General features: G+C 44.4%; 3 protein-coding genes across 7 annotated transcripts; 1 reads left to right on the top strand and 2 right to left on the bottom strand.

Moving 5' to 3' along the window:
- Positions 1-9404: 9404 nt before the first annotated feature.
- On the bottom strand, positions 9405-22202 carry NFATC4 (nuclear factor of activated T cells 4). Its single transcript, XM_007479883.3, has 10 exons — positions 21956-22202; positions 19638-20736; positions 17511-17673; positions 16692-16891; positions 15243-15415; positions 14644-14784; positions 12418-12473; positions 12013-12139; positions 11125-11700; positions 9405-10019 (listed from the first exon to the last, which is right to left on the bottom strand). The coding sequence occupies exons 1-10, from the start codon at positions 22059-22061 to the stop codon at positions 9952-9954; spliced, it is 2709 nt and encodes a 902-aa protein (XP_007479945.2). The 5' UTR covers positions 22062-22202; the 3' UTR covers positions 9405-9951.
- An 18699-nt stretch (positions 22203-40901) lies between these two features.
- ADCY4 (adenylate cyclase 4) lies at positions 40902-65749 on the top strand. Of its 5 annotated transcripts, none has more exons than XM_056810127.1 (28): positions 40918-41678; positions 41798-42180; positions 42291-42431; positions 42738-42967; positions 44478-44675; positions 44894-45055; positions 45210-45359; positions 46216-46364; positions 46613-46724; positions 46991-47118; positions 47366-47524; positions 48208-48340; positions 48780-48956; positions 57521-57564; positions 57762-57848; positions 58067-58136; positions 58702-58799; positions 60399-60483; positions 61090-61227; positions 61592-61699; positions 62151-62335; positions 62541-62625; positions 63294-63452; positions 63741-63887; positions 64251-64358; positions 64659-64773; positions 65301-65425; positions 65533-65749. In XM_056810127.1, the coding sequence occupies exons 4-28, from the start codon at positions 42809-42811 to the stop codon at positions 65683-65685; spliced, it is 3234 nt and encodes a 1077-aa protein (XP_056666105.1). In that variant the 5' UTR covers positions 40918-41678; positions 41798-42180; positions 42291-42431; positions 42738-42808; the 3' UTR covers positions 65686-65749. The 5 variants fall into 5 exon arrangements, with proteins under 5 accessions (XP_056666106.1, XP_056666107.1, XP_056666105.1 ...); XM_056810125.1 differs by having other exon boundaries at positions 42288-42431; XM_056810128.1 differs by lacking the exon at positions 65533-65749 and having other exon boundaries at positions 40902-41678; positions 42288-42431; positions 65173-65420.
- A 345-nt stretch (positions 65750-66094) lies between these two features.
- LTB4R (leukotriene B4 receptor) lies at positions 66095-69254 on the bottom strand. Its single transcript, XM_001380228.3, has 2 exons — positions 69115-69254; positions 66095-68165 (listed from the first exon to the last, which is right to left on the bottom strand). Exon 2 carries the CDS (start codon positions 68154-68156, stop codon positions 67104-67106), a length of 1053 nt encoding a protein of 350 aa, XP_001380265.1. The 5' UTR covers positions 68157-68165; positions 69115-69254; the 3' UTR covers positions 66095-67103.
- Positions 69255-70439: the final 1185 nt, after the last annotated feature.

Raw genomic sequence — 70439 nt, 5'->3', positions numbered from 1 at the left:
GAAGAAGCTTTCATGAGAGGAGCTGGCAGTTTCCATCAGGACTCTGTCAACACTGCTCCACCAGGCTTTGGGGAATTTCTTCTTAGGTGAGATGTGGGATTCTCTCTTGGTTGAGTAGAGTTCTCTCTGTTCCAGTTCAACAACTCTTTCACTCCATATGGTCTGGCATAAATTCTTCTATTATACTTTAAATGTTTTCTGTTTTGCTTTCAACCTGGATAAAAAAGTTGTCACTGTGGAAATGGTATTTATAGGAAAGTGATGATACAGAGCTTGGAGTCCTCCTTATCCCCATTTAGAGATGGCAACCAAAACTTTAGCTTGAATTAAAAAATAATATCCCCTAGACTAATAATAATTAAGGGAGCAGATAGATGGAATTCTAACCCAGTATCTCCTCTCTGAAGAGAGCAGTGACCAAGCTTCTAGCCCCAAACTTCCTGCTTCCTCTCAAATACCAGGCTTGGAATGACCAATGGAGTCAGCTCTTTATCACTATGTCACACAACATACCCCCTCCCTCAGTGAAGAAAAGAAAAGGACAAATTGTAGATCAATGGAATAGATTAGATACAAAATGCACAGGGGTAAATGACCTCAGCAGCTGAGTGTTTGATAAACCCAAAGACCCCAGTTTTAGGGATGAGAACTCACTATTTAACAAAATCCACTGAGAAATTTGAAAAATGGCATGACAGAAACTAGGTATAGACCAATTATCTTATACCCTATACAAGGTAAGGTCAAAAGGGGTAAATGATTTATATATAAAGAGTGATACCACAAGTAAATTAAGGGAACATAGAATCGTTTACCTGGCAGATCTACAGAGAAGGGAAGAATTTATGACTAAACAAGAGATAGAAAGCATCATAAGATATAAAATAAATAATTTTGATTATATTGAATTAGCAAAAGAAGGGTAGGAGAGAATAATGTCAGACATGATCTTAAAATTAAGATATTTTGCTTAATTGTTTTTTTTTCTTTGTCACCAGGGATGATTCTGTTTGACAGATGAGGGAAATAATTTTGATGAACGATAAAAGGTATCAATAAATTTTTTTTTAACGTTAAGATGAAATTCTGGCTTTCTTTCCCTCCCTATCCAGCCTACTTCCTGTAAAGTCAGCATTTTACAGAACAGTTACTCAAAAACATCCTTGACCTTCTGTCATGACCTCTGTACTAAATCCTCAATCCTGGGTCACCCACCTCCTCTGCTTCCCCACCCTGGGTAATCCCACCTTACCCTGACTAGTTTCCTTATGTTGCCAAATAAAGTTATGAAACTGGGCTAATAGGGTACACAACAAATTCAAGCTAGGTAACCTCAGATGTTTGCTCATTGTCCCCATGGCAATTCTTTCATTCATCCCTATCAGATTCCCTACAGCAGCTGTTAGAAACCTTCTCCACTCTTCCAGTCCCATCCCCCAACTCATATTCAGCAGATGACCTTGCCACTGACTAAAGTGAGAAAATCAAGGACATGTGTTGAACTAGGATTTCCTTCAATTCCCTTCTACTGAACCTTGGAATGTTTCTGTGTCTTTGTTCATTTTCTCCTTCCTGACCCAAGGTATTGCCCCATCTCTTTCTCTCTGTATACCTCTGCTCACTTCTCTGATCCCTTCTCCTTTCTTCATAAATCTTAGTCATTTCTCTTTTTTACATCTTTTTACTTTCCAATAGTTCCTTCTCTATTTATCCTCATGTTTCCCTTTTTCTTAAAAACAAAAACTTTTCTGTTGCCCACCCTAGTTTCTACTCATCTTGTAAAAATTAAATTTATATCTCTAATAATAAAAATATTATATTTTATGAGGTTTATTAAGGATCATTAGAAATCAAGGAATAAAGAGGATACAAAATAAAAACCACGTGCCCATTGACTGGTTAGCCATTTTCAAAATTTCCCCGCCTTACCACCATCACTGCTGATGCCACTTCATGCAAGAAGAGAGAACATGGGAGGCCTTACTACCAGTTAAATACCAATAACATGATCTCACCAAAGTGGAGACACAGGAGAGATTATAGGGAATTCTGGGAAATACCAAGGACTTCTGGGGAATGAAGTCTAAGGTTCAAAATTGCCATTTATACAATCTCAAGAAAGTAGTCTATATTCACTGTCTTCACCGTTGTATCTCAATTCCTTAAAATTTGGCTTTTATTCCCCATACCACTCCCATTGATCCATTCAAACTGCTTTCTCACAGGTCATCAGAAGTCTCATAATTGCCAAACCCAATGACTTCTCAGTTCTAAAACTCTTCAGTTCTACAGATTTCAGACTTATGACATCTAGTGCAATCTAGACCACATTTTGGACCACTGCAATCCAGTATTCATTTTACTCTGCCATCTTACCTCTTCATCATGATAGCCTATTCCTTTGGCACCTATGACCTTCAGTCATAATTTTCCTTCTTTGTTTCTATCTTTTCTGCCTCTTCTTCCTCCTTCTTTTATCCTCCACTCCAATTTTACCCAGTCTTCATTGTCATCCCTCTTCTGCAATATGAAACATTCCCATAGCTTCTATTATTATCCTATCACTTCAAAAACAATGTTTACACCCATATCTGAAACATATCTTTCCTCTGGGCAGGAGTCCCATATTTTAATTTCCTGCTCTTGTTGTTTTTTAGCCATTTTTGAAGAGGACAATGACATCATGAGGGTGATGTCTCAACTTACATGTTAGTTGGATTTAGTGAGGCAGAGCTGAGCAAAGTTGTCACCTTCACTCTTTCTTTCAAAGTCACTGAAGTCCATTGGCAGGACAAAAGTCAAGACAACTGTCAATGGCCCAGGATGCAATGGATGACCTTGGAATCTTCAATGCCTGACTAAACCCTAAGCACTCCACAACACCTGTTTCAGCTGCTTTCATGGCATTGGAACAAATTGTTCTCATCTATCATTTCCACTGGGAGAAGTCTTTATATGCTTGGGGTAGACATCCCCCCTAACTCATTCCACTGGCACATCAAATTCAACATCTCCAAAGGAAAAATAATTATCTCTCTTCACTTCCTCAAAACAAACAAACAAAAACCCAGCCCTCCTAACTTAACTATTTCTGATCTCAGTTTCAACTCCTCCCACATCCATGTCCTATCTATTCTTCTTCTATAATGTCTTTTGCCTTTGGCCCTCCATTCTGTTTCCACTACTGTTGCCCTAATTCCAGACCTTGTAACTTGTGTGTCCTGTGGGACCTCCCTGACTCCATTCTCTCCTGTCTCCAATCCATCCTTCCCACCACTGCCATACTGATCCATCCAAACCACATTTGGGATCATACAATCCCCCTGCTCAGAAACTTTCAGTGACTCACTTCTTACAAAATACAGTTTGCATTCCTTAGCCTGATTGTCAGGGGCCTCCAAAATCAGACTTGTCTCTTACTAATTCCCTTCAGACATCCCATGCTCCAGTCAGAGCAGACAATTCCCTCTTTCTAGAACCCAGCATCCATCTAAGATTGTAAATTTAGCCTGCAGGGAATTTAGAGGTCATCTAATCCAACCCTAGAGCAGCAGGGTGGTGCAATGGATAGAGCCTTGGACTTGGAGTCAGGAAAACCTGATTTCAACTCTAACCTCAGATATTTTCTATCCATGAGACTCTGGGCAACTTATTTAACCCTACTTGCCTCAATTTCCCCATCTGTCATATGAGCTAGATAAGGAAATGGCCAACCAATCCAGTATCTCTGCCAAGGAAATTCCCAAAGGGATCACAAAAAAATTGGACATGACTGAAATGACTGAACAACAAAGTCCAACCCTGCCTTTTCCAAATAAAGAAACTGAAGAGGCAGCTGGATGGCTCAGTGGATTGAGACAGGAGGTCCTGGGTTCAAATCTGGTCTCAGATACTTCCCAATGTGTGACCCTGGGCAAGTCACTTAACCCCCATTGCCTAGCCCTTAACCACTCTTCTGCCTTGGAACCAATACACACTATCAGTTCTAAAATGGAAGGTAAGGGTTTAAAAAAAAATAAACAAATAAAAGAACTGAGGTCAAAAGAAATTAAGTAATTTGCTCAAGGTAAGTGACAGAGTCAGATTATAAACCCAAGACTTTTGACTCCAAATATAACCATCTATCCACTAAACTTCCCTTCTTCAAGCTGTTTACTTCCAATATGCCCTCTCCCAAGATTTCCTGTCTCCCCCACATCTCAACCCCCCCCCCATTCTAGTTCTTCCTTATGGTCTTCCCTAGTCAGAGTGTTCTCTTCTAAACTTCAATACCATTTTGTTTTAACATTTTCAATGACTCTCATGTAATTCTTCCTTGTAGTCTCATTTGTGTACTCATCAACTCTACTAGACTAAGAATTTCTTGATGGTAGGAATGAGGCTGGGTCAACCATTTTTTTAATCAACATTTTTCTGGCACTGGGCAGCTGAGTGGTTCAGTGGATAGAGTGCTAGACCTGGACTCTGGAAGACCTGAGTTCAAATCTGACTTCTAACATTTACTACTGTATGACCCTAGATAAAGTCACTTCCCCTGTTTGCCTCAGATTCCTCATCTGTAAAGTGAGCTGGAGAAGATGACAAACCACTCCAGTATCTTTGCCAAGAAAACCCCAAATGGGGTCACAAAGAATCAGACTGAAAAACAGCAACAATTTCTCTAGCCCAGCACATAACACAGTGCCTTACACACAGGAAATCTTAAATAAAAGTTATTGAATGGTCAGAGGGGATTTCTGGACAAATAAAGGACTAGGAAATTCCCCAAAGTGAGGGAACTGGGGCAATTATCCAATTTCTGCGTTCATCTTTTCCTGGATACACCAGTACTGATGTCCTAAAAAAATGTTGATAAATATCCCAGCTCCAAACTCCCCAAACACAACAGATTTAAACTATAGAAAGTCAAGGAAATGAGATAGTCGGAATCTTCCAGATCATTGGCTTCCCAGATAAAAGCCATTATGCAAACAACTTGCCAGGTCTTAGAATCTCAGGCCTCTGCAAAGCCTTTCAGAAGACACTATGATTAGGGTCCACCAATGCTATGTGAGTAGATCCTTCTGGAAACTCATTCTCCTCAGCTGCTAGTATCTTTTCTCTAAAAACTACCTTGTCTTCATTTTGTATATGCTTATATATATATATGTATATATATATATATATAAATATAATAGGGGACTATCCAATAAACCTAGTCCTTAAGAACATATTTAGTGTGTTCTGATGAAGCAGTTTCCATATAAACTTGAACTTTCTGTATAGTTAGAAATTCTTGAACCCCTAAAATTCTATAACCCCAAATTCCTTTCAAAGATTCCTTTTCCTGCATCCTTGAATTTATGTGATAGTATTTAAGATTTCTGTGACTCCTCCCACGCTCTCTTTTACTCCTGACCAGGCTGGGTTTTAGGTAGTTCTTTTTACTTTAGTTATTATTAATAAAATCTTATAAAATATAATACTTGAGTTATTGAATATTAATTTAAAAACTCACATTGCACAAGCTTCTGTAATTGGTTCAGGTCCTGTAGCTCTCTCAGAGGGGAGAGAAGCCACAAGGTAGGAAGATAGAGACAGGATAGAAGTTTTTGATACCACGAGGGGAGTGACGGAGTCCTATTAGAGATATGAGGTGGTCAGAATGAGTCTTTATTAATTATCAATGAGCCACAGCTAAGCTCTGATCAAAGGACCATTGCGTAGGCTTTTCCAGTCCTGAGATCCATACCACACAGGTCAGAGAGGTGAATAGAGAAAGATTAAAGATGGAGCTTGGCCAGAGGCCAAGCTCCTGCAAGGACAGCCATCGGCTAGCCTGAAAGAGAAGAGAGAGAGAGAGAGGCGGAGCTTGCTGGGCTAAATAGTTTTTGATATGCAAATACACACAGTACATAGGGATGATTCTCATTGGTTAATGACAAGGCATAGGTGTGGTTTCTCTTAACCAGGTGAGAACAAAGAAACCTGTTTTCCCGCCTAACCTGGGAGAAGCTGGGGTCAAGGGTCAGAGGCCTTCCCAGCCATGAGCAGTACTAAGCATGCTCAAGACTGAGCAATCTGCACATGCCCACTGTTCCCCTTGCCCATAGCTAGGCGTGGGCTGCTACAGGTCCTGTAAAAATGAGATGAAGATGAGGTTTTTTTGATTGCCTAAATAGCTGAAACAAGGATGAATTCAAAAGGTACTAGTTATCCAATCCCAGGCTCTTGATCTTTATCCTGCCTGGCTGGGTTCTAATGAGAGAGATAATGTGATAAGGTGAAAGGGCCAGTGTCCTCCTTATTAGAGGCCAGCATGTGACCTCATAACCATAGGCCTCTGTTCTTTGCCTCTTTGCACTGATTTTTTCCTGTTTGGGGTGAAGGAGATTTGCGATGGTCATGGCTTTATGAATTTCCAAAGGCCAGGAGTCTGAGAGCTGAATTCACGCTGGAAGCCATATGATGTAAGAGAGACATCCCAAGCAACTTGTAGAGCAGTAGAGCAGTAGAACTCCAAGCTCACTCATCTATCAAGAATGCCACCAATCGGAAGAGAACTTGATAGAGTGAATGTGAGGTAGAAACTGTTAGTATAAGCTCACTCTCCCCAGGGACAGAAGTGATTTAGGGGAAAGTGTTAGAAAGGAACTGTTTGTACTTCAGGACTTTTTTTATCTTTGATAAATAGCCCTTTGGTTTGGTTTTGGTTTTAGTTTTAATTTAATTATAAAAACCTTTACCTTCTTCAAATTGGAATTATGCCCAAAGGGCTTTAAAAGAACAAATGTCCTTTGATCCAGCAATAGCACTACTAGGTTTGTATCCCAAAGAGATTTTTTTTTTAATGGGAAAGGGGGGGGGGGCAGCTGGGTGGCTCAGTGGATTGAGAGTCAGACCCAGAGATGGGAGGTCCTGGGTTCAAATTTGACCTCAGACACTTTCTAGCTCTATGACTCTGGACAAGTCACTTAACCCCCCATTGCCTAGCCCTTACCACTCTTCTGCCTTAGAACCAATACCCAGTATTGATTCTAAGATGGAAGGTAAGGATTCTAAAAATAAATAAATGAAAAATAAAAATGGGAAAGGATCTGTTTGTACAAAAATATTTATAGCTGCACTTTGAGGTGACAAAAAAATTGAAAAATGAGGGATTGTCTTTCAAATGGGGAATGGCTATACAAATTGTGGTACATGATGGTGATGGAATACTATTGTACAATAAGGAATAATGAACTGCTTGATTTCTATATGAACTGGAAAGACCTCCATGAACTGATGTGGAGTGAAATGAGCAGAACCAAGAGAACATCATACACAGAAAGTGAAAAATTGGGGGACCATCAAATGTAATCGAATTTGCTACTAGTTGCAATGCGATGATCCAGGACAACCCTGAGGGACACATGAGAAAGAATGCTATTTACATATAGAAAAAGAATTGTCGGAGTAGAAATGCAGAAGAAAAATATGATTTATCACTTGTTTGTATGAATATAGGATTTGGGATTTGGGGTTTTAAAAGACTGCTCTACTGAAAAAATAAATAATATGGAAATAGGATTTGAGTGATAATACATAAGTATAACCCAGTGAAATTGCTTGTCAACTCTGAAGGGGGATGGGGAAGAGGGGAGGGAGACAACAAGAATCATGTAACCATGGAAAAAATTTTTAAAATTAAAAAAAAACTTACCTTCAATCTAAGAATACTAAGTATCTATATCTATGTAGCTATACTAATATTGGTTCCAAAGCAGAAGAGCAGTGAGGGTTAGGCAATTTGGGGCTGAGTAATTTGCCCAAGGCCACACAGCTAAGTATCTAGGTTCAAATTTGAACACTGGTCCTCCCAACCACAGGCCTGGCTGTACCCACTGTGCTACCTAAGGATGCCTCCTAAATATCCCTTTGTAAAAATTAATTTATGTTAATCAGTTAAATAGAACTGGAGTACTAATCACTAAAGACACTGAGAGGTCTGGAATACACAGGAATGGGGATTGAGACAGTAGCTTTAGAAAAGAAACACTTCCCAGAGCCTCAGGGAGTACCTGTCCCTAGAACTCTGGGGAAGTATCCCAGCTGGCCTTACCCTGATAGAATAAGGCCAGGGTCAATTGCTATATTAGACAGGTATCCCCAGGAAGAATGAAATTTCAAGGAGAACTGGAACTTTTGTCTCTGTCTCCTTTAAGCTCAGCACAGTGCCTAACATTTAATTAGTGCTTAGGATTGGTAAGGTAAACCATCAATGCTATTTTTTTACAACCCAGAATCTTGCCCTCCACCTGAGAATATCATGTCACCTAGTAATGTTAAAAACTCTCAGGGATTCCCTCCCACCAGCTTTGCCCCGATCAACCCCACTCATATCCTGGGACCTAAAACCACAAAGCTTCTACAACTAATGATAGGAAAAGAGATTCAATATGGCAGTTGGGGCGTATCACTGGGAAAAAGATGCTACAACTGGCTTAAGGACCCCTGGTACTCCCGTGCAGCCTACAGAGGGGACCAGTGCTATTGACAGCAAAATTCTAGGGGTTTGCTAAGCTTGCCAGAGCATCCTGCCAAAGAGTTCCGAGCTGGGTCGTGCCAGATAGCTTCTCTCTCTGGTGCCCAGCTGTAGGCTATTTCCCTACTCCTGCCCGTGTGTGTGTGTGTGTGTGTGTGTGTGTGTGTGTGTGTGTGTGTTCACCAGGGACTGGAATTTGGAGGCAGAAATATTGGTGCAAACACATCTACACTCCTAGGAAACAAGTTCAAAGAAACACTAAGATTCCACTGACTACAGTAAGAGTATCACCATAGAGGAAAGGCAGCTTCTAATGTTCTGTGAATTGGACTGAGTTAAGAAAGCTTCTAGACTCAGTTCTACCACTTGTGGTGTGACCACAGATGAGCTATTGTGCCACTCTGATCCTGTTTCCTCCATTATAAACAATGAGATTGGGTTTGAAGATTATTGAGCTTCAAAGGGACTTTGGTCTGTAGGGCACCATCAAACAGATAGGCTAAGTGATGAAATGTCCCTTGCCCAGGTGAACTGCAAATTTAGAAACATCAAGACCTCCAGGTGCTGAATTTTCCCGTCTCTCAAGAATCTTCCATCTGGTAGGAGTGCTATAGTTTTGGCAGAAGGCAGACTCGTTCTATTCAGGCCAGAGTCTTAAAGAGAAACATTCCTTGCACCACGAACCCCTCTTCCTGCTTCCAAACCTTATGAGCCTCAGCAGAGCAGGTCTTTAGGTCCTTCCCTCACCAGCTCACTTCCTCCAGGAAACTTTTGGATTCGGTGCCAGTAGTTGGAGACTCACCCAACCTTCCTCTCTCTCCTCCAACCCCACTGGCTTCCCGAAAGCAGAGCTGGAGAACAAGCTGTCCCAGTCCCCTAGCTCCAAATAACTCGGAGTCAATTGTGCTAACCAATGAGCAGTTTATTATTAATACAGAATCTCCCCTGCCATCCAGTATACTACATCCTGTACATATGAGCTATATACACCCCTTGCCCTTGTTAGCCAGTGCCCCCAGGCGCCCCCTCTACCAGGCCCTGGAGTCATCTCACTCTCTGGTCAAGAAGACCATCCCCCAGAAGCTTCCCTATCTTCCCCAGTCCCCTTCTCTCTCTAAACTCCCCCCACCTTAACTTGTTCCTCCCTCCCTCCCCAGGTCAGTCTCTCTCCCCACAGCAAGTCCTGTCCTCATTGCCCCCAGGGCTTCCAATACAGCACCACTTTGGTGGGGTGAGACCCCATGCTAGAAGATGGGGACAAGAACCCAAAGATAGAGTGAAGCAGCACCAGAGGAGGACGGTACCCCCAAACTATACCTGGGGGTGGGGAGGGAAGGAACTAAGAAAGAGGAAGAGGAGTGAGAGGAGAGAGGGAGCCTAGGGCAGGCACCACGGTCCAGGCAGAGGGAGCTTGGGGCAGGTGTGTAGCACGCCAGCACAGCAACAATTCAGGCAGGAGGCTCTTCTCCAGGGGGCACAGGAAAACCACTCAGGTCTCGGCCAATGATCTCACTCACTGGAAAGGAGGGGTGGATGAGGAGCAAAGGAAATTGGAATAGGTCTCTCTTACCCCAAAGACCTCAGACCCTGCTAGGCTGTCTCTTGGGCCCTATGCTGAACTCAAGGCACCCCATTCCACTAGTGTCTATTTTTCTACTAGAGAGTCAAACTGGAGCCTAGGTCGTGTTATCTCAGCTTCCACCACGGAGGTTCTCCGAGTCCCCTCTTCCATCTCCTGCTCTCTAATATTGGGCTCATTCTCCCCAGCCACTCTAGGCCCCCTTTAGCTGTAGGATAGGGTTCTGGGCATGCTGCCTGTGCAGGTGGAAAATGTGCCACACCTGAGCTACATTCCCAGCATCCTTTTAAGTTACATCCTCATTTTATGTAAGGATGCTTAGGAGATAAATTTGGCTGAGACCCACACTGCCAGGCTCTTTTGTCGGAGCTTGTGCTTTTGGTAAAGCGCTGCAGGTGGGAGTCTCTGGCTCTCTTTGCTCTGCTCACTTGACTGAAAGAATCCTTTTTCTATTCCCTCTCTTTTGATTTGCTATTAAAATCCTATATGCCTCACTGAGGGGAGAGGAATCCAAATGGCTTCGAGATTGCTAACTGCCCTTCACCATGTGTGAGGAAGGAGACAGGTTTCATGCCTCCATTTGAAGGAAAAGGGGAAAAAATCTCAGCTAAAAGCAGCAGCACATTATGGTCCCATTCTCCCCCCAGCTGAGCCCTGAATATTAGCCATCAACATGAGGAAGAAGGGGAGTGGGGGGGTGGACAGAGCATTAAATGTCCCCACACCTGCTTCCAGGCACCCGCCCTCAGAGACCAAAGAAACCTCACTGTGCCCATACACTGGGGGTAACCCAGAATCTGCTCACACCCAACCTGGCAGAAAGGCCACAAGAATCCAGAGGAGATCCCAAAGCCCATTATGAACCCCCCTCCCTTTAGCACCCACATTCTAACCCACTTTCAAGTCCTAGCAGGTTCAGTTCCCAGGAAAACATACCTTTGTCACACACACACTAGACCAAGCCCTGTTCTATTTAGCTAAAGCCTCCCCCCAACCACAAGCCACAGATCTAGAGATATGTACCCCAGATCCCTCCACCCACCTTCTTCCAGTGTGATGCCCTGGATGGGGACGCTCTCTCGGAAGCCACTGCCAAAGCTGCCTCTCTCTTTCTCCTGTTCTGGGGCTCCCTCCCCTGTGCCATATCCTGACCCCACCTCGCCATACCCCTCAGCAGCAGGGTGGGCACCCTGGGGTGAGAAGGGCCCCTCGGGTGGGGGAGAGTTTGGCAGAGGGGGTCGGTAGGCAGCTGGTGGTGGGAAAGGCAGCCCCATGGAGAAGGGTGCCCCACCTCCTCCATAGGGGTCAGCAGGGAAAGGTCGAGGGAGAAAGCTGGTAGGGGGAGGAGGTCGGGGGCAGCCAGGACTCCCACTAGGCTCTGGAAACAGCCTCAGGCCAGGCCTGTACGAAGGAGGGCCCGTCTGGGGGTACAGGGGCGGTGTCCCAAAGTTGAACCCCTCTGACAAATAAGGGGGCTCATAGGAGGGATCATCAGGCGGATAAGAAGAATAGGGGGCTCTGGGTGGTGAGAAGTCCATGTCGGTACCAAACGGGGGCCCGGGAGCTGAAGGAAAGCCGCGGAGTGACGAATCTGGAATTGGCTCCTCTTTGAAGATCACTGGGGTTGGTGAGGGTCAGGCATGAGGGACACAGATACGGCCATGAGAAGCAGGTGGTTCTGGGTCAGAGGAATTCCCTCCCTCATCACCCCTCCCTCCCTGCTGCCCCTGAGGACCTCCTTTGGCTCTCTTGAGCTCTCCCCACTCCTTTCCTTATCCCTGGGGGGAAGCAGGGAGGGAGGGAGGACCAAAAGACTCTGGCCCCGAGGAGTGGCTCCGGGGCTCTGATTTGGAATGGGGGCACTGCCATCTCTCACCCCGCCTGCCACAGAGCCTCCCCACCAGGGTCTCCTGCCCTCCTGGCAGCGTACCAGGCAGGAACTTGAAGCTCTGTGTGGGACTTCGTTTCCTCCTTCCATTGGAGACATAGAAATAGACCTGGACGGGTCGGGACACCCGTTTGTTGCTGTACTCGGGCACCGCCAGGGTCAACGTCACCTGGGAGGGGGAAGGACGGAAAAGAGAAATGAGCAGCAGAGACGGCCCAGCCGCCTCTCCAGGGACACTAACTCCAATGGCTAGGCTTTTTTTTTTTCATTCACTACTGAGCAGAATTCATTTCCAAGGGGGAGATCCAATCCCAGGGTTACCAGGCCGCCCCCTCGTGGAAAGAATGTGGCACCTCCGAAGCCCGCAAGGCTGGCCGGGCAGTCCAGAATTTCCCGGCTCTCCACCTTCCCCAAGCCAATGGGAGTCCCCCAAGGAGACCATATTACCTCATTGCTTTTCAGCCTGTTCACTGTGGCCTCCTCCTCCCACTGCAGCTTTCCATCTGTGAGAAGGGGACAAAGAGCTCAAGCCTGGTTCAGGAGCCCCTGCCCCGCACTCCGGGCAGGAGAGAGGCAGAGGCACACAGAAGGGAGGCCCCCAAGGTTACCGGACTATCTCTACGGAGCAGAAGGGGAATTTGGACTGCTATGACCAGAGGAACCAAGGGTTAGCTCAATGTGTCCCAAACTCAATCACAGCTTCTGATGGAACCTTAGGGCTCATTTAATCTAATTAGTAGCTGAACAGGCAGAGAGATGGTGCAATGGATAGAGTTCTGGGCCTGAAGTCAGGAAGACTCATCTTTTCTGAGTTCAAATCTGGACTCAGACATTTACTAGTTGTGTGACCCTGGGTAAGTCACTTAACCCTGTTTACCTCAGTTCCATTATGTGTCAAATGAATTGAAGGACATGGCAAATCACTCCAGTGTCTTTGCCAAGAAAATACCAAATGGAGTCATGAAGAGTCAGACAGGACTGAACAACAACACCTGAACAGGAAACCTGTCTACAACATACTGATGGGTATTCATCCAGGCTCCTGTGAAGCTGTACCTCTTAAAAGTATTCCAGGAGGTAGCTAGGTGACTCCGTGGATTGAAAGCAAGGCCTAGAGATGGGAGGTTCTGGGTTCAAATTTGACCTCAGGTACTTCCTAGCTGGGTGACCCTGGGCAAGTCACTTAACCCCCATTGCCCCTCACCCTTACCACTCTTCTGCTTTGGAACCAAGACATAGTATTGATTCCAAGACAGAAGATAAGATTTTTGTTTTGTTTTTTTAATCCATTCCATTTTGGGAGGGTTATAAAATTAAGACACTCAACTTCCAAAAAAGAATAATTTGCCTCTTTTCAAAGTATACACCTTGGTCTTAGTTCTTTTTCACCTATAGTGTCAGATTTTATTTTGTTGCTATGATACAGAAAATTAAACTGAGAATAAGAATAAAATGAGAAAAACCAATCTAAGGTGAGTGGTAGATCCAGACACAGAACTCATCAACCTTAATATGATGCTGCGGCTTCCACAGAGATCTGTCTTTTGGTGGAAAAACAGAATATTCTCTACTATCAAAAGCATCCCTCAGGAGGCATTGAATTCTCCTTTTCTGGACTAAAAGGCAAATGGGAGAGGAAGAGTTGGCTCAACCTAATTGTGTGCCCATTCCTTTTCTACAGGACTATTCAATGGACTTGATTTGATTCTAACCAGACCAGAAAGTTAAGCAGAGCCTGCCTATCTTCCCAGTATGTACGCTAGGAGTAGGGTTCTTGGGGAACTCAAAAACAGAAGCGCATGTCTAAAGCTTCAAGGTCATAATGGAGAGCATGCCTGGTCTAGAAGTCCTCCTATTCGCCTTCTCCACATGTGCCTTACCATCCCGGCACAGAATTGTTTTCCCATTCCACCTACCACCAAAGCCCTGTACAAGTTTCATCTATAGGAATTGTTGGAATCTTCCTCTGCTTCATAGAATGTTCTGGGCTTTGAAAGCCATAACACAGGATGGAAAGACTAGTCAAAATTTGGTCAGTGGGAGCTGGGAGCTCCTGGCTCATCCCCTTCATCTGACCTCATCCTATCTACCACTAGTTAATGGAAGCCAACCCTTGTCAAGTTGATCCTCTCGTAATTATAATGAATAAGTCCTTGTGAAGAGAAATAAAGAATTAGATAGATGGTCAAATAGATGAATGGCATAAAATTAATCAAGCCCCAGGATGAGGGCAGCACTGTCTTTCCTGCTATCTCAACACCATCTGGAACACTGGATGCCACATTTCAGAAAGAGCATTAACAAACGGAAGTGTATTCAGAGAGGGGCAGTCAGACTGTTGAAAGAATTATTAAATAAATGAAAATTTTAAATTAACTAAATGAATAATATAATTAATATTTAAGTAAAGAAGGATAAATTAAATAAAAATTATTTCAAAACTTTGTACTCCCAATACTTTTGCATATATTATCTTATTTTGTCCAATTTAGAGATAAGGAAACTGAGTTCTCAGAGGGTTAGTTGATCTGCCCAGAGTCATATGGATAATTTATTCCAGAATCCCAGCACTTCGCTTAGTTCTAACCCTTTTCCCATTGCACTGGACATGGCCCTCACTCTTACTCCCATAGTTCTCCAGCCTGGGTTCTGCTCACTCCCTTGAGTACTCACCAGGGCCTCTCTCAATGAAGACCACCTTGGAGTCGGGCAAAAAGTTGGCTCCTGACAACACCAGTTCCTCACCCCCTCGAACAGAACAAGCACTCAGGTTGTAGGCTTCTACCTGAGGGAGCTCCTGTGCTGAACGCTGGGCTGCAACCAGAAGGAATGAGAAACTGGGCAAAGATGTGGAAAATGCAAAAGAGCCACCCTCTTCCCTCACCAACTCCCTGATTCTAGAGTTGGGCCACAGAGGCCACTAGGGTCAGAGGGGAAATGCTACCCTTCGCCCCCAGGCTAGGGAAAGGCAGGCATAGGCGTCCCAGCAGATCCATGGACATGCAATGCAGACAGGGGGTCCCAGGAAAACAGACTAAAAGATCCCAATAGTGTGGAGGGGATCCACAGACAAGCAGGGGACTCCTAAAAGAGACTTCGCAAGGAGTATGGGCAAGGAGCCCTACAAACGAATAGACAGAAAGGGGGAATGGAGGGGCAAGTCCACATCGGTGGGATGACAGGAAAGGCACAAGCAGGAGGGAGGGCATAGGACAGAAAGACCAAGCCACTCTTTTGAGGGTACCCTGACCCAAACCTCTCCCTTTGCTCACAGCACTCAATGGGCACCGAAGCCACTTGCACCGACACAACCTTCCCGCCACCCTGTGGCACGTGTACTCGAAACACTAGGCGAACCCTCGTATTCTTGCGACCGATGTCCGTCTCCCCCTTGCGCAGCTCTATGTCCGAGTTCCGAAGTTTCAAGATTCCAGCGCAGTCAATGCTGTCCATGTGGGGTTGGGGAAAAGGGTTAAGAGCCCCTTTACTCTCTCTTTCCTGATGTCAAGATGAAATTCCTCCAGGGAACACATTCAAGTCCCTCCTCATTCCATCCATCCACCACTTAACTACCCAAGTGATTTTCCTCTGCCCATGCACCCTTCTCTTCACATTCAACAAATTCCAGGGATGCCCTGCTACCTCTAGGATCATGTAAACCCTTCTTTTTGGAATTGGAATTCTTTATATTCTCCTCCCTGCTTTCCAAGCTCTTATACTTTATTCCTCTGTACAAATGCTGTGGTCCAATGACACCAGCCTTCTTGATATTCACGCGTGCACACACACACACACACACACACACACACACACACACACACACAAACACAAACACTGGTGTTTTTGCCTGGACTGTCCTCTGTCCCTCAAATGCTCTTTCTCCTCACTTCTTTTTTGTTTTTAACCTTTACCTTCTATCCTAGAATCAAATACTAAACATTAATCCTAAGGCAGAAGAGAGTTAAAGGCTAGGCAGTTGGGGTTAAGTGAGTGGCCCAGGGACACACAGCTAGGAAGTATCTGAGGCCAGATTTGAACCCAAGACTTCTTGACTCCAGGCCTGGCACTCTATCCACTGTGCTACCTAGCTGTCCCCTCCTCACCTCCATCTTTAAGGTTTAGTTTAAATCCCACCTTGTTTGCAAGCTTTTCCCATCCCCTCTCTCCTCTCACTACTAGTGCCAGCCTTCTGAGATAAACCTTCCATTTGCTCAGTTTATAGATATATAATATTATATATCTTATGTGTATCTGGTTCTTTGCTTGTTATCTCCCCCATTACACTGTGAACTCCTTGAAGGCAATGGCTTGCCCTTTGTGTATCCCTAGCATTTCACACAGAACCTAGCATCCAGCACATGCTCACTACCTGACTAATATACCCCCTATAATCCCTGAAAGGTTTCTCCTGACTATTCTGAAGGCCTAGAACCTAAATATACTTATTCAGGAATCAATAATCCAAAAGCAAGAGATACCACCCCAGCTCTCCCCTCCACCCCATTTCAAAATAGACTTCTCTAAGTGATTCAATGACCAGGACAAAGATCCGCGTCCCACTTCCTAGGAACAAACTCTCTCAGACAAAGATTCTCAATGAATCCCTTCTTAGGGAGGGGCAGGAGGAAAAAGAAGGAAGACGATGAAGGGACAACCTTGTCCTAGCTGCTGGGCCCCATCGAAGGCCCTGCTGGCACTGAAGAGTGAAAACCAAGACTCACTTGGCTGCCATGTTGTTCTCAGGGAGCAGAGTCATCTCTAGCACCTTGGTACCACTGACCACTGCCTCGTAGCTGGCTGTGGCCACCATCTTGCCAGTGATGCGATGAACTTGGTAGAAAGCATGGGGCCTCAAGTTCCGTTCATCTGCCGTACCAATGAACATCTGCAGCGTTAGCGGCTTCTCATTGTAGCCTAGGAGCTAGTGGAGGGAAAGCCGGGGCATGGGTTAGAGCTCATCACAACAACATCTATAATACACCCTAAAACGTTCAGGCCACCAAGGATTGGTGGGTGTGCAGAATAAAAGAAATCATGGAGGCTATTTCTCAGGGGAACTGGAGCATGGGCTATTGGGAAAAGATGGCCTGCAGAAAGAGTGTTGCTCTTGGAGGAGGGCCCAGACTTGGCTGGGGAGATGGCAGGAGAACATCGAAGGAGACATTGGACTTGATATAGAGACAATCTAATTCCCAGTAGCCTTTGCCCTTAGTCTAACCTTACCCCTGACATCTCACTGACCATCCTTCTTTTAGAGTGGGTTGTAAAGACTCTCAGGGGATGAAATGAAGGGGAAGTGGCATGGGGGGGAGGAGTGGGGAGGGGTTAGTATCTGAGGATCTGAAAGAAAGAGTACCCACTCTCATTCTCCTCCCTGAAACAGCCTAGCCCCTCCTCCAGCCTGCTGGCCAGGCAGGTCAGAACTGCCAGGGATCGTGGGAAAGGGCAGGGTTATGGGGCTACACAGCTGGAGCCCATCTGTCCTAGGGACTGGGAGTTAGAGGGGACAGAATCCTTTCTTCCATAAATCCTCTAGTTACCTTGACCACAGGGTGCCCCCCTGGTGTAGCTTTGACAGCACCTCTGCTGCCCTCAGTCTCGTAGTGGGCACGATGATGGGCTCTGGGTTGCACCTCGATTCTCAGCTCCAACTGTTCAAACTGGCTAGGCAGGGGCCAGTCCAGTGGGGGTAGTGCTGAGGCCCTGGTGAGGGGTGGGGAGTAAAGGAAAGAGGAAAATTGATTTCCCTTTTCCCTTAATTCAAAACCCGGATAACATTGACACTGACCCAAATAGTCCCGAACCACCACCCTGGAGCTCCCTAAGATATGATAGAATTAAGAGAGAGAAATAGCTACAGAGGTACAAAGAAGACAGGCTGTGGGGTAACCCCTGGATCCTCTCAGGGCTCTGGAAGAAGTAGCAACATGACAGGGGTATTCCCTGCTTCTTCAAGATCCCCAGAATTAGAGCTCTAGACCATTGGGATGTTAGAGTTAGGAAGGAAAGTTCAATTTTTCACTTGCTTGCACAGAAAATCTAATCCTTTCTCTAATTCTATACTTCAGTATAAGAGAGAAAGAAGCAAGGTAAAGGTATAGATCAGTATTTTAGTGCTGGAAGAGAACTTAGAGATGATATAATTTTATTTCACAAATGAAGGAATTTAGGAGTAACATGGTTAAGTGACTTGACCAAGGTCATATAATGCAAAAATGGAAGAATCCAGGCCTCCTGATTTGGTCTAAAGCTCTTTCCAATAATAACAATAATAATAACAAATAATGTTTATAAAGTAATTTAAAATTTACAAAGCACTTTCCTGGTACCTTATGAGATAGGTGGTGCATTATTGTTGCCATTTCACCAATAAAAAAAACAACAACTGAGTCTCAGATGAATGAAATAGCCTCTTGAAGTTAAAGAGCTCAAATTTGGCCTCAGACACTTCTTAATTGTATGATCCTGGACAAGTAACAACCTTGTTTGCCTCAGTTTCTTTATCTGTCAAATGAGCTAGAGAAGGAAATGGCAAACCACTCCAGGACCCTTGCCACAAAAAAATCCTAAAATCACAGTCAGGCATGACTGACAATAACAAAAGCTAGTGTCAGAGCTAGAATTCAAACCCAGATCTCTGCCTCTAAGTGTGCATTCTTCTTGGTCTGTGAGATCTTTTCTCATCACTTGTGAGAGCTATAAAAGTAGAATCCTTTGTATCACTCTGACTGCCTATGAATTAATATGCTTATGTGGAATTCATGAGAAGGAATCTTACCAAGAGTCTCCTCAGGACTTCCATCTACACAAGAGACAGCCAGACAGAGAGCCCAACCTGTTTTTTTTCCCCAGTCTGGGTCAACTTAAATAGACATGGCAGGGATTATTATTAATAATAATAGGATCAGCAATCTGGCTCAGTGAACAGAGCACCAGACCTGGGGATAGAAAGATCTGGGTTCAAATGTGGCTTTGGACACTTGGCTGTGTGATCCTGGGCAAGTCACTTAACCCTAATTACCTGGCTTTTAGTGCTCCTCTGTCTTGGAATCTATATTTAGTATTGATTCTAAGACAGAAGGTAAAAATGTAAAACAATAATAACAGCTACCATTTACACAGCATTTTAAGGTTTACAAAGCACTTTATATATATATTATTTCATTTTAACTTTATAACAACCCTGACAGGTAGGCATTATTATGATCTCCATTTTACAGATGAGGAAACTGAGGCAAAAAAAGTTAAATGATTCGTTCATGTCCATATAGCTAGCAAGCATCTGAGCAGGATTTGAACTTGTTTCTTCCTGATTCCAGTTCCTACACATGATCCTAGTTACCTGAAGATTAGCAATTAAATAAACAAGGATCTTGATGGATAGAAGGGTTGAGGAATCAGAGCATTGTTTTATAGCTTAAAGCAAGCAGCATGAAACTTAGTTGTAAAGTTGTACTCAATTAGAAATCCATTTTAGTCACCACGTTAATTCTAATCTAGCGCGTATTCCTGCCTCTGCAGGGAAAGAAAAACATTTAGGTGGGGGAAGAGAGGGGCCTTCTTCAGACCCATCCCCCTCTCTTTCCCAGGCCATTAAGCAGAAGTAGACAGCAGAAGGCTGCCTCCCTTTCCCCAAGGTTGCAGAGAACAGTCTCTGGTACCCTCACCTGAAGATGGGGCTATGTCCCCCAATACGGGCCTTGGACCAGGACAGTGGGGAGGGCACAGCCAGGTAGTCCATGCCAGGTACATCTTTTCGAGGAGGTCCAGGAGGGACCACAGCTTCCTCCCCACCTGGCACGGGTTTCCCATTGCACGGAGTAGGCTCTTCTGGCCGGGGTAATGCCACTGCCTGTTCACTAGATGTCCGCCGGGTCTTCTGGGGGATGCTCTCAGCTGGTGTGGCCCCTACATAGTCGAAGGGGCCAGGAGAGCCTGGGTCCCGGGCCAGAGGTGGTGGTGGTGGGGGAGGAGGCTCAGGCCCTTCATCCCCCAGACTTCCCCGCCGGGAGAGGGCAGGGGAAGCTGAGGATGGCGTGCCAGAGCTGGAATAACGCCTTTTACCACAAGGGGAGGCTGGTCGGGGAGAAGCTGGGGCTGGGCCTGGGGCACTAAGGAGCAGCCAGCTGTCCTCAGGCCCCCGGGCTCCAGGGCTGGGCCCATATACACCCCAGGGGTCATCAGGGGTCCAAGGCCGAGGGGAGGCCCTTGGGGAGGGCAGTGGGGACCCCAGACCAAATCTTGAAGCTGCCTCATTCAGTTCTGACTCTACTTCATCACAGGCAGCATAGAGGGCTGCCTCATCAGAGGCATCTGAGAAGAAACTCCAAGAGGACAAACTACTGCTACCAGGACTGGGACTAAAGAAGGAGCCTCCACTGCCAGTACCCCCAGCCTCTCGATAGCCTCCAAAGCCATCAGGTGGTGGATAATCACGGGGAGAACCATCTCCCCAGTTGTCTGGTGTGTCCTCTAGTGAGGGTGGAGGTTCAGGTGTGGGGGAGATTGAGGTGATTCGAATGCTCGGGCACTCCAAGATTCTACCCCCTCCAGACCCACCAGGTCCCCCAGCAGGTCCCCCCAGCCTCACCAATCGGGCTGGCTGACTCTCCCAAGTACCAGGCGGCGGTGCAGGCCGAGGGGGTGGGGAGTGCATGCCTGGCCGAGGGGGTGGGGGCCTAGGTATGCCAATAGGGGAGGCCCCATAGGGAGGAGGTTCACCCAGGGCCAGACTGCAGCAGGAAGGGGAGTCTTCTGTGTCCAGCTCTGTGAAAGAGAAGGTAGGGAAGGGCAGAGAGAGGATGGAATCTTCATCCATTTGAGGCTTCTGACTACACAAGTTCTCTCTACCCATCAGTCTCCATGCCATTGGGGGGGTTTCTGAAGCATCCCGAGTCATGACCACAAAGGAGACATGCCCTCCAGTCACAGGTGTTCCCGAAGCTCGGTAAGCTCCCCTGCCAGTCAGACCTACTCCTTGACGCCAGGGTAGGTATCAGCGAACAAGGTACCTTCCACACCAAGGTGGGCTTCAAGAGGGTGGGACCATGGGGGAAAGGGAGGGCCTTTGGCTTCTGGGGCGTGACTAAGAGGGGTTTGGTTGGGGTGAGGCCTGTGAAGAGCAGAGGAGGGTTTAGGGCGGTGCTGGGCGGGGCCAGGGGCGACACACACATGAACCCAATTAGCAGCGGTTCCCAAACCCCCAAACTGCGCTGGCAGGCTCCTCTGTTACCATCGTAACCGTGGCCTGGCCCCGGGGGCCCAGGGAAGAAGGGGGGGGGTGGCACAAGGGCTCTGGTGGCTGGGGGTGGGCGGAGAGGGGCGGGGTATCCCCTCTCCCCCTTTCCCCAAATCCGGAGGAGGAGAGAAGGTGGTTGCGTGCCGGGACTGGGAGGGGGCTCAAGGGGGCCGCGGATTCCGTGCGAATAGCGGCCGCCGCCCCCGGCTCTTCCCAGCCATCTGCCTCTCATTGCGGCCAGACGAGGGGGGCCCCCGCGAAGTTCGGAGGGGGAGCTCCGGCGGGACCTGAGATTCCCCTTCCACCCTAGTCCCATTAAGTTCCATCTCCCCGGCCTAGAGGCTTTCTGTTGAGAAGCAAGGGATAGGACGCGACCCAAAACAGAACCTCTTCTCCAGGGGGTGTCCCATGTCCCTCAGATCTCAACCCAGTTACGTCCATTCTTCAGTCCCTCCCTTCTCCTTCCCTCCAGTTCCCCATCCCAGTGACAGCCGGCGCGGGAGGCGGTGCGCGGCGGACCAGCCGGCCCCCACCCCCCACCCGAGCCGCAACCTAAAAAGGAAAAAGCGGTGCCCATGCCCCCAGCCCCATCTCCACGACCCCCAAGCTCCATGGAATCCCTCGCAAGACTACCTTAAACCTTTTATCATCCCGCCCCAAAGATTAGCAAACCCCCTAGGCTCACGGAACCCAGCCGCTCCAATCCCCCTCCCTGGACCCCGAAACCCTTCCCGACTCCGCACTAACCTTCCCCAGGCCCAGGCCCCCCAGGCCCCAATGGGGGGGCCTCCTTCTCCTCCCCGAACACCAGTTTAAATTCCAGCTCCTCATCCTCGCAGCTCGCAGCCCCCATAGATCTGGCCAGAGCCCCTAGGCCTCTACTTGGGGCTAGGGAGGGGTGAGGGGGGGGCTTCTTGCCCCCTCCGGGACTTGCCCCCTCCGCCGCCGCCGCCTCCACCCTCCCGACGCCCCCTCTTTATTATAGAAACTTTTCCAAAGTTTTTCCCCCAAACTTCTTCAAAGCGCCCCCCCCTTCAGCCTGTCTCTGATTGGCTGTCCGGGATGTTCCAGCTCCTCCTCCTGGGATGAGATGGGAAAACCACGCGCCCCTCGTCCCAGTCCACCCTCCCCCCCATTTCGTTTTCTCCCCCTCCCTCTCCCACCAAAAAAAAAAAAATGAATCGGAAAATGGTCCCTCCTGAACTCCTCCGCGTGGTACAATCTTATTGACGCCTATTGGCCAGTAGTTCTGACAGTCACTGCCCAAACTGACCTCCCGCTTCCCTCAGCCCCCTTCCCCTTGCTGTTTGGATTTCTAGGTCCAAAAATTTTAAAGTCGCCAAATTACTGTGCCCCTGAGCATTGGGTCCTCAAAGATTATCTAACTCGCCCACTATGGTTTTTCTCCGGCGGGATGTTAAGTGGAATACAGGCAGTTTCACTCCTCTCTCTCTGTAGACCCGAGGCCCTACTAACTGCAACAGGGAACAAATAAGCCATTAGACTCTAGGGATGTCTAGAGAGTAATTGTCCTGCGCACACACACGATGAAGTGAGGGGCAACCTCTTTAAATTCTCTCTGGAAGCGTCAGAGTAGTAGGGACCAGAACCTATGGCACTGAACAGCGATAATCCAGGCCTGACTTTCCTGTTGTTCCTGCTGTCCTCATCAAGAGGGAGTAGCATTAATTAACCTCTCCAGTAAGGCGGTTTCCCCACGACCCACTCAGGGCAAAGCCTGGCATGCCTCCCCAGCTTGGGGGAAGGAGTTTGGCTTCGCTGAAGCCTATTCTAATTATTCCAGTAATCTTGGTTAAGTTTACTCTCTGTGCCTGGTCACTGATGCTTAGGTGGCCCCAAGGACCAACACCTGTCATCTGTGTGCTAACAGAACTCAAGAAAACACATCTTGGAGCGCACGAAAAGTACAGTAGTAAAGTAGCCCAGATTTAGGCATTGGGGCGTAGGAAGAAAGAAGTGAAGGACGCGATGTGTGGCTTGGGCCAAGAAATCCTCAGCTTCCTCAATGCTTTGTTACTAAAACCTCCCCCAACAAGTTCAAGTTTTGTCTATCTCCAGGTCCAGCTGTGTCCCCAGCCCCGTCCCCCTCCCCAGTCTCGAACGGGTTAAACGACTCAGGCCCCCAGGTCAGACATTTACAAACACTCCAGCGCCGGGCGGGGGCCGAACTCATTACACTAATGAGAACCAGGCATCGAGTGTGGGAGGGGGGAGATGGGAGGGGTAAGCTAGGAGGAGAAGGAAAGGGGGGCGGTGGATTGGGCAGGCTTGGGGCTGTCGGGTCCAGACTCAGAAGCTGCTTAAGCGACTCACGCTTCCTCCTTCCCAGTCTTCCAATGGACCCGCCCAGGGGGACCTTCCCCCTCCCCAGCCCCGGGGGACCCCTCAGTGACGTCGGGAGAGGCCCAGGCTCTGAGCCCAGGACCGCGGTGCGCTGGCTGGGGGGCGGGGTGGAGGAAAATTGTTCTGAGTTGAGCGAGGCAGAAGGGGGAGGCGGTCTGGTTTGATTTTTTTGCAGTTCTACTCAAATTACATTTCTCTTCCAGGCTCATCTTGGAAATAACGGAGAAGGGGAGGGGAAATGGAGGAAAGCAATTTAGGGGCGGTGGAGAGCGAGAAACACAAATATACTAGAAGATTGAGGAGAAACATTGAGGAGAGACTCAGAGACAATCCTGGAAGAAAAAACAATAACAACAACAACCACGAAGCAAGCAGGCAGGCTGGGAGCAGAGGGAGACAAAGACCTAGGAAGACAGAGAAGAGAACCAGTCCCCTCCTGCCCCCGACCTCCCCCCTTCTTCTAACACACGTACTCTCGCATTCTTTTCAAATGTCACTATTTCCTTTGATCCTGGGCAGCATTTCTCCATGTGTCTGGCTTTGCTCCTTGCCCAGCCTACCTCCTCCTCCTTCCCTCCCTCCTAACTTAGTCGATTTTTCCCTTTTGAGTTCCTCAGCTTTTGCCCTGTGCCTCCACTCCCTCCATCTGGGAGATGAGCTTGCCCGATCTATTCTTACTAATCTCTTCATAACCTTGCAGAAAACTGTTTCCCCTTCCAACATCGGGACCTTTACCCAGAATCTCTAGGTTTGGGGAGAAGAGGAGAGCTGAGTCCAAAAAGGGGGGGGGGGGGGGTAAAAGAAAGGATTTCTACACCACTGAACTCTCTGAGAGAGTTTGATGTTCCCCTTTCCTGGGCTTCATGAGAGAAACTCAGGTTTACCTGAGCTGAGAAAGAAGTGGTCAGGAAGGGAATGGACTAAATGACCTTTGGAAAGCTGTAGGGGTTTGGGAGAGAGGAAACTGGAGCTGTTAGTATCTTCCCACTCCCTGCTGCCTCCTGGTGATCCTAGCTATTAGTCATCCTTTTCCTCCTCTCAAACTCTCCATAACTTCTTTCTTCTAATATTTTCTTCTTCTCTCTGCTGCCCCATAGTGTCAGCTTCTGAATTTAGGTAACTTGTTTTTCCCTGTAAGTGGGGATCATTTAGTAATCAACTAACAAGTATTTTGTTAACCTACTATATAATCTACTCTGTAGCTGATACAAATAAATATAAAACACAGTCCAGCCTTCAAGGAGCCTAAAAGCTTCTTAGGGAGACAAGACAAACATAACTAAGGAGAGTAAAAATGACCTAAGATAATGCAGCATAAACCTGGTAACCTCTGAGTTAGCAGAAGAGGTGATCCTGACTCCTTACTCCCTCTTACTACACCTATTCCATCACTTGTCCAATCTGTTTCTATCTATACAACCTCTCTAGAATCCTACCAGACACCGTCTTCTATTCAACTACCAACTTTGTTTAGGCACTCGTCATATTTTGTCTAGGTTATTGCAATGACCTCCTACTTATCCTCCTTATTGCAAGCCTCTCCTCATTCTAATGTATCCAAAGTGATTTTCCTTAAGCACAAACCATGGAAGCTGCTAGGTAGCACAGTGGATAGAGCATCAGGCCTGGAGACTGAAGGTTCTGAGTTCAAATGTGACCTCAGATACTTCCTAGCTGTGTGATTCTGGGCAAGTTACTTGCCTAATTGCCTAAAACTTGTCACTCTTCTGTCTTAGAATTGACACTTAGTCAGGGGCTTTAAAAAAACAGGCCAGAGCGTGTCCCTCTCGCTACACTAATTGCTCTCTATCATCTCCAGGATCAAATATAAATTCTTCTGTTCCGTTTTTTAAACCCTTCATAGTCTCCAAGCAATCTTCCTAGCTTCATTGTACATTATGCCTTCAGGCATTCTACAGAGCAGCCAAAATGGATTTCTTTCATTTTCACATACTGTCACTGGTTGTTCTCTGTGCCTAGAATGCTCTCTCCTCAGCTTCCCCTAATCAGAACCCTTTCTTTCTTCAAGTTGCAGGTCAAGTACCACCTTCTACACCAGCGGTTCTCAACCTCTCAATTTGTAGCAATGAGAATACATAATGCATGTCAGGTATTTACATTCCGAATCATAACTGTAGCAAAATTACAGTTTTGAAGTAGCCACTAAAATAATTTCTTTGTTTGTGGTCATTGCAACATGAGGAACTGTATTTCGGGGTCACGGCATTAGAAAGGTTGAGAACCACTGATCTACACAAAGCTGTTCCTGATCCCCCTGTTATGTCCTACTTTCTAACACTTTGTGTTGAACTAATCTCTTTCCCATATTTAAAAAAAATTTATTATTCTAGTGCATGTGGCATTCATGGAGGACTAGCCACTCTGTTGTGAGGTCCTGCCAAGACCTTTTCAAGGATGCTCATTCATCTTTGGTGTCCTCCCCTCTCACTTGTGACTGCAACAAGCTACCAAACCCCAGAAAATCATCTTGGCAGACAGGCTAAACCAGGTTGAGGATAACCAACAAGTTTTAAACTAATCAGTGAGTTAGGGGGATATCTACCAAAAGCATGTGAAGAATTCCTCCAGTGGAATCAGCAGATGAGAACAATTTGTTCCAAAGGCCATGAAGACAGGCACTGTAGAACACTTAGAAGAACTTGGTCAGACACTAAAGATGCCAAGATCATCCACTGCATTCTGCATTCTGGGCCATCACTAGAGGTCCTGATTTTTGTCCTGCCACTGGACTTCCAGATGTCTCTGGAAGAGAGAATGAGGCTGATGACTCTTTGAGCAACTTTGCCTCATTTAAATCCAATTAATGCATAAGTCAAAACATCACCCCATGAATGTCATTGGTCCTCTTCAAAAACAAGACAACAATGAACAAATATTTATTCTGTATAAACTTATGTGTACTTGTCTCCCTATTAGAATGCAAATCAGGAATCAGAGATTCTTTTGTTTTTAAAATTTATGACCCTGATACCTAGCACAATACCTGGCACATAGTAGGCATTTAATAAAGGCATAATTTTTTTTAAACCCTTCTGTCTTGTAATCAATACTGTGTATTGGTTCCAAGGTAGAAGAGTAGTAAGTTCCAAGGCAGAAAAACAGTAAGGGCTAGGCAATGGGGGTTAAGTGACTTGCCCAGGGTCACACAGCTGGGATGTGTCTGAGGCCAGATTTGAAACTAGGACTTCCCATCTTTAGGCCTGGCTCTCAATCCACTGAGCTACCCAGCTGCCCCCTAAAGGCATAATTGATTAAGTTCAAGCAGGACTTGACCTAGGCCTTGATGAATTCAATTTAGTTCAGTGGACATTTATAAAAGACCTACTATGGCAGAGCACCATGTTAGTAGGTACTAAGAGAGATACAAAGTTGAATATGAAATAGTCCCTTCCCTTTTAAAATTTAAAATGTAAAGAAGGATGAGATGACCACAATTCACAATAAATGTATAAAAATATGATAAATACATGATAGTGGCGTGAAACAATTTTCTTTCTGAAATGCCAAATAATTCTTATTATCGAGAGGGAAGAGCTAAAGGGATGTTGTTCACCAATTGTCTGTGATCTTTGTTTAAGGATCCAGTACCTTAGGGTCTCAGTGTGAGATTTTGTAGCTTTTTCCTAGGGTGTAAATTCCAGGCAGATGGATTATTATCAATGGAAGTGATTAAAAAAGCTTTATGTAATTGTGTTCATATAGTTCCTAGGTTTGTCTTTTCAGACAGATTCCCAAGTATTTTATATTGTCTACAGTTGTTTTAAATGGAGTTTCTCTTTCTATCTTTTGCTGCTGGACTTTATTGGTAATATATAGCAATAATAGGATTTTTAAAGTCATTATGCCATCCCCAGGAATAGATTATTTAGTGGCCCCCATTTCTATTTGGTAGGTGAATTGTGTCAAACTCAAATAAAAAAGAGATCCCAGAAGGCCACATTGATTTTGTTACACATTTGCCAGTGTGAAGATTGGATTTGGCTATCTCCTGATTGTAACAATGAAGGTACTTAGCTCTTCCTTTATTGGGAAGATTGAATTGTAATCCCCAATCTATTTTTAGATTTTAATCCCCAAAAGTATTAACTCAGTATTTAAAGTAGATCTACCCGTTTTAACTACAAAAAGGTGTTAACTACAAAAGGTGAACTAACCAAAAAAAAAAAAGGTGTTAACCACAAAAGGTATACCTAACTAAAAAAAGTGTGAACACCCATTTTATACATTGAGTGGGCAGTCCTGGAGAGGAGTGTCTGCTGTGATTGGTAGATGTAAAATTTAGGGGAGGTGACACAAGAGAAAAAGGTCTTTAAATAGAGGAAACAGAGGCACACAAAGAGGTATTGAGAGATCTTCAATCACTTGGAGTTGGACTAGATAGAACAGTCACTTAGAATTGGAGTAAAGAGAGATACTTGAGGAGAGACTGGAAGACAGACACTCAGACTTGGAGTGAAGACACTTGACTGTGGAACTGGACTCCTGGAGGAGCTCGTGCTTTCCTTTTAGATGGTCACTGTGGTGAATGAAAAGCTGACTTAGTTTCCTTGCCTTTCTGAAGGTGTGAACCTCTGAGAAAGATCCATAGTCTTGAGACTCCTTTCCCCTGGCTGGGGCTTTGAATTTCTACCTGGCTCTGAGTAACCAGGACTCTATCTGCCCCTCTCTCTCTCTCCCCTTTTCTCTCATCCTTAATATCTTCCCTCTATTGTAAAATAAACTACCATAAATTCCATTCTACTTTAGTAAATTCATTTTGGAATTTAGAAATTAAATCCCTGATGACCACTAATTTTAATATTCAGAGTCCAACCATATTAATAAGTCCCAACCATAAAAATTTAACACCAGTTATATTTTAATCTGAAGTTTTGTTGCAAGAGTTTGACACTTTTGACCTAGACTATTATAATATTCTTTTATTTGGTTTTCAAGCTCCCCTATCTCCCCATTTTCCTATTCATCCCTCCATACATCTAGAAAATAATCTTGCTAAAGCATGTCTGATCACATCACTTCCCTGCTCCAAAGTCTTCAATGGCTTTCCACTGCCTATAGTGAAGAAAACATGAGTCACTCAAGGTCTCTTTAGCCTGGCTTAAATTCTTATATATCAATGAGAAGATTGAGGTTCAATGACTTGTCCATCATGGTCACAACAGAAGTAATAAAAGAGACAGAACTGCAACCCAGATCCTCTGACACCAAATTCATTGTCTTTTTTTCCCCACTCTACTAGGATCTGTTCTGGGCCAATTTTGAAAAATGTGTTCCCTTTATGTTATGGAAGTAAGAGACTTTAAAGACTTTCATTCAAATACATACAGCTTAACTGGTCACAAACACCTTAGATGTTGGAGTGAAGAATGTTTATTCTGAGATGACAAAGGTGTGACTTTATTTTTGTGAAATTCAACTCAAAATTTTCAGCTCTGAATTCCCTCCCTCCTTGGTCCTTCTCCCCAACCCATTAAGAAGGCAGAAAAACAAAGCCCACACCAATATGTATAGTGATACCAAAACATATTCTCACATTAGCCATGGGAAAGGAAAGTCTGAGTCCCTCAATTCTCTAACTGGAAGTGAATAACATTTCATCATGAGCATTATTGTTGGTCATTGTGTTGATAAGAGTCCCTAAGTTTTTCCAAACTTCTTACCTTTACAATATTGTTATTATTGTATATGATGTTCTCTTGGTCCTATTTGCTTCACTATAAATCAGTTCATACAATTCTTCTGAAACCATTTTCCTGAAACCATTTTCCTCATTTCTCGTAGAACAATAGTTTTCCATCATATACCATAATTTGTTCAGCCATTCCCTAATTGATAGACATCCACTCAGTTTCTAAATCTTTGCTACTACTTTTTTTTAAAATGCTATAAATATTTTTGTACATGTCAGTCTTTCCCCTCTGTCTTTGATCTGCCTAGGACCATGATGGTGAACCTATTATAGCACTAGTGTCAGCACTGACACATGTAGCCATTTTTGATGACATGTGGCCTCATGCAGGCTCATTGAGCCTTGAGGACCTGGGAGCCACCTGGGAGCTGGGCACCTGAAGCCATGGCTGTGACCATGCCCCAGTCTTGCCTGGAGGGAGGGCTATTCCACTGGCCACAGGGGCAGGTGGCTGGCCAGGTAACTGGGGAGAGGCAGGGCAGGGCGGACCCATGGAAGACTGGGCGGGGCTCCAGCATGTACAATGGAGGAGTGCCTGGAACCAATTACCAAATACTTTTAGCACCCTGAAAAATATAGCAATGGCTTCACTCATAATTTTCCCCTCTACATACTTTTGTGAGACCTTATTCTCAGCATTAAATAATATAAAAACCAATAAAAGAAACAGATTGACAGATGAAATTAGTAGCACTTGCTTGGGCTTGAAATATACAAAATACCAACCTTCAACTGAAGATTTAGCCAATGAAATTCAGCAACAAAAAAGTCACTAATAGGCAGGTTAGTTAAAGAATTCCCCCTCTATCTGACTTATCTTAAAGGTTCATGGTACCCCATACAAGTTAAATAATATCAAGACCAACAAAAGAAACAGACTAACAGATGAACAAAGAAGTCACTAAGCAGGTAAGTTAAATAATTAGTTTTTGATTTATTAAATACAGTTATATACTATAATTATACATTTTTGATATTTAAACTATATAGTAAAATTATGTTTGTTTTTTTTTTTCTCAAAGTGACACACCACCCGAGTTATGCTCAAGTTTTTGTCGGATTTTGACACACCAAGCTCAAAAGGTTGCCCATCGCTGGTCTAGGACATAGACCTAGTGGTGGTATTACTGGGTCAAGGGTTATGTCCCATTTAAATAATTTTTTCCAAATTGCTTTCCAGAATGGTTGGGCTATCTAAATCCTTCATTTTACACATGAGGTAACTAAGACCTAAAACTATTAAGTAACACACCCAAAGCCACACAGGAAGCTACTAGCAGAGATAAGCTCCAAACTCAGATCCTCTTCCTTCAGATACAGTATTTTGTTCTGGTCCTTACTCATTTGCAGAATTGAGGTGACTGATAGGTCCTAAACTCAGCAAAGTCCTGTAGTTCCAGCTCAGGATAGCAACTCCACTGGTTTGGTCAGATGACTTTTGATGTCACATCCTTCATTTTACTTTAGGGCAGGAGTTTCTAAAATCCTATTGTTCTGGAATGACCTCCAGGAATTGATGCAGAACCAGGAGAACATTGTACACAGAGACTGATACACTGTGGTACAGTCAAATGTAATGGACTTCTCCATTAGTGGCAATGCAGTGATCCTGAACAACCCAGAGGCATCTATGAGAAAGAACACTATCCACATTCAGAGGAAAAACTGTGGGAGTAGAAACACCGAAGAAAAACAACTGCTTGAATACATGGGTCAAGGGGGATATGATTGGGGATGTAGACTCTAAATGAACATCCCAGTGCAAATACCAACAATATGGAAACAGGTTCTGATCAAGGACACAAGTAATACCCAGTGGAATTATGCATCGCTGTGGGAAGGATGGAGGGAGGGTTGGGAGGGAAATAATGTGATTCTTGTAACCAAGGAATAATGTTCTAAATTGACTAAATAATTAAACAAAGAAAGAAAAGAAAATATAATAAAACATAAATAAATAAAATAAAATCCTATTGTTGTAATGTCACAATTTTCATTATATAGACAACAATAATTTATTTTATTCTTAATCCCTTACCTTCTATCAATACTTAGTATAGTAATTCACTGGGAGTTAGACCAAGTATATACTAAGTATCTATCTAAGGCAAAAAAAGCAGCAACAACTTGGCTCTATCCACTGTGCTACCTAGCTGCTCCCTGCAGAAGGCCAGACCTGGAGTCTGGAGGACCTGAGCTCAAATGTAGCCTGAGATGCTTCTTAGCTATGTGACCCTGGGCAAGTTTCTTATCTCTGATTGCGTAGCCCTTCCTGCTCTTCTTAGAATTAACATTAAGAAAGAACATAAGAAGTTTTTTTTTTCCTTAATTACAATTATAATAAGAGTTTCTACCAAAAGAAAGAGTATTTGTCCTCACACAGAGTAGCTCAGTGAAAACAGCACCAGGAGGAGAGAGGCATGGGTTCAAATCTTGACTATCTCGAGTCAGTTGTGTGACCTTAGATGAATCTTTTCCCTTCTTCAGGCTTCAATTTCCTTATCTACAAAGTAATGGGATTGGAAAAGTGACTTCTTTCCTTCCAACTTTTAAGTTCTTGAAGTTAGTGTGTCCTAACCTCCATCAAGACAACAGTACTGTAGATTGTCCCTTCCTCTTGGGGAAGGAACACCAGGTCAGTGATAGTGTAGCAATGATGAAGCAATCCTGTGGATTGCAGACCCATAAAAGGGAAGTGGCAGCATAGTCTAAACCATCTTCTTTACTCTGTGCCCCCTACAATCTTCTGATTCTTTAGTTATCTTCTTTGACCTCCCTTTCCCCTAACCTCTGAGCTTAATCCCATGAGAGCAGGATCTCCTCTGAGTTCCTAAGAGATCCCTGTTGGATTATCACAAATTGCAGTGAGTAAATAACCATGTCTGGATCTCCAATTCTGAATTCTCTGCCTCCCACAAATTCCATTCCCCCATATAACCCAGCCTCAACATCCCAAGCAAGGCAGGTATGTACAGACCAAGGACAGGCTCAAGAAGTTTCAGGCTTGAAGAGGAATAAAGAACAGTGTCATGAGAAGAACTCTGACTTTGGAGTCACAGGTTCAAATCATAGCTTTCTGCTGTCATATAGGGAGTTGAACAAGAAGATTTTTAACATTCCTGCCAACTCTGACTTTCTAGGCACTGATCCTGTTAATTCAGTTTCACTATTTCAGGTTTCTGGGAAGCAATAGGAGGTGAAAGAAAAATGAGTCCCCAGAGTTAAGGTCTACTTCTCAAGCAGAGGGAGATTAAGCTTACTAAACTAAATTTTTAATTCAATTTTATTTAAGATTCAATTCTCTCTCTTCCCTTTCCCCTCATATTTAGAAAACAAGAAATACAACCCCCCTGTTACAAACATGAATATCCATGCAAGACAAAGTCTCCCATGGCTGAGTCCAAAAGAAGTCTTCAGATATGTATACTAAGTCCATCACCCCCATATCAGAAATGTTTCCTCTTTAGACTCTGAAATCATTTGTGGTCATTGAGCTGATTAGAATTTCTAAGTTGTTCAAAGTGGTTTTCTTCTACTATATTGCTGTTATTGCATAAATTATTCCCTGGTTCAGTATTGGTTTGTACAGGTCTTTCCAGTTTCTCTGAAGTCACCTTTTCATCATTTCTTTTTTTTTTAATTTAGAATATTTTTCTATAGTTACATGATTCATGATTCCCCCCCTTCTCTCCCTCCCCCCCCAGAGCTGACAAGCAATTCCACTGGGTTATACATGTATTCCCATGTTATTCATATTTGTAATAGAGTGATCTTTTAACACCCAAACTCCAATCATATCCCCATAGAACTACATGATCAATCTTAAGTTTTTCTTCTGCGTTTCTGCTCCCACAGTTCTTTCTCTGGATATGGATAGTGTTCTTTCTTATCAGTTCCTCTGGATTATCCTGGATTATTGCATTGCTGCTAGTAGAAAAGTCTGTTACATTAGATTGTGCCACAATTTCTCTTCATCATTTCTTAAAGCACAATAGTATTCCACCACACTTATATACCATAACCTCAGTTCTTCCCCAATTGATGGGCACTTCCTTGGTTTCTTTACCCATAGCTCTCCCGCAAAGAGCTGCTACAGATATCTTTGTACATTGGGGCAAGCCTGGTACATTTAAACTGCTCATTCCTTCATTGCCTCCTCCTCAGCCTTGAGGGGTTCAGTTACAGATAAGAGGAAACTGCATATGGGAATGGAGCTAGAGAGGAGGGGCTGACACAGGTAGCTGAGCGCGAAGCCATTCCCACTTTCCAGAGCCAGCTAGCACCTGGTTATTTCCTGTTAGGGGAGCAGCTGCTGAACCCCATTCAGCGACAGTGTCCTATGTGTTTCAGGGGTTGTATCAGAGCTGAGGGCAGGACATATAGGTCAGGATTGGCCGAGTGTGAGTGACACTGCTGGGCAGGCTGGGAAAGTCAAACCCTGGCAACTTGGAAAGTAGGCAACAGGGTATTCAGCTCTTGAGTCATGGGCCTGGGCCTAGGTTCTCTCTTCCTCTGCCCTCTCTCCCAACTCCCATCCCTGAATGCAAGAAGGTGATTGCATTAAAAGCTCAGGTCCTGGCAGAGCGGTGACACTCCCTCCTGGGACTGTTGGGTAAGCAAGGATATGTGATGGGTCTATTACATGAGGGCTGGATGGATGATCTGCTACAGGGATCTCATGTCTCCAGTCCTGTTCCTGGTCCCAGATCCCTCCATATCCTGGTTTCTCATAGAAAGGATGGTGGAAGGCCTAAAACTGTTGCTGTTGTTGCACTAAGCCTTCCAATCCAACTATCTGGGGCTCAACCTTGATCTACATCTCTGGTAAGGCCCCTTGTCTACCTCATTAAAGAATTACAGCAAATATTTAATATAAAGGTTAAAGGAAAAAGAGTCCCTGCCCTTATGAGGATTACAATCTAGTCAGTTGATTAGAAAGAGGTCACCAAAGGTAACTATGAGTACTTTAGAAAGATGTAAAACAAAGTTTTTGAAAGGAATTTGGGGGATTACTAAAAGTAGAACAGGCTTCTTGAAGAAGCAGCATTTGAGATGTTCTCTAAAGGGGTGGCTAAAATTAAACAATAAAGAGTAGAAGGGAATATCTTTCAGTAAAAGCTTGGAGATAAGAGAAAATTTTGGGCCCTATGGTGGATTTGAGGAGGGCAGAGAGTTGGACTTCAGACATAGATTATTAAGAAGAGAAAGAGAGTAATTGGAGGACTAAAAAGTTAGGTAATGGTAGGTAGTCAGAGGCCTTGAATGCCAGGCAGAGGAACTCTAATTATTCATATAATAGAGAGTTAGTGAAAATATTTTGAACAGAGGAGTTTTGATCTGTCTGATTTCCCATTTAGAAAGCCCTACTTGCCCAAAGGACCATAAAACTGTACATATCTTGTAACCCAGCAATTCCAATTCCACTATTAGGGTCTGTATCCCAAAGAGATCAAAGTTAGAGCAAAAGAACCCACCTGTACAAAAATATTTATAGCAGTTCTTTTAGTGGAAGCAAAGAACTGGAAAGTGAAGAGATGTCCATCAACTGGGTAATGACTCAACAAGTTGTGGACTATGATTGTAAGGGAATACTATTGTGCTAATAGAAATGATGAGTGGGATAATCACAAAAAAAAAAACCCCTGGAAAGACATATGAAGTAATGCAAAGTGAAGGGAGCAGAACCAGAAGAATGTTGTTCATAGCAATGGTAATAATGTATGATGCTCTACTGAGAATGACAACTATTATCTGCAAAGCAAGGATCTAGGACCATGATGGTGAACCTATGGAACACATGCCAAAGAGGGCCCACAGAGTGCTCTCTGTGGGCATGTGGGTCATGTCATGCCTTGTTCCCCTTCTCTCCCCCTCCCCCCCATTTGTTACTAGAAAGACAGAGGGACTTGGGTGGATGTTGGGGGCCATCAGTCCATGACGCCTTGTCAGAGTCATGCATGGTAGCTGGGGATACCACAGAGTGGTCCTTGGCGAGATGTGATTGCCCACTCTATCCCCCTTGCATGACTTCTTTCATCAATGCCCCTTAACTATGAATTGACATGATTATTATTCCTCCTAGTCTCAAAAGAAATAATGCAAGAGCAAAACACATGTACCCTAATTCCCTAAAACATCACTAAAAGATCAGACCCTTAAACCTAATCCCAAAAAGACTATCATAGGTTAACTTTTACTTAGGTACATAATTCCCAGCAAAACCACAGCTATAGGCCAAGCCCAAAACTTTCTCATGAAGCCAGCACACAAATCAATCATAGAGGCCCATACAATAGGTACAGGTACAATACAGGTACACTAAGCTTCAATATGCCTCAGTGACTCAATTACACAAATCAGTAACTCAAACTCCCTAGTAAGCCACCTATGACAAAATCATTTATCTTGTATTCTGTCTGTAATCACAATACAAAAATATAGAATGTTAATCAAGTGATTTGTTAAAAGTTAATGTATCACTTTTTCAATTATCTCTCTTTGATTTTGTATATCTGCATGCCAAGAGAATGGGTATAAAAATAAAGATCAGACATCAGGAAAGCAGAACAGCTATCAGATGCAAAGCAATCCTATGGATGTTATGATTAAGCTGTCTTCCCGTTTGTTATTTATTTTATTGTATTTATTTTGACTGATCCCACCTGTCAGGAACCCTGGAGTCAGGAGTGGGGCTGGACCCTGACCATGGCAGGTGGAGTTGCTTCCTTCCTCCTCTCCACTGTGACTGATGATATTTTTTTAGCCACCCCTCTGCCCTGCAACCCAATGGGATCTCTTTACCCCTCCCCTGTCTTGGGTAAGGTGTGGGGATCAGGGAAGGCAGTCTCTTGGAGTAATCTAAGACAACTCCAAGGGACTTAAGACAAAAAAGGCTATCCACATTCATAGAAGGAACTAACATAGTCTGAATGCAGGTTGAGGCATATCACTCTTCATTTTATTTCCTCCATGAATTTTTCTCTACCATAAGCAATGTGTCTTCTTTGACAACACAACAAACATGGAAATACGTATTATATGATAGCATACATAAAATCTATATCATATTATCTGTCATCTTGGGAAGGGAGACAAAGAGTGAAATGGAGGGAAAGAATATGGGTGGCAAAATGTCAGAAAATAATTATTAAAAGTTTTATGACATATTTTAAAAAAAGAAAGCACTGCTGCTTACTATCTCTGTGACCTTGGGCAAATCACAACCTCTCTGGGAGCCAGTTTTCATCTAGAAAATATTTTCCAACTATAAATCTATGATTCTGTTACTGGCTTTTTATGTTCCATGGACTTGAAGCAGTGGCCCAGATTCTCGTGCTGCTCAACTTCAGACAATCTTCATCTCTCAATCTTAAAGGTGTAGGCTCCAACCCAAATCCTTCCTAGGAGACCCCTGCCTACATTGTCTTTCTCTCTCACCAAAGGATTTCAGAGTAAGAATCATTTAGCAGACTTGGTGTGAAAGAGCAGATTGACTGGACTAAGGAATCAGGAATATGACGAACCCCAGAGAATGTGCATGAGGAAGGTCTTACCCCTAAGATATCAGATTTCAGTTTGTCCCAGTTCTGGAAAAAGACACAATCGGGGTCAGACTCAGAAGCTCAAAATGGGAGCAAAGTGGCCTAGCTTTTGAGTTCCCGAAGGATATGAATCAGAGGGTGAATCTTGCCAGTGATGTTTATAGATATGTATAATGAAACTGACACATACCTCTATTACATATGCAGATGAGCAGATGAAAACTCCCATGTTCTCACCCATACACCCCATTCCCTGATGCTCTTTTCAGCTAGATCCTCAGTAAGGCACAGGCTCTCTCCATGTTCTTTTTAGAATTCCTTCCCCACCCCCCACCCTTAGTGTAGAATGGAGTTGCCTTTTTTCCTTCCCAGGGAGTGGACTGGGGGAAAGAAGAGCATCCAGGAGGGAAGAGAGCTGATCCTGAGCTGCATCTCCTGGCATATGTAGGAAGAACCAGCAAGGAATGAACCATTTGAAAAATGAGTCCCAGGATCTAACCCAAATCCTTAGATCTGAATACCCTCTCTTCTCATTAATCCCTTTGCCTTTTCCACCCTACCTATCCCCAGGATCTTCTGCCCTAACCCTTCTCCTGCCCCAACCTGCCTAGACACAATTAAATCTTATCTACACTGTTTTTATTTCATTGTCTTTGGAGTTTGTGTCTTGATGATCCCTGTTAACATAGGTTTTGGTGGTTCTTATTTTTGCTTTGCCTATTTTTCACTTTGTTTCTTGATTTTGAACTTCATATTAAAATTGGGCTCTGTTTCAAGTAAAAAAAAAATCTTATCTACACTCCACCCTCACTCAAATTTTCTTCTATTCCCTATGCCCTGGATGACTGGGTCTCACCTTTCCCATCCACCCTCCACTCCCTTATCCTCAATGTGCTCCAGACCTCTCTGTTGAAGTTCTGGATGTGTTATGGGGACCAGCCCTCCAGTGAAAGTTCTGTTTTACAAATCCCAGCTCCCTAGGCTGAAAAACAAAAAACAAAAAACAATTAAAGGGTTGGTGTTAATGGAATGCTGCTGGAACCATGCAATCCACTAAAGACCTTTCCAGGGTGAGAAGGGGCAAAAAGGGATCTGAGAAGAAAAAGTATTATCCAGGGATTTGAAGATTCTTTCCAAACTAATGCAGGTGTGGAGCAGGAGCACATCTGCCTAGCAAGAAGAGATTTGCGCTCACCTCTACCCCATTACTTATCTAGATAGTGTAGTAGAAACTACTTGCTACACAAGAAGGAAGTTGATATAAAGATACAAGTTAGAACATCCTGGAGACAAGGGCTGAGACCAATCTGAGTAGGAAGTATTTTATATCACCTTCTCTGGCCCTCTCATCTTACAGATGAGAATGCTGAAAAAATCCAGAAATTTCTCTGTATCTTCCAACTCCGCCATTCTCATCATCCACCACATGCCTCCCCACAAACTCTCTGGCACCCAGTGATCCACATCTATGAATGTTTTTCTATACACTGAGTGACCCCTTCCCACCTATTAACATCTACCCCACATATGCAGTGACCCTTACCTACTAACATCCACAAACATTCATGAAAATTACCCCCAGACAGTAATCGCCCACTTACCAATATACTTATAAGCAGTTAGAGGGGGTTCTACCTGGGCATATTTGCCCATGCAATGACTCTTCTACTGTTGTTGTTCATCCTTCATTAAAAAAACAAAAATTTACCTTCTATCTTAGAATCAATACTGTATATTGATTCCAAAGCAGAAAAGTGGTAAAGGCTAGGCCAATGATAGTGAACCTTTTAGAGGGGTGGATGATGTGAGAAATGTCCTTAGGTGCCTATGGAAGGAGGAGGGGAGCAGCCCAGTCCTGATCCCTCTGGCTTTCTAATAACAAACTCCAGCAAACTCTGTGCTGGGGTGATGGTGTGAATGCTCACAGAAAGGGCTTTCAGTGCCCTCTCTGGCACAAGTGCTATAGGTTTGCCACCATGGGGCTAGGCAATGGGGGTTAAGTGACTTGCCCAGAGTCACATAGCTAGGAAGTGTCTGGAGTCCAATTTGAACCCAGGACCTCTCATCTCTGTAGGCCTAGCTCTCAATTCCTGAGCCACCCTAGCTTCCACCTAGCTGACCCCACATCCTTCATTTTTGAGGAGGAACAAAGACTCCATGGGGTTATGTCTTGACTTATGCATGAACTGAATTTAAGAGGCAAAATTAGACAAAGTCATCAGCCTCACTCCCTTCCAGAGTCATTGAAACACAGGGATAAGACAAAAATAAAGGAAACTGGGTGATGGCTCAGGATGCAATGGATGACCTTGGCATCTTTGATATCTGACCAAGCTCTATATGCTCTGAAGTGCTCCTTTGGAACTTCTGAGTCCTTGAAGACCCTGCACGTATTAGTGCATTGAAAATATTAAGATTCCATCTCCCCAATCAAGCAAAGAAGGTAGAAGTGGAAATGAGAATAAAGATGACCAAAAGAAAGGGAAATGGTCCTAGATTTAGTTCCCTACTAATCAGGGTGCTGTGATCCTTCTCACTAGATGCAGCATGTCAGGGTGCAGAGCCCAAGCTTCAATGCAGAGATGCCTCTTTTCCAGACAGTCCAGGTAAGAAATTGAAAGGATGTGATAGAGAGTGAGTGCTCTGAAGGGCTTCTAGAGCTTTTGGTGTATCTGAGCTTTTATAAGGTTTGGCCAGGGGAGCTCCAAGGTCTCTGCCTGAGGTCCCTGGGTTTTCAGAAGCAACTATTCCGAGTAGTCACAGCTCACAAGAGTCTTCTCAAGCATTCTTTGAAGGTACCCCATTTCCCATGTTTCTTTCTCTAGTTTCCTTTACTCATTCTTGTTTCCCAACCTTTCCAGTTCCCTAAATCCCTTCAAGAAATCTTTATTTTGTCCAGAGATGTTGCCTTCCACTGAGGGATGAAGGAGTGGTTGGAATAGAAGATGCTCGAATTATGTCTTACTTCTTTTCCCGGTTTTGCTTCCAGAGCCCCTACCTCCTTCCTCGAGGTTCCAGCCCAGAGCCTCTCTGTAAAGCCCTTCTTAAGTGAGCTAGAACTTTGATCTTTACCTCTGGGCTGGAGATAAGACTTGAACCTGCAGTTCCCTAGAGTGGACACAAGGGGCCCTTGCTCTTCTGAGTCTAGAGGCTTCTCCACACCCTAGCTTCCTTCCAATCACTACATAACATCCCTTACACTCATAATCTCCCCAGTCTTTTTCCACGCTTGCAACAAGAGAGTGATCTTCAGATAGGGAATAATATTGTGACGATACAGAGGAACTCCCGCCAGTGCCGATGATAGGTTCTACCCAGCTGAACTGGTAATGAGTCAAGTTAACAAATGTTTATTAAGAGCCTACTAATTAATGTGCCAGGTACTAGGAATAAAAATGGACAATAAAGATGTCCTTCTGGCCCTCTGTCTGCTCACTGTGCTGCCCGATCTGGTCAAGGGGGTTGGAGAGGAAGGGTTGAGAACCAGGGAGGGACATGGAGGGATGGGAAGTGGGTGAACTTGTGGGGAGAATAGTATGAAGAAAGGGGCACTGGGAAGCAAGCAGTGAAGTGGATGTGGGAAGAAGAAGCCTTTGGTGTGACCAGGCAGCAACATCCCACCATTCAGGCAGTCCCTGGGACAACAACCCTCCATACTCCAGTGTTTTGTTTGGATGGTGGGATCTGGAAGGTGGGGGTAGAGGGAAGCTTGGGGAAAAAAAAGAGGAACAGAAAAGGGGTTGGGGGCATTGTAAGAAGCATAATTCCCTTTGTGGAGGGCAGGAAGTGGAGGGTAGTGCTGGGGGCCCTAGGGCCTGTGGGGGTGGGTAGAGTGGCACCAGGTCAACTCCCAGCTGGTGACAGGAAGGAATCCAGGAGGCCTGATGCCCCAGCCCCCCTCTAATGGCTCCTCTTATCTGAGGGAGGAGCTCTTCCTCTGAAGTGGTAAGACCGGGACCCCACCCTGATACCTCCAGGGACCAGAGGAAGGGAGAGAAAGAGGAGGGGAAGGGGTCCTTTTATGTATAGGTCCTTGAGACAAAAGAACTAGAGTGGGGGGAGGGGTCTAAAAGGCTTGGACTGGGACACTTAGGAGACCCCTCGGTGGGAATTTTTAGACCCCAGGCCCTTCTGGCTTCCTTCCCATCCTCTTAGTCTCCTGAGGTCCCTTCCTCATACCAGTGTTCCTCTCCAAGTCGTGAGAGTCACTGTGACTCTCAGCTGCTCTCTTTTTACAGGGTATCCCAAAAGTCTTGGAGCAATTTTCATCCTTAAAAGCTTCCGTTCTTTTAGTTACACTCAATGGTATAATGATGCGGGACAGTTCTGAAGGATTTATAATAAAGAATTCTATCCACCTCCAGAGAAAAAACTGTTGGAGTAGGGATGCTGATCAAAGCAAGAGCATTCTATTTTTTTTTTTACTTTAGTTTATTTGGGTTTTATTTTGGGGGTTTGGTTTTATGTGAGTATATTTTCTTACAACAGTGACCAATATGGAAATAAGTTTTGTGTGATCTATATGTAAAAACAACCCAAATCAAGTTGCTAACCATTACCCAGGAGGGAAGGAGGGAGACAATTTGGATCTAATAATTTCGGGAAATGTATGTTGAAAATTGTTATTACATGTGATTGAGAAAAAATACCGTACTTAAAAAAAAAAAGCTTGAAGTCTTTTGGGAGAACTTGTATATAAACTGCTGTCTCCGCAGAGCTGTATTAGATGCAGACTCATTTTATACATAATATGCATTTACAGTCTTCTGCAGTCACCACTCCCTCCCCAGAGTCCCTTAGCCTTGCGCACAGACAGGAGCATCAATAATTCAGCTACAGCCACAAGTGCCAAGAGGTAGGGATGGGATAGAGTTGGGGAGGGGATAATTGGCCTTTCCATACTTGAAACTAAAACTCCGAATCCTATGCAAATCTTAAATCCAACTTGGACTCAAGACCCCAATCCCTCTCCAGATTCTCACGCAGACTCTGAATCTCGTTGTCCAGCCCAAGATCTTGGCTCCCACCCCAGCTCCACCCCAGCAGCTACTTCAGCTGCCCCTCATCTCCCCCTACTAAGAGAACGGAAGGGGGAAGGGGACAGGAGAGGAGGAGATGGCTGCGTGTTAGGGGTAACAATTCAGAGGTATATGGGAGCGGGGTGGAAGAAGAGTGAGACTCGGAGACTGGGAGGGGCTCAGTTGTCCAGCCGGGGAAGTGGGAGGCGGCTGTGGCGCCGGGAAAAGCTTGTCGCCCCTACCATCCCAGTTTCACTCTCCCTGGTGTAGAACTCCCTGGGTCAGTTCCCAGGTCTTCTCTCGGGGCCTCAGCACCTCCCACAGTAGGGGCACCACACAGTGAGTATCTGAGATGAGTGGGAGGGGAAAATCGGAGGCCACCTCCCTTTTGGCCCCACTTTCATACCCTTTTCCTTGGAACCCCATTCTCTATTCTCCTCTCAAAGCAGATAATGGCTTGACGTCGTGGACACTTCAGGTCGCTTGATAGAACCCTAAAAGGGAGAGGGGGAGGAGAAGCTCAAGAGGGAAGGAAGAAGAAAGGGACCAAGGAACGGAAAACCTGAGACTAGGAGAAGGGCAGGATTGAGGTGAGAAGAGATGAGGGACTGCAGAGGAGGAGTCAGGATTGACTTGAGAACAGAAAGGGAAAATAGAGAAACAGGTTTGGAAAGAGGAGAGACGGGATCAAAAAGGGTCTAGGCTGAGGATAAGCTGGAGAAGAGGAGCTAGAATTGAAAATCATTGGGAGTGCTGGAGAAAAGCTGGAAAAGAGAACAGTTGGGTTGAGAATCAAAGAAAAGTGAGCAAAGAGCAGTTAGAGATTTGGGGTGCGGGGAAGTCTCTCTCTCTGGAGGAAGTAAACTGTCAATTTATTCCCTCCTCCCCTTCCTCAGCTGCCAGCTGTTCTTCGGAGCCCGATTGTGACTTTGGGCTGGTGAGGGCAGGTGGTGAGGGTGAAGAGATCATGCCCCGCCTCTTCAGCCCCAGGCCTCCCCCCAGCGAAGATCTCTTCTACGAGACTTATTACAGCCTGAGCCAGCAGTACCCCCTGTTATTACTGCTGCTGGCCATCGTACTTTCCACGCTTCTCGCTCTGCTTGCAGTCACTTGGGCCAGCGGTCGGGTGAGGAGGAACCCCTTTGCCCAGATAAGAGATCGAACTCCAGGTTTTCTCTCCTTCCAGCCTCCGGTAGAGGCAAAGGGGCTGGGAATCCAGCGCATTATCTGGTGGTTGGGTGTAGTTAAATAAGAGGAAGAAAATTTGAGTCTGGGTTTAGGATCCTGCCAATAATTAGCCAGCATTCTGGACCTCAGTTTTGCATTCTGTAAAATGTTGGGGTTTGATAACTATGAATCTAATCTACAGGATCAGTCTTTTTCCAGGTTTTGCATTTTTCCAGGAGGGGAATTCCACCCTCGCCCCCTGGGAAATCCATTTCCTGGTTTTCTTTCCCTCTTAAGAAACTCAAAGGGGCAGTTGTACCCACTGCAGGTCTTAGAGGACAAATTTATCCTATGATTTTCCTTGCACACAGTCCCCAAGCCCATCCCAACACCATTCCAAAGAAACAACCGTCTTGCATCTCCAACCCCATTTCCAGGAAAATACTAATCTCTTACCCCATTTCTTTTCCCTCCAACTAGTTTGAAGCAAATTGGGTTGAGAGCAGAATCAGTTGATAAACATGCTGGGATTGAAAAAAAAAAAAGGACAAATGACATGTCCTGCTATAGCTCACAGTCTAAGTGGGGAGAAAACTTGAAAACAACTAAGTACAAATTATATACAGGATAAATTGGAGAAAATCAACATAGGGAAAGCACTAGGAGCTGGAAGAGAACCTTGTTTACTCCCCCAAGCCTTATAAAGAAAATGAAGAGTGAAGTTGTCCTTTGTCCAAGGCTACTCATTAAGTGATAGAAATCATACTAGAATCTGCAGTCCTCTGACAACTAGATCTCTTTCCAATATGCTGTATCAATGTAATATAGCAGAAAGAGCAATTGCTTTTGGAGTTGGATTACCCAGGTCTTGACAGCTCAAGGTAAGTCTTCACTACTTTTCATGACTTGGGCAAGCAAATCACTTAATCTTCTAGGGCCTTGACTTCCTCATCTGTAAAATATTAGGATTGGACAATATGTCTTCTGAGTCCCATTGCAGCTCTAAATATATGGTTTATCACCTAGATTTTAGACTGGGAAGCTTTGAGAGTGGAGGGAAAGGGAGAAAGAATGACAAGATTTTAGAGCAGATGAGAGTCCAAAGAGAGCTCAGACAGGTTCATTAGAACTTTGGAAAAGGTCCACCAGTTAGCAACCTCACCAGCCATGCCTGGTGTTTGCTCTAAGCAAGCTCCAAGACTGACCAAAGGCCTGCTTAGGCGCCTGTTTAGGAGTTAAGAGGAAGATGGAAAGAAAGGAAACAAGTAAGGACTTCAGGAAAATCTGTATTTAAAATAAGATGCAACACTCAAAGCTATCCAGCCTGCTTTTTAATTCCGTGTACCTTTTCGACCTCGACTGCAGCCCTTTCTTATCTTCCCTGATTCCTTGCATGCCCTCTTCCCGTTAGGTTTTTGTTCTCCAATCTAGACCATCCACAGGTCTAAGGCCCTGTTATGTCCTCACAGGCGCTGGACTCAGACCCAGCCTTCCTGGCCGGGGTGTTGGGCGCATTCGGAGGCTTTGCACTTTTGCTCTGCCTGGCTTCGCGCGAGCAGCGTCTGCAGCGCTGGACCCGCCCGGTATCGGCTCTCGTATGGGCCGCCCTACTGGCCCTGGGCCACAGCTTCCTGTTCACCGGAGGTGTGGTCAGCGCCTGGGACCAGGTCAGAGGGGAGTGAGTCTTTACCAGGGAGGGAAAGCTGGGGAACAATGCTAAATCAGGACGTCAAGTGGGGTGGTAGGAAGAAAGGTTGAAGTTAAATCACTGAGGCAGGGAGAAATAGCTCCGGGTGGTGAGAGAGAATAGGTCTGTTGGCGGAGCTGGGGTTCTATGGAAGTATCGGAACATCTGGAGACATCCTTTCTCTCTTCTCTTTCTCAGGTGTCTTTCTTCCTCTTTATCATCTTCACTGTGTACACCATGCTGCCTTTGGGTATGCGGGATGCAGCTGCAGCCGGTCTGGTCTCTTCTTTATCCCACCTCCTAGTCCTTGGGCTGTACCTTGGATCTCAATCTGTCTCCCGGCCCCCGCTTCTCCCTCAGGTGAGAGCCATTAGAACCATCGAAAGTTCAGGGCTCTGGACAGCTCCCCAGGCTAGGGAACAGGTTCCCTAGGATTTGGCTGATGTTGCTCCATCTCAGGCTATTCCCAGCCTTTGACCCTGCTCCGCACTCTGATTCCCTTATTTCACGGTAGTTGGCTGCCAACGCGGTGCTGTTCTTGTGCGGGAATGCGGCAGGAGCCTATCACAAGGCGCTAATGGAGCGCGCGCTTCGGGACACGTTCCGGGAGGCTCTGAGCTCCCTGCACTCTAGGAGGCGGCTGGATTCTGAGAAGAGACACCAGGTCAGATCTTGCTGCCTAGAACCAGGGACCCGGAACTGGGAGGGATAAGTCAATGTTGAGATAGGAGGACTAGGGTCCAGGGAATTAGGGCCGATTGATTACTTACTACTGAATATGTTCAGGGAAAAATAGATGGAAAGAGCCCTGCTTTTGGCGTCAGGAGACTTGGATTGGAATGAAGTTTCTGACGCTGAAGCTTTAGGCAAGTCACTCTCTGAGCCTCTTAACAGTTATAAAACGGGAATAATACTACCTTAAAAAGCAAGCCCACAGGCTCCTTGGAAGTCTCAATAAGAGAGTTTTTGAAAACCCTGGCAGCTAGGTGATGCAGCAGATAGAGCTCTGGGATTAGTCAGGAAGACCTGAGTTCAAGTCCAGCCTTGGACACTTTTAGTGCGACTTAGGGTCACTGTGTGGTCTTGGGCAAATCACTTAATCTTGTTTGTCCCAGTTTTCTCATCTGTAAAATGAGCCGGAGAGGGAAATGACAAACCACTACAGTATCTTTGCCAAGAAAGCCTCAAATAGGGTCACAAAGAGTAGGACACATTTTTTGAACAATTAGAAAACAAAAAACCCTTAAAGTGCCAAATGAATGCCAGATGTCATTATTACCCAGATGAGATAACGTATTTGGCAGGTAAGCGGAGTTGGAGGGATAGTATTTGGCAAGGATGATATCCAAAGATCCAGAAATTTAGTAAGGAGAACAGTGCACGTTACTCATTCAAATCAACCAGTATTTATACAGTGCCTGCTCTGTGACTGGCGATGTGCTAGATGCTGAGGGAGGATACGAAGGGGGAGGGGGGGAAATTAAATGGTCCTTAATTCAAAGAACTTGCTTACATTCTAGGAACATCTCCTGCTATCCATCCTGCCGGCTTACCTAGCCAGGGAAATGAAGGCTGAGATCATGGCTCGGCTCCAGGCTGGGCAAGGTCCCCGGCCTGAGGGCACCAACAATTTTCACAGTTTATATGTAAAGAGACATCAGGGTGTCAGGTAGGGGTGGAGAGAGAGAGAGAGAGAGAGAGAGAGAGAGAGAGAGAGAGAGAGAGAGAGAGAGAGAGAGAGAGAGAGAGAGAGAGAGAGAGAGATGAATGATGGGATAATGGAATGATGGGGATGATGGCTGGGGTGAGGGGAAGGAGTGGAAACAGGTAACAAGGGAAAGGAGGGGAGGGACCTCCTGCACTTTGTTCTCCAGGATTGTGTGGTTCTAATTTCTATTCCCCACCCCTCTACCTCAGTGTGCTGTACGCAGACATTGTTGGCTTCACTCGACTGGCCAGCGAATGCTCCCCGAAGGAACTGGTGCTTATGCTGAACGAACTCTTTGGCAAGTTTGATCAGATCGCCAAGGTCAGAGCTGACTCCCGCCTTAGAAAAAGACCCCTTAACCTTGTGAAAGGTTCTCAGCCATTTCCAGGTCCCAAGACGTTCACTCCCTCAGAAACTTCCAATTCTGAGAGACTTCCCGATACCTGAGCACCGCAGCCCCGTCCCCACCCCCCCACACACACACTCCGAGTCATCCCTACTCTTCAATCCACTTACCCTAACGTTCCTGTCCCTCCGAACCCTTGTCATGTGTCCGTTCTCCCTTTCCCCCCTTCTTGCTTTCCCAGGAACACGAGTGCATGCGGATTAAGATTCTGGGAGACTGTTACTATTGCGTTTCTGGTCTGCCACTTTCTCTGCCGGACCACGCACTCAACTGCGTGCGCATGGGGCTGGACATGTGCCGTGCTATCCGGTCAGAGCCTGGGAGACACCGTGGGGCGGACCGAAAAAAACCCGGAAAGAACTGGAATCCCAGAGATCTGGGGGCCGGGAGATCAATGAGGGAAACTGGGTGGGCGGGGAGCGTAGGGTTTAGCCTAAATTGAAGAAGCCCATCTGCCGGTCCTGGTTTCTGCAGAATGGGAGATTATGCCTCAGGGAGTGGATCTGAGTTCAGATAAACCCTGGGTTTAGCCTGCCCACTTTCTGCCCTTTCTCAGGAAGCTGAGGGCTGCCACGGGAGTGGACATCAACATGCGTGTGGGTGTGCACTCGGGCAGCGTGCTCTGCGGTGTCATCGGTCTTCAGAAGTGGCAATACGACGTCTGGTCCCATGATGTCACCCTGGCTAACCACATGGAGGCCGGTGGAGTGCCAGGGTGAGTAGGTCTGCCCCATTCTAGGGACCCAGACACAGGCTGAGACTCACAGGAGCAACAGGAACAGGGTTGTGCCTCGAACGTTTTAAGTTATGGGCAACTCTCTGCCCTCACTGGCCGGGACCTTCCCCCACCCCCACCAATATATTCACTCTAATGGACCTAGCCTGAAGCCAAACCTGCTATCTATGTTTGTATATGTATACATATGTGTATAGAGTGTACCTATATAGCCTATGTGCACATGTATGTAGTATGTATGAAAATGTATATAGTATAAGCATGTGGATATATGTATATCCCACAGCTGAAGCAGAGTGATTGGGGAAAGGGGTTTCTTACTAGGCCGAAGGAACTACGGTGTTGGGGTGGTGATGAATGGCAGATAGGGTAAATCTAGACCTGGGCACAGAGTTCCTAATCCAAACACAAATACCTTGAATATAGCAGATGCTCAGTAAATATGTGTGGAAAGAACACTTCAGGTGGAAGTTGATTGAGATGATTTGTAAAATGAGGGAGTTGGCCTAGATGGCTTTTGAGGTCCTTTCCAGAGCTAGATTTATGCCACTATGACCTCCTAGGGCTTTTCCAACTCTAAGATTCTATGACTTTTGCAGTGGATGAATAAGAAGGCTGGGGCTACTGACACTCCATTTTCCCTTCTTCTCCTCCCTCCCAAGTCGAGTGCACATCACTGGGGCAACCCTGGCCCTGCTGGGAGGGGCTTATGCTGTGGAGGATGCAGCTCCAGGGCATCGGGACCCATATCTCCGAGAGCTTGGGGAACCCACCTACCTGGTCATTGACCCAAGGGTGAGACCCCACCCCTACCCTAGCTATCAACACAGCTGATAACCTAGACTAATTGAACCCCTGAAAAGAAAAGAGTCCTGAATTTGGAATTAAATAACCTAGAAAAAATTCCAGTTTTCCTTACTAACACTATGGTTTGGAGCAAGTTACTTCTTGTAAGCTTTTAGCTTTCTCATTGGTAAAATGGAGATCTCATTCCCGGATGACTTCTAAGTTCCCTTCTAGTTCTAAGACTTTATGATTTTTCCAAATACCACTGGACCCAATTAGGCCCTTTCTCTTGACTCCCTCAGAGGTACATTGCCAGAGTCTGAAATAGAATGGAGAAAAGACTTAAGAGAATTAGGTTCCTTCCATTCCCTGAGGAATTTGAGTTGGGGGATGGCAAAATGGTGGAGGGAGTCATGCCATCAGCCCACCTTCCTTTGAAATTACCCAGGCAGAGGAGAAAGAAGAAGAGGAAGTAACTGCAGGGGGACCACTGTCCCCTCCTGAGGGACCCAAGATGCGTCCATCACTTCTGATGACCCGATACTTGGAGTCCTGGGGTGCAGCCAAGCCTTTTGCCCACCTCGGCCACCTGGACAGTCCTGTGCCCACCTCACCCCCTCTTCTGGTATGTCTATTCCTTTATCTGGGCACCTCAGTCTCTGCCTGGGATAGATTCCTCCATTGTTACCCTTGGAACATACATTCCTTCTCTCAGTACTGTCCATCTATATACCCCAATGCCTTCAGGTATACCTCCCCCACACCTCTCAGGTGGACTTTCCTCCCTATTATAACCCTTGATGTCTTCTAATACTCCCAGAGTTTTCTCTCTAGCTGGGTTAGACAGTGTATTAACTCAGACTTTAAACTGCTCTTCTAGGAAAAAAGTGAAGTTCACTGCTTTCTACCTATTCTCAAACAGGTTTAGCCTCCCTACCTGACTGGGCTCCACAGGCATAATCTCAATTCACTCTTCAGCTCTGTTTCTTCCCCTAATTGGAATATTCCTATCTCCAGACCAGACAGATATACAGAGATACAGAGATAGATACCACTGTTTGTCTGGGTCACCAATTCCAGTATTACACACCCCTTCCTATCAGGAAATGGTTCTGTTTAATTCAAATACAATCTGTTAGAGCTTTAAAAAAAAAAAGCTTATTCAGTCTTTCTTGAGAAGGTGATTTTCCAATTTAAAACAGTAACTTTTTTTTTGCTAGTCAGCTAATAAACATTTATTAACTGACTACTATGTGCCAGGCATTTTGCTAAACTCTAAGGATACAAAAAGAGGCAGAAGACAGTCCTTGAACTCAAGGAATTTATAATCCAATGGGGTAGCTAAGTGCCTCAGTGGATAGAGAACCAGGGCTGAAGACAGGGAGGTCAGCTTTCTCATTTGTAAAATGAAGATCTTATTCCAGATAACCTTTGAATTCCCTTCCAGCTCCAAAATTATATATGATTTTTCTAGACAGCACCAGACCCAATTAAGCCCTATCTCTAAGTCCATCAGAAGTACATTGTCAGAGTTTGAAATAGAAAGGAGAAAAGACTTAAGTGAACTAGGCTATTGGGTCTGACTTTACATACTTCCTAGCTGTATGATCTTGGGCAAGTCACTTAACCCTAATTGCCTACCTCTTCTGCCTTGGAATCCACACAGAGTATAGATCCTAAGACAAAAGGTAAGGGTTGAGGAAAAAAAACAACCAATCTAATGTTCAGTCTACTAGTGATAAGCCATTTCATATGTATCCAGGTAGATCTTGGAAAACAGAATTATTAACTGTATATTTTTTCCCTAAACTTATCTTTTCTCTCCCTCTCCTTTCTCCCTTTCCCACACTAAAAATAAATAAACAAACAAACAAACAAACAAATAAATAAATAAATAAGAGGGCACCTAGGTGGCTCAGTGAATTGAGAGCCAGGTCCAGAGATGGGAGGTCCTGCGTTCAGATTTTTTTTTTTAATTATATTTTATTTGATCATTTCCAAGCATTATTCATTAAAGACAGATCATTTTCTTTTCCTCCCTCCCACCCCCCCCACCCCCCATAGCCGACTCGTAAATCCACTGGGCATTACATGTTTTCTTGATTTGAACCCATTGCTATGTTGATAATATTTGCATTAGAGTGTTCATTTAGAGTCTCTCCTCTGTCATGTCCCCTCAACCGCTGTAGTCAGGCAGTTGCTTTTCCTCGGTGTTTCCACTCCCATAGTTTATCCTTTGCTTATGAATAGTGTTTTTTTCTCCTAGATCTCTGCAGATTGTTCAGGGACATTACACCGCCACTAATGGAGAAGTCCATTACGTTCGATTATACCACAGTGTATTAGTCTCTGTGTACAATGTTCTCCTGGTTCTGCTCCTCTCACTCTGCATCACTTCCTGGAGGTTGTTCCAGTCTCCATGGAACTCCTCCACTTTATTATTCCTTTTAGCACAATAGTATTCCATCATCAACATATACCACAATTTGTTCAGCCATTCCCCAATTGATGGACATCCCCTCGTTTTCCAGTTTTGGGCCACCACAAAGAGCGCAGCTATGAATATTTTTGTACAAGTCTTTTTCTCCATTATCTCTTTGGGGTACAGACCCAGCAGTGCTATGGCTGGATCAAAGGGTAGATATTCTTTTGTCGCCCTTTGGGCATAGTTCCAAATTGCCCTCCAGAATGATTGGATCAGTTCACAACTCCACCAGCAATGAATTAATGTCCCTACTTTGCCACATCCCCTCCAGCATTCATTACTTTCCTTTGCTGTTATGTTAGCCAATCTGCTAGGTGTGAGGTGATACCTCAGAGTTGTTTTTATTTGCATCTCTCTGATTATGAGATTTAGAACACTTCTTCATGTGCTTATTAATAGTATTGATTTCTTTATCTGAGAACTGCCTATCCATGTCCCTTGCCCATTTATCAATTGGAGAATGGCTTGATTTTTTGTACAATTGATTTAGCTCTTTATAAATATGAGTAATTAAACCTTTGTCAGAGGTTTCTATGAAGATTTTTTCCCAATTTGTTGTTTCCCTTCTGATTTTAGTTACATTGGTTTTGTTTGTACAAAAGCTTTTTAGTTTGATGTAGTCAAAATTATTTATTTTACATTTTGTGATTCTTTCTATATCTTGCTTGGTTTTAAAGCCTTTCCCCTCCCAAAGGTCTGACATGTATACTATTCTGTGTTTACCCAATTTACTTATGGTTTCCTTCTTTATGTTTAAGTCACTCACCCATTTTGAATTTATCTTGGTGTAGGGTGTGAGGTGTTGATCTATTCCTAGTCTCTCCCATACTGTCTTCCAATTTTCCCAGCAGTTTTTATCGAATAGTGGATTTTTGTCCCAAAAGCTGGGATCTTTGGATTTATCGTATACTGTCTTGCTGAGGTCGCTTTTCCCCAGTCTATTCCACTGATCTTCCTTTCTGTTTCTTAGCCAGTACCAAATTGTTTTGATGACTGCTGCTTTGTAATATAGTTTAAGGTCAGGGACTGCAAGGCCCTCATTATATGTGTTTTTTTTTTCATTATTTCCCTGGATATCCTTGATCTTTTGTTCTTCCAAATGAACTTTGTTATGGTTTTTTCTAAATCAGTGAAGAAGTATTTTGGTAGTTCAATGGGTATGGCACTAAATAGATAAATAAGTTTGGGTAGGATGGTCATTTTTATTATATTGGCTTGTCCTATCCATGAGCAGTTAATGTTTTTCCAATTGCTCAACTCTAGTTTTAGTTGTGTGGAGAGTGTTTTGTAGTTGGGTTCATATAGTTCCTGTGTTTGTCTTGGGAGGTAGATTCCTAGTTATTTTATTTTGTCTAAGGTAATTTTGAATGGGATTTCTCTTTCTAGTTCTTGCTGCTGAGCTGTGTTGGAGATATATAGAAAAGCTGATGATTTATGTGGGTTTATTTTGTATCCTGCAACTTTGCTAAAGTTGTTGATTATTTCAATTAGCTTTTTGGTTGAATCTCTAGGATTCTTTAAGTAGACCATCATGTCATCTGCAAAGAATGATAACTTGGTCTCCTCCTTGCCTATTTTGATGCCTTCAATTTCTTTTTCTTCTCTAATTGCTACTGCTAGTGTTTCTAGTACAATGTCAAATAGTAGAGGTGATAATGGGCATCCTTGTTTCACTCCTTATCTTATTGGGAATGCATCTAGTTTATCTCCATTGCAGATGATATTAGCTGATGGTTTTAGATATATACTGTTTATTATTTTTAGGAATGACCCTTCTATTCCTATGCTTTCTAGTGTTTTTAATAGGAATGGTTGTTGTATTTTATCAAAGGCTTTTTCTGCGTCTATTGAGATAATTATGTGGTTCTTGCTGGTTTGCTTGTTGATGTGGTCAATTATGTGAATGGTTTTCCTAATGTTGAACCAGCCCTGCATCCCTGGTATGAATCCTACTTGATCATGGTGAATGATCCTTCTGATCACTTGCTGGGGTCTTCTGCGTTCAGATTTGACCTCAGATACTTACTAGCTATATGACCCTGGTCAAATAAATCACTTAATCCCCATTGCCTAGCCTTTACCTCTCTTCTGTCTTGAAACCAATATATAGTATTGATCCTAAGACAGAAGTTAAGAGTTTTTAAATTAATTAATACAAAACTATTTTAATAAATATTCATGGCCAAACAAAACAAATTCTCACATTGGCTAGGTCCAAAAAATATATGTCTCAATGTGAATCCTTAGACTATCACCCCTTGTCTGGAGGGAGGTAGCAAGTTTCATGGTGTGTTGCAATCATGGTTAGTCACTGTGTTGGTCAGTTTACTCATCCTTTTTTTTTTTAAATAAAGAACAAGGTTTCATGAAATCAATTTCCTCACGCCCCCCCCCCCTTTTTTTAAATAAAAAAACGAGAGTTCTAAGAGTAGTGTGCTCAGCAGTAATGTCCTAGGTTTGATACAATCTACTTCAGTTCCTCTTCTCTTGCCACCACCAGAGGCCAGGCGTAGATTCTTATCAATTCTTTCTTTTGTCTTCAATCTGTCTTTGAGATCCATCTTCTTTAGTTAGAATTATTTTGTTTAGGACTTATCCCTCCTACAGTCTAACCTCCCTCTTATTCTCTTTTCTTTTCACTCTTGTTTCCCAGGGGAATGAAATGTATTTCTACTCACAGTTGGTTGGCACATTTTCCCTCTTTTGACCAGCTTAGATAAAAGTTGATTAAAAAGTCACCTGTTCCCCTAACCTCTTCCTTGTTTTGAACAGTCTTTTACTTGTTCACACAAATTATGAGATAATTTCCCCCACCCTCCGACTTCCTTTCCCCCCCTTCTAGTGGGTCTTTCCATCCCACCCCCACCCTTTCCTTTCTTCTTTTAAGAACATCAAAATATAAATAAAAACCACTCCCATGCTCCTTATCTCATTGGACTCCCTCTATGGTCCCTAAAGATGATAGAGTTTGGAAGGAACACATGTATCTCCTCCCCATATTAGAATGTAAATGGTTCATCCTTGTGTAGTCAGTTAGGACTGCTCACTCCAATTGACCTTTTTACATTTCCCTTAAAACATGTTTTTCAAAGTTTCTGTGCAGTTCTATCTACTCTTTTCATCAAGAATATCTGGAAATTATCTATTTCATTAAAAATTTAATTTTTCTCATGTAGAATTATATTCCAGTTTACTGGATAAGTTATTCTAGGTTGTCAGTCATCTTTTGCCTCTTGGAATACTGTAATCTAAGCTCTCTGCTTCTTTAGGAGTGCTAAATCTCATGTGCTCCTGACTGTGGTTCATTAGCACTTGAACTCTTTTTGGCTTCTTGCAGTATTTTTTATTTGACCTAGAGAGTCTGGATTTTGGTTATAATGTACCTGGGAGTTTTTACATGGGGGTTTCTTTTAAGAGATAACTGACCAATGGTTTTTATTTTCACTTTGTTCTCTGTTTCTAAGATATCTGTGTAAATTTCTTTCATTAGTTCTTGAAATATATCTAGGCTCTCTTTTTTGGTCATGGCTTTCAGATAGTTCAATGATTCTTAAATTCTCGCTCCTTAATCTGTTTTATGGGTCCATAGTTATTAATATATATTTTATGTTTTCTTCTGGGGGGTTTTTCCCCTCCAGTCTTTTAAGTTTGTTTCAATATTGTCTTGTGGACTCTTGTCTCATGGAGTCATTTAGTTTATTCTAAATTTCAAGGAAGTTGTTGTTTGTTTAAAATTTTGTACCTCTTGCCAAAGCTGTTCATTCTCTTTACAATTATTTTCTCAATAACTAACATTTCTTTTACATTTTTTCTTTAGTGGTTTCATTCCTTTTTCAGTTGTTTCCTCTAGTACTCTTTTCATTTAGGAAATAATGTTTAACCCTCAAAAGAACTCTTGCCTTATTTATTTCTTTCAGGAATTCTAATTGAGTTCATGCCCAAAATGTGTTTTTTCTTTGCTTGTAGATATTTTGGCACTATATTCTTCTTCTGGGTTTCTATCTTGAACATTCTTGTTACTATAACAACTCTTTTTCATAGTATTCTTTTTGTTTGCTTGTGAATTTTTCCAACTTTACTTCCTGACTTTAGACTTTATATTAGGGCTGGGCTCTGCCACCCTTTGGAAGGAATGACTTGGCAGGATTTGGTCCTTTTTTGATATTCTTTTGGTAGTCCCAGGTAGTCATCAGAGACCACATGTGGTTTGGGGTAAAAAAGTCTGTTTTTTTGCTGTAACTGGGGGAAGGGAAGGATTAGAGGTATTATAGTAATAATAATGTATTTGGGTATATGTTTTGGGATTTTGGTTTTATACGACTATCACTTACAAAAATGAACAATATGGAAATATGTTCTATGTGATAATACACATATAACCCAGAATGAATTGCTTGACAGCTCTGGGAGGGGGGAGGGAAGGAGGGAGAGAGACAATTTGGATCATATAAGTTCATAAAACTTATGTGGAAATTTGTTATTACATGTAATTAGTAAAAAATAAAATTTCACATTTATACAATTAAGTATTCTAAAATGTTTTCATGATAGTGCCACCAAATGATCATCACCATCATATAAATGAGTAGTCAGGCTCAGAGAGGTTCTGACTTGTCCAAGGTCATACATCTAGTGAGTATCATAGTGAAGATCTGAACCCAAGTCTCTTGTGTACAGAATTAGAGCTCTTTTTAAAATCCCAGGAATGTGAGCCTTGTTCTTTTTCTTAGTAAAAGCTGGTGGAGCCATATCTTCCTCAACTAGCTGCCTCCTAGACTGTAATCCTAGCTACAAGTAGCTGTAGTGTCAAAACAAAGTGGGTCAGGGTGATTAGCTTAATTTGCCATATTCTAGAATATCATCAACACTTGTATTATCCCCTTCAGACATCTCCTATTCTAGATTCAATTTCCACTGTCCCCTCAAACTTTTAAAAAAGTATTTCATGCTTTAAAAAAATTATTTTATTATAGCATAAGTGCTTAGAAATGTAATGATTTAAATCCTGTATACTTAACACATTTTTTTCAATAAGTACTCACCATATATTCCCAATAGTAATACTATTAATGGCCATCCTATTCCATTAAAACAGCATATTGAATGGGGAAATACAGACAGAAAGATAAATAGATAGATTTTTTAAAGTAGCAAGATGTTAGAGTAATTTTACCATTCCTCTTTCACAGTATTAATTTAGTGCCTGAGTTTTCATTCAAAACACTACTATACAACAGTCAATTATGTTAAAATAAATGTGGTATATTATAACAAATATTCTTTGGGTTTTTTCCTTTTTTATTCTCTTCCTTCCACTCTCTCCATCTTCTTAAGCAAATAAAAAAAATACATATATATATACATATATATAAAACCCTCAATACAAAACAAATCCCCACATTGGTCACATCTGAAAATATGTGTCTCTTTCTGTTTTTTAAGTTTGGTTACCTCTCTGTCAGGAGGCAAATTGCCTTTGGTGTCTTGGTTTATCATGGCATTGATCAAAGTTCTAAAATCTTTCACACTTGTTTTCCTTTTTAATTTTATCCTTGAATAAGTTGTTCTAGTACTGCTCACTTCACTCTGGATCAGCTTGTATAGGTCTTCCTGGTAGCTAGATGACTGCTAGACCTAGAGTCAGGGAGACTTGAATTCCAATTGGTCTCAAACACTTATTGTACGACTTTCAGTAAGTCCCTTAACCTCCATTTGCTATAGTTTCCTCCACTATAATAATGAGAGTACCTACTTCACAGGGTTATTGTGAAGACTAAATGAAATAATTTTTGTAAAAGCTGTTAGCACAGTGCCTGAAACATAGGAGGCACTATATAAATGTTTATTCTCTTCCTCCCTCCTTCTCTTTCCAGTTGCCTCTGAAAGTGTCCATTTCTTCATTTCTATGACACAATAACATTCCATTGCATTCATATACCACAATTTGCTTAGCCATTTCCCAACAGGAGGACATCCCCTTAGTTGCCATATTTAGCTACTATGAAAAGAACTCCTATATACATATAAGTACTTTTTCCTCTTTCTCTGATCTCTTCAGGGTATAAGCCAATTATTAGTGATATTGTAAGAGCAAAGAGCAGTTTAGTGATTTGGGGGATATAGTTCCCAATTCCTTTCTAGAATGGCTGAAACAATCCATAGCTACATCAGTAGTATATTAGTGAGACTGTTTTCTTGCAGCTACTCCAATATTTGTCATATTTCTCTTTTATCGTTTTTCTAGTTTGATGGATATGAGGTTGGAACCTCAAATTTTTTAAAATGTGCATTTCTTTTACTATTAATGATTTACACTGTTGTTGTTTTTTTTTAATATGGTTGCTGATAGCTTAGATTTTTTTCTTTGAAATATGCCTTTCAGATCCTTTGGCCATTTATCTATTCAAGAATGGTTCCTGGTCTTATCAATTTGAATTAGTTCCACATTTATCTTGAATATGAGACCTTTATCAGGGAAACTTACTATAAAAATATTTCTAGTTACCCATTTCCCTTCTAATTTTGACCACCTTAGATTTGTTCAAAATAAAAATAATTTTTTAAAAAAAGGTAATAAAGGACATTTCAATTGGAGGCATTAATGATTGTTTTTTAACTTGAAATTCACAGCTTATGTTGCTTCAAGATAACTGGGAGATATTTGCTAACAGAATTTCTTCATTCATTCTGTTTTTCTTCAACAGGAAAATGCCTTGGCCTCCCTGGGCCCACAGAGGAGTCTGGACCGGTGAGAAGAAGTCTAATACACTTAACTTGACTGACCTGGGGAGCTGGGATGAGGGCAGAGGTAGCTGAAAGTACAGGGAGTTGAAGCACATTTCCATTATCCTATGTCCTTACCATACAATAGCTCCATGTTAGCCCAGAGACATGAGAGTAACAAGACAGTTTCTCTGGTGATGGGCTGAGGTCTCCTCCCAACAGGACCCGAACCCCTCGGGGACTTGAGGATGAACTGGACACTGGGGATGAAAAGTTCTTTCAAGTCATCGAACAGCTCAATTCCCAGAAGTAAGTGGGAATCAGAACTTAGATCTCAGGAATCCTAGTATTGAGGGACCAGGGAATGAGGGACTGGGAGAGAATGGGAGTTGGTGGGATGGTGCACTTCTATATGTCTTTCATGAATGTGAGAAAGTGAGGCATCCCTGACTCTAGCTTAGAGAAAAAATGCAATTTCTATAATCAGCTCACATTTTTCTGTACCTCACACCTACCCACTTCCCCAGACAATGGAAACGATCTAAGGACTTCAGCCCACTGACCTTATACTTCAGAAAGAAAGAGATGGAGAAGGAGGTATGGGCAGATTGAATCTAAGGGAGAGGTGAAGGGGGATGCTGAAGGGATGACATAAAGACCCCTAAAGTACTTCCTGGCCAGTTGACCCAAAGTCCTTGCCATACCCAACCATGGATCAGTTAATCAACTGGTATTGATTAAGCACTTTCTATATGCTGACTACAGAAGACAGTTCTGGAATTGGGTTGGGAATGTTTTTTCAGGTATGTTTAATACTTTATATCTTGATACCACTTAATTATAACCTGAGTTGCAATTGTTCACATGGGCACATGCATGGGTGCACACACACACACACACACACACATGTGCACACACACATACACACAAACAATCCCTTTCCTGGTCAGAAGAAGTCTTTTTCTTTCCACCAATTTGTGTACCCAATGAGTCAGACATATTTCTTCTTGACCCAAGTTTCCCCTACAATAGAGGGGATATTCTGAAGATTGAATTGAAGATATGGTTAAAGTGAGAAGAAATACACTGTGAGTGACTCCAAGATGATGGACAACATTGATCCATTTGTCTCAGCCTTTACATCCAATCCCTTCTCTCTTAGTATCGACTCTCAGCTCTTCCTGCCTTCAAGTATTATGCAGCCTGTACCTTTCTGGTTTTCCTTTCCAACTTCACCATTCAGATGCTTGTGGCCAACAGGTGAGCTTCTACCTTTTCCCCAGTCTCCCTGGAGGAACTTGGGCATGAAAGGGAGATGTTTCTCTCCCATACTGAGGCATTGTAGGGAAAAGACCACTGAATCTAGATTCAGAAGAATTTGTACCATTAAATATATGACCCTGAGGAAGTTGAACTCTCCAAGCCTTAGTTTCTGTCTTCATCAAATGAGGTTGTTATGAAAGTGTTTTGTAATGGAAATTATTATTTTTATTGTTGATTCCCCTTACCATCTCTTCCCTCCTTCCACATTTTCATCCCCTCTTTTTCCTTTAGCTTTTTCATTCTCCAGGGAGATAGGTACCCAGAGATGGGAAACATGGCTAAAGTGGGAGTATAGAAATGGCCTTAGGAACTCATCATGATCATCATTCCTCACATTTCACACTTTCAAGAGCCTGGAAACATACTTTAATAAGACTTCATCAGGGTAGATCACAATCTCTCAAACATTTTACTAAGTCCTCTTGAGTTGCTTGGCCTGATAATGTCCCTACCTGATGATGATGAGTTTCTTTTAATGTAGCTGGCCTGGCCCTTAGGTACCAGATCACACTTGAAGCCTTTAAAACTTGATGAGATCTAGGAACAGCTAGGTGGCTCAATGGATAGAGAGACAGGCCTGGAAATGGGAGGTCTTGGGTTCAAATTTGGCTCAGACACTTCCCAGCTTACAGCTTAACCCCAAATGCCTAGCCCTTATCTCCCTTCTGCTTTGGAATGAATATTAAGTTGTGGTTCTAAGGCAGAAGGCAAAGGTTTAAAAAAACAAACTTGATGAGATCTGCCAGAGATACCCATCTTCAAGAACACAGTGTCCCTCCAACCACCATAATAATGTAATAATTGCTGCCATTTGTATAATGCTGAGGTTTGCAACATGTTTTACGATTATTACCTCATTTGATTCTCACAACAACTTTGGGTGGTGGGTGATATGATTATCCTCCTTTTACAAGTGAGAAAATTGAAGTAGTCAAAGGTTAACCAACTTGACCAGGATCACAAAGCTAGTAAGTATCTAAGGCTAGATTTGAACTCAGGTCATCCTGACTCCAAATTCAGGTACTCTGCATTCCAATATGTAGAATACAAACAATAACTTTCATTTCTATAGTTCTTTATGAAAACAAAGTGCTTCTACATATATTGTCTTATTTTCACAACACTTCCATCTAAAAAGTATTATACTCATTTGACAGATGAGGAAACTGAGGCTTAGAAAATTAAATTACCTAATATGTAGGACCCTCATTTCCTGACTTCTCCATTGGTAAGATGAGATGTCAGGAGTGGGCTCAGTAGGTTTAGCATTTATTTGTCTAAATGCCAAAAATGTATTTTTGGTGAAAGTGCTTCCCCATTACTTCTACTTTCTACATTTAGGCCAGCCCTAATTCATTTTGTACCCCAAGCCTTGGTTCCACAACTATTCCACCTAGTCCTCAGAGACTCATAATTTAGCAACACAAGATGAAGTTGTCCAGAATCCTCTTGCCAGGTAGAAAGCTCCACATGGACAGCCCATAAGGATGATTGCCCAGGAGAATTACATGAGTGATTTATTCCTCTCTCTGTTAGGCCCCCAGCTCTGGCTGTCACTTATGGCATCATCTTCATCCTCTTCTGCCTCCTCCTCTTCATCTGCTTCTCAGAGCACTTGACGGTAAGGGAAGACTAGGAAACCCTAGGGAAGATTATTACTATTTAGACTGTTCCAGTAACCTGGGTCAGCTGGTCTCTTTGTTTCAAATTTACCTGGGGTTTGGGGCTTTGCTTTATTTTGGGCACATCCAGTTCTCTTGGTTCATGGACTGGGAAAGGGCAGGAGAGGAGAATAATAAGAGAAGAAGAGTAGAGAGAAGAAAAGGTTGGTTGAAAAGAAAAATGACTGTAAAAACTGTTGAACTTAAGGCTCATTTTTATTTTCCTTTTCTTAAAAAAAAAAAAAGATTTAGACCAGGTGATGGAGCTCTGAATCTAGCTAAGGGAATCCTGTTCTGGTCCTACCAGACTAAACATCCTAAAGATATTCCAGAAACAAGCTCAAATCCTACCATTCAGGAAATAGGGTTGGGGCATAGATTATCTCAGGGGAGTAGGACCAAGACTTCCTATTTCTGTCCCCCAAAAATTTAAAAGTCAATTGAAGTGAGGAGTGGGAGGAGGGACTCAGAGAACCTGCTGGGACAATCCTAGTCAGAACCTTGCCTAAATACAGAGCCCCAGCCTCATATCCAACTCAGTTTTCCTCCATTCCTTCCCTCCCCAGAAATGTGTCCTGAAGGGTCCCAAGTTTCTGCACTGGCTGCCAGGCCTTTCAGGAACTATAGCCACAAGACCTGGTCTTCGAGTTGCTCTGGGCACCACCACCATCCTTATTGTCCTCACCATGGCCATCGTCAACCTGGTAAGCAGTCCTGAGCTGCTGGGTGAGGACAACTGACCCTAAAGTTGGGGTACAAAGAAAAAGAGGAAGCTGATTCCCTAAGGGTAGAAATGTAGTAGAAAACACCTAAATTCTAAAGAAGGGCAGAAGTAGCCAGTTGAGATTTTTAATTGGTATCTGGGAATTTGCTATTAGATCCTTAATTCTGCTACTCTTTCTCTCCAACCAAACCACCCTTCACCCCACAGGAAACTGTTTGATTAGGACTTGGCCTATTTTAGGAAATACAAGCTCATTACTCCAGGTCAATTAAGGGCCAATCCCAGCCCACTTTTGTGCTCAGGAAATTTTCTTGATCATCTCTCAGGCCCCTCTCCTCTAACAGTTCTTTCAGCCAATGTCAGAATGCTCCTTCTCAGCCTCCAATTCCTCTACTGCTGCTCTCAACATCTCCTGGGATATCCCTGGTTCCTTTCCTCTAATCAGTGTCCCGGTGAGTCTTTTGCCTGTCTCTACGCAACAACTACTGTCCCAGGCCCTGCTTTCGGACCTTCTGTCCTTGGGAAAAATATTTCTCTTTCCATAATCAAGACTGAAGAAATGAGGATCTGGTCACAAAGCTTCATCCAGGTTGGGAGGGCAGCTAGAGAAACCCTGACTTTTCTCAGTTCTCTGTTCATCTACAGAAATAGGAACTGGGAAAGGGAAGGAGAAGGGAGCGGGGAGAATGGTGACCTCAAAGACCAGAAAGGAATAGAATTTGAAAGGCATGTACACATTGAGGGGTGCCTCACTCACCTTGGCATGAGGGTCTGAAGAAGGGGCCTTGGAGGACATCTGGTGCCATGCCTCATTATAGATGAGGTGATCTCTCCCTTTGGACTGTGGCCCTGACCTCTTCCCCTGTCATTGACACCCCCATCTCCACCTATCTCTGTCTTCAGTACTCCATGCACTGTTGTGTGCTGGGCTTCCTCTCCTGTTCCCTCTTTCTGCATATGAACTTCGAATTGAAGCTGCTGTTGCTACTACTCTGGTTGTTGGCCTCCTGCAGCCTCTTCTTGCATTCCCATGCCTGGCTCTCTGACTGCCTTGTTGCCCATCTCTACCCAACTCCCAGTGCTCAAAGGTACCACTACTGAGTAGTGAGCCCAGAAGGTGGCCACACCATTCTGGAGGGTGGGGGGAAAGAGCATACTTGGGCTTGATGGATCTGTCCCTGGTGCTGATTCTGACAACTGGGAAAGAAGAGAAGAGGGTGGAGAGGAATTTGGAAAATGAGGAAGGCTCAGGCAAGAGGCATAGTGAGAAGTTCTAACCTGTGCCCTCCCCAGGCCTGGGGTTCTGAAGGAGCCCAAAGTGATGGGTGCCATCTCCTTCTTCGTCTTCTTCTTTACCCTTCTGGCGCTGGCTCGGCAGGTCAGTCTCTCAGTTCCAGGTCTCTGCATTCCCCAAATCCATGGGGGGAGGGGGATGACCTCAAACAGTTCTCTGAGGGTATCTCAGAATGGGTGAAGTTGGGTCTCCGTACCTATAACCTAGTATCCACCTTGTCTCTGGCTATACCCCTCACTTTTTCTCAATAATGTCCCTGTCCAATCTTCCATGTCCATATTCCTTCCCTAGGGTTGGTCCCAGGGCAAAATTTCAAAGAAGGTAGAATTTGTCTTCTGGGTAACTTCAATTCACCCTCTGTACCCTTTCCCTACTGTTGATTTCCTCTCTCCTCACCATCTTCAGGAGTCCAGTGTCCTTAAGCTCTTTCCTCTCTTCCCCAGACCAAAAAGGGAAAGATGTCATATCTATCACAATTCAATGTAAATTTAAATCCTTTTGTTACCTTTTCTGGGAGATACTCAAGCCCTAAGCCTTCCCTTTAATTGTGAAATGAAATTTTAAGCATCATGGAGAAAGGGTAAATATATTTTAGGGTTTGTGTGAGGGGGAAGCTCTTCCCAATGCCTCTGATCACAGATGAGACTACCTCCACTGTTTACCTTCTGTGGAAGGTCAACACTACCCTGGCCCCTGGATTCCCTGCATTGATGCCTCCCTTTCACCCACTCCCTATGGTGGTGAACTCCCAGAATGAATATTATTGCCGATTGGATTTCCTATGGAAAAAGAAGCTTCGGCAAGAGCGGGAGGAAACAGAGACCATGGAGAACCTGACTCGGCTGCTGCTGGAAAATGTACTACCTGCACATGTTGCCCCCCAGTTCATTGGTCAGAACCGGAGAAATGAGGTGACCTTGACCCCACAGAACTACCACCATAGAGCAACTTTTTTCCTGTTATGAGTTGCCCTTGCTCTTGACCTTTAACCCATAATCACAATGAAATGCACCCCAATCTTTAGCTTCCCAAAGCTACTTCACCAGGTTGACCTGTCTCCCTGCTTCAACCTATGCAAAAAGTTAATGGGCTGGGAGGATCCCTTGGAGTAGATAAACTGTGGGGAGAAACCATACCATATAGACAAGGAACTTGAGGTAAGCCTGTTCCTCACCTTTCTGACTCGTCTCCTCACCCAGGACCTCTACCACCAATCCTATGAATGTGTTTGTGTCCTCTTTGCTTCTGTCCCTGACTTCAAAGAGTTTTACTCTGAGTCCAACATCAACCGTGAGGGGCTAGAGTGTCTTCGGCTGCTCAATGAGATCATTGCTGACTTTGATGAGGTGAAAAAACTGCCCACCTTTGTGCTTCAAGTCCCATTCCCTAACATTTTCCATCAGCCCTCCTGAATCTTCCTGACCTTTATATACCCACTGTATCCTTCCAGTAGCCAGCAGTAGCCCCTACAGGACTCACTATTTGGAACATCTTTCTTCTCCCACAAGCACCCTCTTCATCCAGTTCTCATCATCAACCCAAGATCTCACTTCCTTTCCTTTGAATATCTGCTCTATCCCAGTCTCCCCTCCCAAAAGCTGGGACTTCAACTATAGGGGTGAGATAAGAACTGAGAGAGAGGAAGGGAGAGAGACAGAGACAGAGACAGAGATCTGGCTCCTAGGCAACACTGATACCTCCTCCCACAGCTACTCTCTAAACCCAAGTTCAGTGGTGTGGAAAAGATCAAAACCATTGGCAGCACATACATGGCAGCTACAGGGTTAAATGCCACCTCTGGACAGGACACGCAGCAGGTATTTCATCCTTTCCCCTCCCCATCTCCAGCAGTTTCTCCCATCTCTGGGAGACCTCCTGTGATCAACCCCTTTGAGTCATACCCCAAAGCTAAAACCTATTTCTATTCCCCAAGTGGTACATCCATGGAAAGTGCTCCTCCCACTTCCCTCATTAATATGTTTTATGTCTTTCCCCCCTCATTGGTGCATCCTAGGGAAAATTACCTTACCCCCACCACCCCATCCCTCCCTAGTGTATCTCATGGGTTGTTTCTGTTCCTTTGCTGCTTCATTCTGGTGGGTGGGACTTGTTGCCAGGACTCTGAAAGAAGTTGCAGCCACCTGGGCACAATGGTGGAGTTTGCAGTGGCCCTGGGGGCCAAACTGGACATCATCAACAAGCACTCATTCAACAACTTCCGCCTGCGTGTGGGTGAGGGTGCCATACTCCTTCCCCAAGCCCAAATAGAGGGTCCCTTTCACCATACACTCCCTCCCATCTCTCTCAGATCTCCTTAGGACTTCCCTAAGACATTCTTTTCTTACCAACAGCTCCCTACATGGGTTGTACTGGATGTAGGGGAGGGCCTCTCCAAGATGTCTTTAGACCAAGATGTCTAAAGGCCAATCCCTATTCCTCACCCTTCCCTCAAATTCAAAGGCATAACTATGCCCCTGGGACGATGACATCCTATCATCACAAGCAGGAAAAAAGTATATTTCCCCTACATAGTCCTGAGAAGTTTATATGTAGTCCTGTCAGCAACTATGATCCCTTTCCCAATATTTGATTGGGTAATTAAATAGTTTGTTGCTTTGGTTCATCTCTTAGTGACATTTTCTGCTGGAGAGTGAGCCTGACTAGTGTTTGGTTTGTAAATCAAACCCTTTCTCCACATCCGCTACCCAGCATTCAACTGCATTTCCCCTGGGGGCAAGAATTCCTCCCTACTGTTTCAGGGTTGAATCATGGACCAGTTGTAGCTGGGGTAATTGGAGCACAGAAACCACAATATGACATCTGGGGCAACACTGTGAATGTGGCAAGCAGAATGGAAAGCACAGGCGTTTTGGGCAAGATTCAGGTGAGGTGGGCAGGAGAAATGTGATGAGCCAACAACATGCAAAGGTCAGGGTGGAGACAACAGGAACAGGCCCCCAACCCACCCCCATCTCTTCTCATCTTTTCTAGGTAACTGAGGAAACAGCCCGGGTCCTACAGTCTTTGGGCTACACCTGCTATAGTAGAGGAGTAATCAAAGTAAAGGGCAAAGGGCAGCTCCGAACCTACTTCCTATCCACAGAATTGGCACGGACTGGGCCCCCTGGGGCCACACTTAGCTGAAATATGCCCCCTCCCTTCAATTCTTTCACTTCAAAAATGCTCAATAAAGCAACACTATTTCCTACTTGGTGATGATTGCTGCTTTCTGACATCATCATATTCTGCCTTTGGTTGGTTCCTCCCCAAAGACAGATGATGGATTTGGGAGTGGGTGGGTTCCTGGGAAAGAGATCACCAAGGATCCATCCCTCATCCATTCCAACTTGCTTCATTCACCTTCTCAGGAGGGGGAAAGCATCTATCTATCTATATATGCGACATATACTTGACTTTTCTTGGTTCAGGGTAACTAGGAAGGTCCTTTGTAGAGCTTCCATCCCTAGTGACTCCAGACATTAAGCCCCAATGGCAGATGTTTCCTTCCCTTCTACTTTCCTACCAATGAATGCCAAAGAAAAGTTTTGCTCTCAGAACCGCTAGTCCCCCAGATGAAGAATTTAAGAGAGGCTCAGCATCAGACCTTCTGGTCTGGGTCTTCAGGCAGAGGGCTGGATTGAAGGGCCTCTGGGACCACTGCTTGCTCTTAGAGAACAGAGTGACTGAAGAACAGAAATGGCCTCCAACTAGATATGAAGGGGAGTTCTAAAAGCCTGGTGTTTTATCATGCTGATTACCTCCCGTGTGGGGCTGAAGTGATTATCAGCAGGAAATCTGACAAACACGATAGTCACTAGGGCACCCCTCTAGATGGAAGTGGAGCAGATGCCCTCTGTTCCAGCTCTGCAGGGCTTCTAGAGAAGACTGTGAGGGACATGTATAGGTAGACACGGAGTCTAGGGTAGTGATAGTCTGCAGTGAAATGCACATCTTTCTTGATTTTCTTAGGAGTGATTTGGCATTTGCAGGCTCCTCAATGGTACATGTAGATGATTTGTGTTTATGTAAGCATGTATAGATGTGCCTGTGAGCTTCTCTGAATGTCCGTGGCCTTAAACAGGATGCCTGGTTTCCCACATTCAGTTTCCAGAAAAGAATCATCCTCTAACTCAGATGTGTGGCCATCAGATGCCTCCTTTACAGCCCCAGGGGGGCGGGGGGCTCACCTCTCTGCCCCTGGCCCTAGCATTTCACTGGGGAAAGTTTGCTGGGGAAAAGTCCCGGGTCAGCCCTCCAGGGAGTGTCCCTCATGAATAGACAAATTTTCAGGCTTTGGTTTTTAATTTGTAAAACTGCTGAGGAGACAGATCGGAATGTGATCCCTTCTACCCTTATCTTTTTCCAGCTCTTTCTCCGTCTCAGCCCCTGTGTCTATTCATCTCCTACATAAACAGACCATTCGTCCACAGGGAGAGCTTCTCTGACTCCGAGTCCCTGGGGAAAGGGATTAAGCTCTGTGTCCTGCTCCAGGCAGCCCTGGGAAAAGGGGTGCTGATCCCAGAAAGGGCCCACTGCCAAGCCCCCAGGCCCCACTCAGGCGTTCAGTCAATGGGGTTGGTGGAGAGAGTGAGTCCCTCCTCTGCTGGGCCGGGTTCTTGAGGACTGTTGGGGTTACCACGGGGTGATAGAACCTGGGTGCCCCCTCTCCGGGTGCTGGAAACCTCTGAGCCAGTGCCCTCAAGCAGCTTGGCAACAAAGCCTACACCGGCTGAACGGAGCAGACCGCCACCAGCACAGGCGTACAGCAAAGGGTTCAGGCTGCTACTGAGGAAGGCTAGGGCAATGAGAACATATCTAGCTGCCTTTAGTCTCTGCCCTGCTGCCCCCTTTCCTATTTCATACCCACTCAGGGCCCTAGAAGCCTCTCCCAGGTTCACAGCGTGGTAGGGCAGCCAGAAGATGGCAAAGGTCAAAATAATCAACACTACCAGGCGCCCAGTGCGGCGGCTCCGACGGAATCGAGTGGCCCGGAGCCTTCGTCCGATGTCTGAGTAGCTGCCTACGATGGCCACGAAGGGCAGCACAAAGCCCGTGATGGACTCAAAGAGCAAATGGAAAGCTATATGGCCGGGGGTGGTGTAGTTCGCAGCACATATCTCTTTGCCTTTTTCCCCAGTCACTTTCCGGTACACAATAACTGGCACTGCCAAAATGGCGGAAACCACCCAGATGCCCACCAAGACCCGCCAGGCAGCTGCTTTGGTTCGAAATTTCTGGGAGAGGAAAGGGCGAGCCACAGCCAGGGATCTGTCAAGGCTCATGACTGTGATGAATAGGACGCTGGCATACATGCTGACTCCACAGATGTAGTGGCAAAGGCGGCACCCAGTAAGACCAAAAGACCAGGAACCATGGGCCAGAAAGTGGAGGAAAAAAGGTGCGGTGAGCAGCACTGCCAGATCAGCCAATGCCAGGTTCAGGACCAAAAGGGCAGTGACAGAGCGACGGCGCATTTGGGTCAGGATGCTCCATACCACAAAGCTGTTTCCAGGAAGTCCCAACACCAGGGCCAGTGAGAGCAGTATGATGGACAGGGATCCGATGAGCCTGAAGTTGGGCATGTAGGATGCTGTGGTTGTGATATTGGTAGCCATTGGGAAGCCCTGGAAGGTGAGGGCAAGAAAGATAGGGAGGACCAGACATAGGACAAAGAGAGAACTTCCTGCCAGCCTTCACCTTTGTCTAGGGTCCTCCTACTCAGTAAAGACCATGAGCCAAGTGTTCAGTACCCAATAGGGTTCCCTGTCTTTGGAAAATCTTCTAGACTATGAGGCAGCATCTCTGAAAATTCCATCATGTTTTAGTATCAGGATATCCCAAGCCTACTTTACAGGGGTAGTCCTGCCCTGTTCCACCCATCCATACCCCACCTTTTAGCTACCTCGGGAGAGAGATGGACCAATTTCCTAACTGGACCAAGTGGCTTCCTGCCCCAGAGTCAAATTGCTAAATCTGCACTGACATTTCTACACCTCTATAATTCTTCTCCCCTTTAGAAAGGGCTGAAAGTGGGGCAGCTAGGTGGCACAGTAGTTAGAGCTCCAGACCTGGAGGTGGGAGATCTGGTTTCAAATATGACCTCAGATACTTCTTAGATGTGTGACCTGGGCAAGTCATCCCCTTTGTGCAGCCTTTGCCCTTCTGTCTTAGAGTTGATAGAAAGTAAGGGTTAAAAAAAGAAAAAGCTGCCAGAATAAAAAGGAGTTTCCTCTTTCCCTACTCTGTCCTGTAACCAGTTCCCCCATTCTTCGGTCTCCTCTCACATCTCTCTCCTGTATGAATGACTTGCTATATGCCCTTGGAGCTGACCATCTAACTCTCTGACAGTTCTACCCTCTGGGTCCCCATCACCCCCAATTCTCCTACAATCCCCTCCTATTTTCCCTTTTCTCCTACATCCCCCTCCCTCAGTTCTTCTCTTGGATACTTGAGATGCTACCAGGTTGGGAAGGCTGGAGCACTGAATAAAACCAGGTATTTCCATAGGGACTTGCTCCCATAGGGACTAGACCTTTGTTTCCCTCGTCTCCACCCACTGTCTTAGACACTTACCTTCTTTGCCTGTGGTAGGAGACCTGGCTGGCCCAAGGTTAGGGTGCTACTGTCTTGTCAGTAAGTGGGGAAGGAAGTGTTGGGGCAGCAGGGGTGGAGAAGGGGGAGGGGGAACAGAAGGAGGGTGAGAGAAATATCTTTCTGAGGGGTGGTGCTTAATGCTATTTCCCACCTCCAGGCAAGAAACTGACCCTTTTGTGCCCCAAAGAGGATAGGAGGGGAGGGGAGGGAGGTCAGTAAGGGTGGGGCCAGATGTGAAGGGAAAAGAGAAATAAAGAAATGGGAGAGAAGGGAGAGAGAGGGTTAGCCCTAAGGAGAATGTCTGAACACTCTAGGATTGGTGCCTGAGAAGTAGTAAGGGGATCAGGGTTTCCTTACAATAGTGTTAGGTTTTGATTTTTTTTTAATTAAATGTGAGTTACCTAGAGGACCAAATTTCATCTTCCTTTCCCTTCTCCACTTTAAGTGTTTTTCATCCTTCCTTTCTGGTCTCCATTTTGACTGATTCCCAGAGCATCATCACATCATAAAATTCAAGACATTAGAGATGGTCATTTTAAATTTCTAAAAGAAGGTCAGCCAAAGACAAGGCTGGGAAAACCCAGAATCTTTCCCTTCTTCACCCCATTAGGTTGAGGTCCAGGAGATCCCTTGATTTAAAAACTTAGGATTTGAATTTCAATTTAACTCCTCTCTGAGTCTCAGTTTCCTGAGCTATAAAATGGTGATAATATATACACTATCTAACAGAATTATCATAATGAAGTTACTTTATAAATCTTAATATATTATATAAAAGTTATTAACTCCACCATGAGAAAATGCCCCATGAGAAAATATGAGAGGTATAGTCTTTGAGGAGAGGTTTAATACATGTTTGTTCAATTGAATTGAAGCATGGAGAAGAGCTGAAACTGAGACCTGACTGACAAAAGAGAAGGTAGACTTGAGCTACCAATCAGACTAGAGTAAGTTAGATGGCACATTATTTGCAGTGCTAGACTTAGAGTCAGGAAGACCTGAGTTCAAATCCAGCCTCCAACAATTACTAGCTGTGTAACCCTGGGCAGTCAGGTGGTACAGTAGATATAGCTCTGAGCTTAGAATTAGGAAGACTCATCTTCCTTAGGACGAGTCTTCCTAAGTTCAAATCCAACCTAAAATATTTACTAGCTGTGTGATCCTGGGCAAGTCACTTAACCTTGGTTTGTCTCAATTTCCTCATTTGTAAAATGAGCTGGAGAAGGAAGGAAATGACAAACCACTACAATGTCTTTTTGTCAAGAAACCCCAAATGGATTCGTGAAGAATCTGGCATGACAAAA

This window comes from Monodelphis domestica, chromosome 1 (assembly GCF_027887165.1).
Source record: "Monodelphis domestica isolate mMonDom1 chromosome 1, mMonDom1.pri, whole genome shotgun sequence".
Taxonomy (NCBI): Eukaryota; Metazoa; Chordata; class Mammalia; order Didelphimorphia; family Didelphidae; genus Monodelphis; species Monodelphis domestica.
Note: the sequence above shows the minus strand (reverse complement) of the source record. Positions and strands in the feature narration are given on the sequence as shown.

What these genes read in the sequence shown, in the direction of transcription:
- NFATC4 (XM_007479883.3), bottom strand. Translation starts at nt 22,061, where the DNA reads ATGGGGGCTGCGAGCTGCGAGGATGAGGAGCTGGAATTTAAACTGGTG. An exon ending in GGACATAGCCCCATCTTCAG is followed by an intron (nt 17,674 to 19,637) that starts GTGAGGGTACCA and finishes ACCCCTCACCAG; the next exon opens with GGCCTCAGCACTACCCCCAC. An exon ending in GGGCATCACACTGGAAGAAG is followed by an intron (nt 10,020 to 11,124) that starts GTGGGTGGAGGG and finishes CCTCCTTTCCAG; the next exon opens with TGAGTGAGATCATTGGCCGA.
- ADCY4 (XM_056810126.1), top strand. Translation starts at nt 42,809, where the DNA reads ATGCCCCGCCTCTTCAGCCCCAGGCCTCCCCCCAGCGAAGATCTCTTC. An exon ending in GGCCCCCGCTTCTCCCTCAG is followed by an intron (nt 45,056 to 45,209) that starts GTGAGAGCCATT and finishes ATTTCACGGTAG; the next exon opens with TTGGCTGCCAACGCGGTGCT. An exon ending in AGAAAGAGATGGAGAAGGAG is followed by an intron (nt 58,137 to 58,701) that starts GTATGGGCAGAT and finishes CTTCTCTCTTAG; the next exon opens with TATCGACTCTCAGCTCTTCC.
- LTB4R (XM_001380228.3), bottom strand. Translation starts at nt 68,156, where the DNA reads ATGGCTACCAATATCACAACCACAGCATCCTACATGCCCAACTTCAGG.